Source organism: Manis pentadactyla, chromosome 6 (genome assembly GCF_030020395.1).
Source record: "Manis pentadactyla isolate mManPen7 chromosome 6, mManPen7.hap1, whole genome shotgun sequence".
Lineage (NCBI taxonomy): Eukaryota > Metazoa > Chordata > Mammalia > Pholidota > Manidae > Manis > Manis pentadactyla.
Window position 1 is genome coordinate 90,985,318 of NC_080024.1, and position 72,089 is coordinate 91,057,406.

The 72,089-nt window shown below is 38.8% G+C and overlaps 2 pseudogenes; one reads left to right on the forward strand and one right to left on the reverse strand.

Moving 5' to 3' along the window:
* Positions 1-21,769: 21,769 nt before the first annotated feature.
* On the forward strand, positions 21,770-36,660 carry LOC130684203 (iron-responsive element-binding protein 2-like; annotated as a pseudogene).
* Positions 36,661-39,878: 3,218 nt separating this feature from the next.
* On the reverse strand, positions 39,879-45,167 carry LOC130684124 (trafficking protein particle complex subunit 8-like; annotated as a pseudogene).
* Between the last annotated feature and the right edge of the window lie 26,922 nt (positions 45,168-72,089).

Here is a 72,089-nt window from a genome sequence, read left to right on the forward strand (position 1 = left end):
TTCCCAACAAAATGGGTATGAGGGCAAGTACCTCAACATAATCAAGTCCATATATGACAAAGGCACAGCCAACATCATACTTAACAGAGAGAAGCTGAGAGCATTTCCTTTAAGATTGGGAATAAGAGAAGGATGCCCAATCTCCCTCCTTTTAGTCCACGTAGTTCTGGAGGTCCTAGCCACGGCAATCAGACAACACAAAGAAATAAAAGGCATCCAGATTGGTAACAAAGAATTGAAACTCTGACTGTTTGCAGATGATGCGATATGGTACATAAGAAAACAAGAAGAATCCACAACAAAACTATGAGATCTAATATTTGAATTCAGCAATGTTGAAGGAGACAAAATTAACACATAGAAATCTTGCATTCATATACAATAATGATGAATTAGGAGAAAGAAATCAAGAAATCAATTCCATTCACAATTGCATCTAAAAGAATAAAATACCTAGGAATAAACCTAACCAAGGAATTGAAAGACATATACCATGAAATTACAAGACACTCATTAGAGAAATTAAAGATACCAATAAATGGCTAGGAAGAATTAATATCATCAAAATGGCCATCCTGCCCAAAGCAGTATACAGATCCAATGCAATCCCTATCAAATTACCAACAGCATTCTTCAATGAACTGGAACAAATAGTTAAAAAATTCATATGGAACCGTCAAAGACCCCGAATAGCCAAAGCAATCCTGAGAATGAAGAATAAAGTGGGGGGGATCTCGCTCCCCAACTCCAAGCTCTACTACAAAGTCACAGTAATCAATACAATTTGGTACTGGTACAAGAACAGAGCCACAGACCAGTGGAAGAGAATGGAGACTCCAGACATTAACCCAAACGTATATGGTCAATTAATATATGATAACGGAGCCATGGACATACAATGGGGAAATGACAGTCTCTTCAACAGATGGTGCTGGCAAAACTGGACAGCTACATGTAAGAGAATGAAACTGGATCACTGTCTAACCCCATACACAAAAGTAAACTCCAAATGGATCAAAGACCTGAATGTAAGTCATGAAACCATGTAGAAAAAAACATAGGCAAAAATCTCATGGACATAAACATGAGTGACTTCTTCATGAACATATCTCCCCGGGCAAGGGAAACAAAGGCAAAAATGAACAAGTGGGACTATATCAAGCTAAAAAGCTTCTGTACAGCAAAGGACACCATCAATAGAACAAAAAGGTATCCTACAGTATGGGACAACATATTCATAAATGAAAGATCCGATAAAGGATTGACGTCCAAAATATATAAAGAGCTCACATGCCTCAACAAAAAAAAAGCAAATAATCCAATTAAAAAATTGGCAGAGGAGCTGAATAGACAGTTCTCTAAAGAAGAAACCCAGAAGGCTAACAGGCACATGAAAAGATGCTCTACATCGCTAATCATCAGAGAAATGCAAATTAAAACCACAATGAGATATCACCTCACACCAGTAAGGATCGCCATCATTGAAAAGACAAACAACAACAAATGTTGGCGAGGTTGTGGAGAAAGGGGAACCCTCCTACACTGCTGGTGGGAATGTAAACTAGTTCAACCATTGTGGAAAGCAGTATGGAGGTTCCTCAGAATGCTCAAAATAGGAATACCATTTGACCCAGGAATTCCACTTCTAGGAATTTACCCTAAGAATGCAGCAGCCCAGTTTGAAAAAGACAGATGCACCCCTATGTTTATTGCGGCATGTTTACAATAGCCTAGATATGGAAGCAACCTAAGTGTCCATCAGTAGATGAATGGATAAAGGAGAGCTGGTACACTTACGCAATGGAATACTACTCAGCCATAAGAAATAAACAAATCCTATCAATTGCAACAACATGGATGGAGATAGAGGGTATTATGCTCAGTGAAATAAGCCAGGCAGTGACAGACAAGTACCTAATGATTTCCCTCATTTGTGAAGTATAACAGCAAAGAAAAACTGAAGGAACAAAACAGCAGCAGTCACAGAACCTGCTGCCTGGGGCCCACATCCCACTAAACACACAGCCCACCTGCCTGCACCTCAGGGGTCCCCGCGCCCACGCCCCGCCTACCTTAAACCAGCGCCTGGAGCAAGTGTAGCTGGAGCGTCATGAGCGGCCACCACCTGCGCCGCCAGGCTGCCCTCAACTTTGGAGTCGGCCGCCCGCGGCAACACCCCACGTCCTGTCAGGGCTCTCGGGCACTGCGCGGACTCAGCAGCGCAGCCGCCACAGCTGCTTGGGGTGGGGAAGGGAGCCCCGTAGGCCATATTGAGGGGCTGCAACCTACCCATGGCTTAGGGCCCTCACGTGCTCGCAGAATGGCCCATTAATGGCGGGGGGTGTGTGTGTGCAGGCTTTGAAGGGCATGGCAGCGGCGGCGGCAGCAGCCAAATTGTCAGCATGGCAATTCCCGTCAGAATGCCTTCAGCGACCCTGCAGCAAGAGCACCCGGTCCATGCCACGCCTCGCGAGGAGTCTGACTGCAGCTGAGGAGACGCTGCTTTCGTTTTCCTCCTCTCCCGGTGCAGGGGAGAAAGTGCACCCCCACAGGTGCCCGCTGCAGCTGCTGATTGGCCAAAGGGAGGTGGCTCGTGGGCCCCGCGTGCCCCCCCCTCCCCGCCACCCTCATGTGTTTTCTAACTTGTCGAACTGCCTGCTTGGAATTTTGCACAGACCAGCAAGCCCAGGCGGCTTGCCGCATGGCTTGCCCCCTAAGGACATGCGGCAGGCCCTCCTGCCCTTAAACCTTTGGTAACCACATATCCAAAGCCTGGCATTGGCAGTAAGTATATATCTATCAATAATTACCCTAAATCTAAATGGACTGAATGCAACAACCAAAAGACAGAATTGCACAGTGGCTAAAAAAGCAAGACCCATCTATATGCTGCCTACAAGAGACTCACTTCAAACCCAAAGACATACAAAGACCCAAAGTGAAGGGATGGAAAAAGATATTTCATGCAAACAATAGGGAGAAAAACACAGGTGTTGCAGTACCTGTATCAGACAAAATAGACTTCAAAACAAAGAAAGTAACAAGAGACAAGGAAGGACAGGATATAATGATAAAGGGGTCAGTCCAAAGAGTGGATATAACCATTATAAATATCCATGCATCCAACACAGGAGGGAGCACCAACATATGTGAAACAAGAACTAACAGAATTAAAGGGGGAAATAGAATGCAATGCGTTCATTTTAGGAGACTTCAACACACCACTCAAAGGACAGATCAACCAGACAGAAAATAAGGAAGGACACAGAAGCCCTGAACGACACCCTAGAACAGATGGACCTAACAGACATCTACAGAACTCTACACCCAAAATGGCAGGATAGACATTCTTCTCAAGTGCACATGGAACATTTTCAAGAATAGATCATATACTAGGCCACAAAAAAAGCCTCAGTAAATTCAAAAAGATGGAAATTGTACCAACCAGCTCCTCAGACCACAAAGGTATGAAACAAGAAGTATATTATGCAAAGAAAATGAAAAAGCCCACAAACACATGGAGGCTTAACAACATGCTCCTAAAAAACCAATGGATCAATGACCAAGTAAAAACTGAGAACACGCAATTTATGGAAACACATGACAACAATAATTCAACACTGCAATATCTGTGGGATGCAGCAAAGGCCATGCTAAGAGGGAAGAATATTGCAATACAGGCCTACCTCAGGAGACAACAACAATCCCATATGAACAGTCTAAACTCACAATTAATGAAACTAGAAAAGAAGAAAACCTGAGGCCCAAAGTCAGAAGGAGGAGGGACATAATAAAGATTTGAGCAGAAAAAAATAAAACTGAGAAAAATAAAACAACAGAAATCAATGAAAGCAGGAGCTGGTTCATTGAGAAAATAAAATAAATAAACCCCTAGCCAGACTTATCAAGAAAAAGAGTGTCTACATGCATAAACAAAATCAGAAATGAGAAATGAAAAATCACTACAGATGCCACAGGAAAAAAAATTATTAGAGAATACTATGAAAAATGATATGCTGACAAACTGCATACCCTAGAAGAAATGGACAACTTTCTATAAAAATACAACCTAGCAAGGCTGACCCAGGGAGAAACAGAAAATCTGAACAGACCAATTACCAGCAACGAAATTTAATTTGTAATCAACAAACTACCTAAGAACAAAATCCCTGGACCACATGGCTTCAATGCTGAATTTTATCAAACATTTAGTGAAGACCTAATACCCATCCCCCTTAAAGTTTTCCAAAACGTAGAAGAGGAGGGACTTACACTCATTCTATGAGGCCAGCATCACTTTAATGCCAAAACCAGGCAAAGACACCACAAAGAAGGAGAATCACAGTCCAACATCCCTGATGAGTATAGATGCAAACTACTCAACAAAATACTCCAAACCAAATACAAAAATACATCAGAAAGATCATCCATAATGATAAAGCAGGATTTATTCCAGGAATGCAAGGATGGTACAACATTTTAAAACCTATCATCATCATCCACCACATCAACAAACAGGGTAAAAACCACATGATCATCTCCATAGATGCTGAAAAACTATTCAACAAAATTCAACATCCATTTGTGATAAAAATTCCCAACAAATGGGTATAGAGGGCAAGTACCTCAACATAATCAAGTCCATATATGACAAACCCACAGCCAACATCATACTTAACAGAGAGAAGCTGAGAGCATTTCCTTTAAGATTGGGAATAAGAGAAGGATGCCCAATCTCCCTCCTTTTAGTCCACGTAGTTCTGGAGGTCCTAGCCATGGCAATCAGACAACACAAAGAAATAAAAGGCATCCAGATTGGTCACGAAGAATTGAAAGTCTGACTGTTTGCAGATGCTGCGATATGGTACATAAGAAAACAAGAAGAATCCACAACAAAACTATGAGATCTAATATCTGAATTCAGCAATGTTGAAGGAGACAAAATTAACACATAGAAATCTTGCATTCATATACAATAATGATGAATTAGGAGAAAGAAATCAAGAAATCAATTACATTCACAATTGCATCAAAAAGAATAAAATACCTAGGAATAAATCTAACCAAGGAATTGAAAGACATATACCATGAAATTACAAGACACTCATTAGAGAAATTAAAGATACCAATAAATGGCTAGGAAGAATTAATATCATCAAAATGGCCATCCTGCCCAAAGCAGTATACAGATCCAATGCAATCCCTATCAAATTACCAACAGCATTCTTCAATGAACTGGAACAAATAGTTAAAAAATTCATATGGAACCGTCAAAGACCCCGAATAGCCAAAGCAATCCTGAGAATGAAGAATAAAGTGGGGGGATCTCGCTCCCCAACTCCAAGCTCTACTACAAAGTCACAGTAATCAAAACAATTTGGTTCTGGCACGAGAACAGAGCCACAGACAAGTGGAAGAGAATGGAGACTCCAGACATTAACCCAAACGTATATGGTCAATTAATATATGATAACGGAGCCATGGACATACAATGGGGAAATGACAGTCTCTTCAACAGATGGTGCTGGCAAAACTGGACAGCTACATGTAAGAGAATGAAACTGGATCACTGTCTAACCCCATACACAAAAGTAAACTCCAAATGGATCAAAGACCTGAATGTAAGTCATGAAACCATGTAGAATAAAACATAGGCAAAAATCTCATGGACATAAACATGAGTGACTTCTTCATGAACATCTCTCCCCGGGCAAGGGAAACAAAGGCAAAAATGAACAAGTGGGACTATATCAAGCTAAAAAGCTTCTGTACAGCAAAGGACACCATCAATAGAACAAAAAGGTATCCTACAGTATGGGACAACATATTCATAAATGAAAGATCCGATAAAGGATTGACATCCAAAATATATAAAGAGCTCACATGCCTCAACAAACGAAAAGCAAATAATCCAATTAAAAAATGGGCAGAGGAGCTGAATAGACAGTTCTCTAAAGAAGAAATCCAGAAGGCTAACAGGCACATGAAAAGATGCTCCACATCGCTAATCATCAGAGAAATGCAAATTAAAACCACAATGAGATAACACCTCACACCAGTAAGGATCGCCATCATTGAAAAGACAAACAACAACAAATGTTGGCGAGGTTGTGGAGAAAGGGGAACCCTCCTACACTGCTAGTGGGAATGTAAACTAGTTCAACCATTGTGGAAAGCAGTATGGAGGATCCTCAGAATGCTCAAAATAGGAATATCATTTGACCCAGGAATTCTACTTCTAGGAATTTACCCTAAGAATGCAGCAGCCCAGTGTGAAAAAGACAGATGCACCCCTATGTTTATTGCGGCATGTTTGTAATAGCCTAGATATGGAAGCAACCTAAATGTCCATCAGTAGATGAATGGATAAAGAAAAGGTGGTACATATACACAATGGAATATTATACAGCCATAAGAAAAAAACAGATCCTACCATTCGCAACAACATGGATGGAGATAGAGGGTATTATGCTCAGTGAAATAAGCCAGGCAGAGAAGGAAAATTACCAAATGATATCACTCATATGTGGAGAGTAAGAACAATGGAAAACTGAAGGAATAAAACAGCAGCAGTATCACAGAACCCAAGAATGGACTAATAATTACCAAAGGGAAAGGGACTGGGGACGATGGGTGGGAAGGGAGGGATAAGGGCAGGGAAAAAGAAAGAGGGCATTACGATTAGCATGTATAGTGCGTTTGGGGCACGGGGAGGGCTGTGCAATGCAGAGAAGACAAGTAGTGATTTTACAGCTTCTTACTACGCAGATGGACAGTGACTGTGATGGGGTATGTGGGGGGTACTTGGTGAAGGGGGGAACCTAGTAAACATAATGTTCTTTCTGTAATTGTAGATTAATGATGCCAAAAGAAAATAAAGCAGTAAAAATAAATAAATAAATAAATATAGGAAAGCATGCTGGCAAAATGTAGGAGGGAAGCTCAAATAGTTTGCAGAACGTCTACTTCTGTGTTATTATCTTCCATTGATGATAAAGTGCTTAGCAGTTGTTTATTTTCAGTGGCATACACAACACTAAGCCAGAAAATATGTAAATTATGTGACATACATACATACATACAAGTTTTCTTTGGTATCTATAGTCTTAGTTGTATAAAGCTGAATTTGGAAAAACTTCTTGAGTTCTTGCATTTTATGCCCTATGAATGGCTGATGCACACGGATCAGAAATTACACTGAAAAACAGGCAGGCCATGTGACTGCAAAGAAATGGGCCAGAACTGTCACATTCTCTCTAGACGTGAGCTGTCTAGTATGGTATCTACCAACTACAGATGGCTACTAGTACTTGAGATGCGTGTAAGTCTGAAGGGAGGTGTGCCACAGGGCATAATACACGCTAGATGTGGAAGACTTTGTGCAATAAAACAGTGCAAAGGATCTCAAGAATAATTTTATATGAATTTCATGTTGACATATTTTGGCATGCTGGGAGAAATAAAATACATCATTCAATTTAAAAGAAAAGATACCAATAAATGGAAAAAAGCACAGTGCTTATGAATAGGAAGAATTAATATTGTCAAAATGTCCATACTGCCTAAAGCAAAGTACAGATTCAATGCTATCTATCAAAACACCAACACCATTCTTCAACAAACTGGAACTAACAGTTCTAAGATTCATATGGAACCACCAAAGACCCCGAATAGCCAAAGCAATACTGAGAAGAAAGAATAAAACAGCAGGGATCTTGCTTCCCAACTTCAAGCTCTACTACAAAGCCACAGTAATCAAGACAATTTGGTACTGGCACAAGAACAGACTCAAAGACCAGTGGAATGGAATTGAGAGGCCAGATATTAACCCAAACATATATTCTCAATTAATATACAATAAAGGAGTCATGAATACACAATGGGGAAATGACAGCCTCTTCAATAGCTGGTGTTGGCAAAACTGGACAGCTACATGTAAGGGAATGAAACTAGATCATTGTCTAACCCCATACACAAAAGTAAATTCGAAATGGATCAAAGACTGGAATGTGAGTTATGAAACCATAAAAGCCTTAGAAGAAAACATAGGCAAAAATCTCTTGGACATAAACACAAGCAACATCTTCATGAACAATATCTCCCCGGGCAAGGGAAACAAAAGCATAAATGAACAAGTGGGACTATATCAAACCATAAAGCTTCTGAACAGCAAAGGACACCTTCAGAAGAACAAAAAGACATTCTACAGTATGAGAGAATATACTTATAAATGACATATCTGATAAGGGGTTGACATCCAAATTATATAAAGAGCTCATGACCCTCAACAAACAGAAAGCAAATAATCCAATTAAAAGATGGGCAGAGGAGCTGAACAGACACTTCTCCAAAGAAGAAACTCAGATGGCCAACAGGCACATGAAAACATACTCCACGCAGCTAATCACCAGAGATATGCAAATTATAACAACAATGAGATATCACCTCACACCAGTTAAGATGGCCAACATCCCTAAGACAAACAACGAGGATGTGGAGAAAGGGGAACCCTCTTACACTGCTTGTGGAAATATATACTGGCTGAACAATTGTGGAAAGTAGTATGGAGGTTTCTCAAAAGTCCCAAAAGAGAAATACCATTTGACCCAGAATATCTACTCCTAGGAATTTACCCTGAGAATGCAGGAGCCCAGTTTGAAAAAGACCTATCCCCCCATGTTTACTCCAGCACTATTTACAATAGCCAAGAAATGGAAGCTACATAAGTGTCCATCAGTAGATGAATGGATAAAGAAGACGTGGCACATATACACAATGGAATATTATTCACCATAAGAAGAAAGCAAATCCTACCATTTGCAAGAACATGGATGGAGCTAGAGGGTATTATGCTCAGTGAAATCAGCCAGGCGGAGAAAAACAAGTACCAAATGATTTCACTCATCTGTGGAGTATAAGAATAAAGAAAAAAAAACTGAAGGAGCAAAACAACAGCAGACTCACAGAACCCAAGAATGGACTAACAGTTACCAAAGGAAAAGGGACTGGGGAGAATGGGTGGAAAGGGAAGGATAAGAGGAGGAAGAAAAGGAAGGGGGCATTATGATCAGCAGACATAATGTAGGGGGTCACGGGGAGAGCTGTACAACACAGAGAAGACAAGTAGTGATTCTACAGCATCTTACTACGCTGATGGACAGTGACTGTAATGGGGGTATGTGGGGGGGAGATGGGTGATGGGAGAAGTCTAGTAAACATAATGTTCCTCATGTAATTGTAGATTAATGATACCAAAGAAAAAAAACACAATCAGATATCACCTCACACCAGTTAGGATGGCCAGTATCGAAAAGACTAAGCCACAAATGCTTGCAAGGACATGGAAAAGTGGAACCCTCCTACACTGCTGGTGGGAATGTCAGCTAATTCAACCATTGTGGAAAGAAATATGGAGGTTTCTCAGAAAACTAAAACTAGAAATACCATTTGACCTGGGAATTCCACTCCTAGGAATTTACACAAAGACTATAATTTCTCAGATTCAAAAACACATATGCACCCCTATGGTTATTGCAGCACTACTTAAGATAGCTAAGATATGGAAGCAACCTAAGTGTCCATCAGTAGATGAATGGATAAAGAAGAAGTGGTACATATACACAATGGAATACTACTCGGCCATAAGAAGAAAACAAATCCTACCATTTGCAACCACATGGATGGAGCTTCAGGATATGCTTGGTGAAATAAGGCAGGCTGAGAAAGACAAGTACCAAATGATTTCCCTCATTTGTGGAAGGTAACAAGGAAGCAAAACAGAAGGAACAAAACAGCAACAGACTCACAGACTCCAAGAAGTTACTAGCAGTTACCAAAGAGGAGGGGTAGGGGAGGAAGGGAGAAGGGGATTCAGGGGTATTATGATTGGCACACATGGTGTGTGGGGAGATCAAATGGAAGACAGTGCAGCACAGAGAAGGCAAACAGTTGACTCTGTGGCATCTTACTCCACTGATGGGCAGTGACCGCAATGGGGCATGGGCAGAACACGATAAAGGGGTGAACGTAGTAACCACATGGTTTTTTCATGTGAAACCTTTATGAGAATATATATCAATAATACCTTACTAAAATAAATAAATAAATGAAAGAAAATATCTTACTTCTTGGCAAAAAGTGAATCTGTGGCAAATTACTACACTGATGGACAGTGACTGCAATAGGGTATGGGGGGGCAACTCGATAATATGGGTGAATGTAGTAACCACATTGGTTTTTCATGTGAAACCCTCAAATGGGGGTATATCAGTAATACCTTAATAATAATAATAAAAAGAATCTTACTTCTCAACTTCCTGAGTGCTAAAATGCAATCTCATCTTTAAGATGGGATCCTTCGTGCCTTTTACTATGTAGTCTGTGGCTGGGCTTACTTGCCGTATTAATTGCCCAGGTTATATATTACATCATTAGGGGCTCGAGGAGGAAAAGCAGCATCCAGGCAAAGCTAAAGTTAAACTGGGCCTTTTAGCAGGCTAAAGTAAAGTTTACAATAGCCTCATTTAATTGACACAATGAAGACATGGGCCATGCTGAGCTATTTTCTTATCTGGGGGATGTTCACACATTCCAGGCCAAGTTTCTCCTGGCTTTTTAGTTTTAACTCATCTTCACTGAACAATGCTTATACTCCTACTAGTCTGACATTTTACTTTAGAGAATTAATGTGACTCTGACTGCGCTCAACTGTTTAATACGGAGTTTTGGTAGTGGTCTTTTTCAGAGGCCGCCACGCTACTCTGACTATACCCATGGTCCCTGTCTCAGAATCTCTGCCGCTAATTGCAAACTACTCAGCTGTAGACCACAAACCTCAATGACTGAAAGACAGTAATTTTTAAATACAAGAAAATGCACTGTCAATTCCCAAACCAAAGTAAAGAAACTTCATTCACAAATAGAAAATACCAGAGGTACCTCATGAAAAAATTTTCAATTCTAAAGGCGCTGCCTTCCGGGCAGCCTCTACCCCGCCGCCCCACTGCGGGTCCCACTTGAACTTCAGCTCCCCCGGCCCTCGCCCTCGAGGCCCCCGCCTAGAAAATCCACACAAGGCAAACCACCCACGGGCCTCCACATCTGCGTGGCCTCACCTGTGCCCTCCACCTGTGGCCCCGGCCCAGGTGGCGGTAGCAGGTCGGCGGCGCGGCACCAGGTCAGACAGAGAGCAGCCGCCTTCACCGCCCGGTCCCAGACAGAGGAGCAGCGGTCCAACGAGCCCCTCTCCCCTGCCTGGCAGACATCGGCGGCGGCGCGGACAGCCTTCTCAGCGCACTTGCTCCACCTCCCTCCCTCCCCGGACAGACCCTCTGGTGGAGTGCGCCATCTCCCGACCCCCGGCTGGGCCCGGCAGGTCCACCACCAGTGTCGGTCGCTCCCCGGTCACACGGGCGATGCAGTATCCGCCAAGCAACTTGCATGGACGGCCCTCACCGGCTCCACCGCGACCTCAGGTGGAGACAGGGGTCCCCGCGCCCCATCCGGGTCCAGCAGCCCACCGAGGTCACGTACCTTCCAGCCCACAGAGCCGTCGCTTCGCCTTCATCCTTCAACTAGGGCCTGCTCTTGACCACCCACCGTAGATTTGCGGCAGCGTGAGCCACTTCTCGGCCGAGCTCTCAATCTCGATGGACTCGGCGATGCGGTCGGCATGGGACAGGTTGCACCACGCGCTGTGGCCGGACGAGCTGCTCTTGCGCGGCTGCCCCTCAGTGGCCACCGAGGCCGAAGGCAGGCCCACGGCGGCATCAGGGTTCCTGGTCGCACCGCCCCATGGCACTAGGCTGGAGGTGGCAGAGCTGTAATGGCTCACATCCGACCGGGGCAGCGGCTTCAAGTCCTGGTCGATCGCCGCCTTTCGCCCGCCACTGGAGAGAAGAGAAGGGGCGAGGGCGGCGCCGGGGGCCCAGCAAGTGCGAAGAGGTGATCCGAGGCTGGTGAGCGAGGTCAGTGCTGCCAGCACATTCGTGCCGGGAGGAAGACACAGCCGAGGACAGCGCGGGTCCAACATCTGGTCTCCGCCGGGCACGCGGTGCGAAGGAGTCGGCTGTCTGAGGGCGCCAGGTCGCCCCTGCGGACAGGGCCGGAGGACAGAAGAACGGAGGGAGCCGTTTGAAACCCCTCTCCTGGCGGTGCTCGCGAAGCTAATGAGTACTGAACACGGAGGCGGGAAAGCCTGCAGCTACTGCGCAGCCGCCTGAAACACGTGTTCTGTGGGCGCCCCCAAAGACGGGCTGCTCTGCGTCGGCGCTCACTCATTGGCCGCGGGGGACGCCTGTCTGGGGCGGGCCTGCGAGTGACTCTGCGCAATAAATGGCAGTCAGCGCCATCAATCGAAGGGAGGCAGCCAATGGGCATGCACGCAGAACACAGATTGAATAAGCAAAATAGCACCAGATTCACATAACCCAAGAATGGACTAACAGTTACCAAAGGGAAAGGGACTGGGGTGGATAGCTGGTAATGGAGAGATAAGGGGAGAGGGAAAGAAAGCGTGCATTACTGTTAGCACGTATAATGTGGGAGTGGGGATCACAGGGAGGGCTATACAACACAGAGAAGACAAGTAGGGATTCTACAGTATCTTACTATGCTCATGGACAGTGACTGCAATGGGGTGACTGGAGGCATCTTCATGATGGGGGGAGTCTAGCAAACATAATGTTACTCATCTAATTATATATTAATGACAGAAAGATAGATAGACAGATAGGTAGATAGATAGATAATGAATGAGTGAATGAATGAATGAATGAATAAATAAGTAAATAAATACAAGAATGCAGCAGACCAGTATAAAAAAGATATGTGCACCCCTATGTTTATCACAGCACAATTCACAATAACCAATCTACAATTATATGAGCAACATTATGGTTACTAGACTCCCCAGGTCATCAAGTAGCCCCACCACATACCCCATTACAGTCACTGACCATCAGCCTAGTAAGCTGATATAGAATCACTACTTGACTTCTCTGTACTAAACTGACTTCCCCTTGGGACCCCTCCCACATTATGTGAGCTAATTGTAATACCCCTTTGTTTTTCCCCGCCCTTATTCCTCCCTTCCCACCCATTCTCCCCCGTCTCTTTCCCTTTGGTAACTGTTAGTCCATTCTTGGGTTCTGTGATTCTGCTGCTGTTTTGTTCCTTCAGTTTTCCTTTGTTCTCATACTCTACATATGAGTGAAATAATTTGGTACTTGTCTCTTTCCACCTGGCTTATTTCACTGAGCATAATACCCTCTAGCTCCATCCATGTTGTTGCAAATGGTAGGATTTGTTTTCTTCTTATGGCTGAATAATATTCCATTGTGTATATGTACTACATCTTCTTTATCCATTCATCTACTGATGGATGCTTAGGTTGCTTCCATTTCTTGGCTATTGTAAATAGTGCTGCAATAAACATAGGGGTGCATCTGTCTTTTTGAAACTGGGCTGCTGCATTTCTCTGAATTTTTAATACTGGCTTCCTGCATCCAGTACATGTGCTCCAGAGTTTAATAGTAAACATGAATTTGTAACACTCCATCCTAAATTTCAGCTTTTCACTAACTTTATTCTAATGATTTGAGTCCCATTTTGTTAAGTGAATGAACATGGCAAATGTTCCACATGTAATTCCAGTTTGGTTCCGAGAGTCTCGGTATATTTGGTTTAATCATTGGTCTGAAAGCTTTCAGGATACTCTGCAGGAGAAGAAAACGGTATTGGCTCCCTTTTGGCATTTAGTATTGATCCTTCTTCCATAATTAAAAAAGATATTTTTTTGAGAGGGCATCTCTCATATTTATTGATCTAATGGTTGTTAACAACAATAAAATTCTGTATAGGGGACTCAATGCACAATCATTAATCAACCCCAAGCCTAATTCTCAACAGTCTCCATTCTTCTGAAGCATAACAAACAAGTTCTTACATGGTGAACAATTTCTTACACAGTAAATAAGTTCTTACATGGTGAACAGTGTAAGGGCATTCATATCACAGAAACTTTCAGTTTTGATCACGCATCATGAACTTTAAACAATCAAGTCAGATATGATTATTCGTTTGATTTTAATACTTGATTTATATGTGAATCCCACATTTCTCCCTTATTATTATTATTGTTTTTTAATAAAATGCTGAAGTGGTAGGTAGATGCAAGATAAAGGTAGAAAACATAATTTAGTGCTGTAAGAGGGCAAATGTAGATGATCAGGTCTGTGCCTACAGACTAAGTATTAATCCAAGCTAGACAGGGGCAACAAAACATCCACGGATGCAGAAGATTTCTATCAAAACGGTGGGGGGGTGAGGTTCTAAGCCTCACCTCTGTTGATCCCCAATTTCTATCCTGATGGCCCCCCTGCAACTGTGCATGTCTTAGGTTGTTCCTCCCTTGAGGAATCTTACCTGTCTCTGGCTAGCCAGTCATCTTCCAGGGCCATACAGGGAAATGTAAAGCTCGTAAGTGAGAGAGAAGCAATATTCTTTGAAAAGGATAGCTTTCTACTTCTTTGCAGATTTATGCCGTGTGGCTTCTATGCCCAGCATTTGTCTTGAGGTATCTTTACCACTTGGAAGAATTATGATACTCAGTAATTTTCGATATAAGGCACGAATTCTACTAAAGGGTTGTAATTAGGATGAAGAAAAGCTACAGAAGTAGCAGACAGAAGAAAACATGGGAAAATTGATTATTTCTTTGACATATCTTCTTGTAGAGTAACATAAGCATGTATAGGTTTTAACAAACTACTAATTAAATTGCATACACACATTAACAGAATAGGAATACAGATACATAACAAAAGCAGACCTACAATTACCAGCCATATCCAGTGAAACCAAGAAAACCAGTTAGGTACCCTATGCATTTGTGAAAACTTATCAATGATATGATGGATAATGTCTAACTGAATTTGAATAGTTTGAGAAAAATCAGACAAATTAAAACAACACATTCCTGGGAACTGTTCACATCCCATATGTTCTTTTAACAGTAGATAGTCTATAGACGCACGATTTTGGAGCACTGCAACTTGCCCTTCTCCTAATTCTTGGTTGAGTTCCAACAGTATAGATCCAGTCAAATTTCTTGTTTTACTGTATGCACAGGCCAGCTTAGATATCTCCTTCTTCATTCCAATGGCAAGTCCAGGAACCGGTGGGATGAATGCAGCTACAACTGCAACAGTGCCAGGGTCTTTGTTGAAGTTTTTTGATGATCATCTTCTGAAATGACTCTTCCAGAGGATGTTGATGTTGGAAGATCTTCTTCATATAGTATCTTAATTCATTTTCTGGGTAGCCAAATTAGGCCTTGATCCTCTGTATAAACACAAACAAACCCTTTGCCCACACTTTGATATGACCTTTATACCATTGTGAAGAACCTATTGGAGATCACCACACAGGAACTGCTTTTTTTTAAAGAGAAAGATATATTATCAGAAAAGTGTACTTCCATAGCTGATCATCCCACACCCTTTAAAAGATCAAAATTAAGGATATGTAAAGGATGCATTAATCATTGATTTACAGTTAGTTTTATCCTATCAGGAAGTAATCCCCCATTTCTTTCTTTTTTTGTTATCATTAATCTAAAATTACATGAAGAATATTATGTTTACTAGGCTCTCCCCTACACCAAGTACCCCCCACAAACCCCATTACAGTCACTGTCCATCAGCATAGCAAAATGTTGTAGAATCACTACTTGTCTTCTCTGTGTTGCACAGACCTTCCCTTTCTCCCACCCCCCACATTATGCATGCTAATCATACTACCCCTTTCTTCTTCCCCCCCTTATCCCTCCCCATCCACCCATCCTCCCCAGTCCCTTTCCCTTTGGTAACTGTTAGTCCATTCGTGGGTTCTGTGATTCTGCTGCTGTTTTGTTCCTTCAGTCTTTCCTTTGTTCTCATACTCTACATATGAGTGAAATAATTTGGTACTTGTCTCTTTCCACCTGGCTTATTTCACTGAGCATAATACCCTCTAGCTCCATCCATGTTGTTGCAAATGGTAGGATTTGTTTTCTTCTTATGGCTGAATAATATTCCATTGTGTATATGTACCACATCTTCTTTATCCATTCATCTACTGATGGACGCTTAGGTTGCTTCCAATTCTTGGTTATTGTAAATAGTGTTGCGATTAACATAGTGGTGCATCTGTCTTTCAAACTGGAGTGCTGCGTTCTTTTGGTAAATTCCTAGGAGTGGGATTCCTGGGTCAAATGGTAAGTCTATTTTGAGCATTTTGAGGAAACTCCATACTGCTTTCCACAATGGTTGAACTAATTTACATTCCCACCAGCAGAGTAGGAGGGTTCCTCTTTCTCCACAACCTCACCAACATTTGTTGTTGTTTGTCTTTTGGGTGGTAGCCATCCTTACTGGTGTGAGGTGATATCTCATTGTGCTTTTAATTTGCATTTCTCTGATGACTAGTGATGTGGAGCATCTTTTCATGTGTCTGTTGGTCATCTGAATTTCTTCTTTGGAGAACTGTCTGTTCAGCTCCTCTGCCCATTTTTTAATTGGATTATTCACTTTTTGTTTGTTGAGGTACATGAGCTCTTTAAATATCTTGGATGTCAAGCCTTTATCGGATCTGTCATTTACAAATATATTGTCCCATACTGTAGGGTACCTTTTTGTTGTATTGATGGTGTCTTTTGCTGTACAGAAGCTTTTCAGCTTGATATAGTCCACTTGTTCATTTTTGCTTTTGTTTTCCTTGCCTGGGGAGATATGTTCAAGAAGAGGTCACTCATGTTTATGTCTAAGAGATTTTTGCCTCTGTTTTTTTCTAAGAGTTTTACGGTTTTATGAGTTTCATTCAAGTCTTTGATCCATTTCGAATTTACTTTAGTGTATGGGGTTAGACAATGGTCCAGTTTCATTCTCTTACATGTAGCTGTCCATATTTGCCAAAACCCTCTGTTGAAGAGACTGTCATTTCCCAATTGTATATCCATGGCTCCTTTATCAAATATTAATTGACCATATATGTTTGGGTTAATGTCTGAATTCTCTAATCTGTTCCACTGGTCTGTGGCTCTGTTCTTGTGCCACTACCAAATTGTCTTGATTACTATGGCTTTGTAGTAGAGCTTGAAGCTGGGGAGTGAGATCCCCCCAACACTTTGTTCTGCTTTGTGAGGTTTGCTTTGGCTATTTGTTGTCTTTGTTGTTTCCATATGAATTTTTGAACTATTTGTTCCAGTTCATTGAAGAATGTTGCTATTAATTTGATAGGGATTGCATCAAATCTGTATACTGCTTTGGGAAGGATGGGCATTTTGACAATATTAATTATTCCTAGCCAAGAGCATGGGATGAGTTTCCATTTCTTAGTGTCCCCTTTAATTTGTCTTAAGAGTGTCTTGTTGTTTTCAGGGTATAGGTCTTTCACTTCCTTGGTTAGGATTATTCCTATTTATTTGATTCTTTTTGATGCAGTTGTGAATGGAGTTGTTTTCCTGATTTCTCTTTCTATTGGTTCATTATTAGTGTGTAGGAAAGCCACAGATTTCTGTGTGTTAATTTTGTATCCTGCAACTTTGCTGTATTCCGATATCAGTTCTAGTAATTTTGGGGTGGAGTCTTTATGGTTTTTTATGTACAATATCATGTCATCTGCAAATAGTGACAGTTTAACTTCTTCTTTACCAATCTGGATTCCTTGTATTTCTTTGTTTTGTCTAATTGCCATGGCTAGGACCTCCAGTACTAAGTTAAATAACAGGGAGGAGGGTGGGCATCCCTGCTTTGTTCCCGATCTCAGAGGAAAACCTTTCAGCTTCTTGCTGTTCAGTATGATGTTGGCTGTGGGTTTATCATATATGGCCTTCATTATGTTGAGGTACTTGCCCTCTACACCCATTTTGCTGAGAGGCTTTTTTCATGAATGAATGTTGAATTTTGTCAAATGCTTTTTCAGCATCTATGGAAATGATCATGTGGTTTTTGTCTTTCTTTTGGTTTATGTGGTGGATGATGTTGATGGATTTTCGAATGTTGTACCATCCTTGCATCCCTGGGATGAATCCCACTTGGACGTGGTGTATGATCCTTTTGATATATTTTTGAATTCAGTTTGATAATATTTTATTGAGTATTTTTGCATCTACATTCATCAGGGATATTGGTCTGTAATTTTCTTTTTTGGTGGGGTCTTTGACAGGTTTTGGTATTAGGGTGATGTTGGCTTCATTGAATGAGTTTGGGAGTATTCCCTCTTCTTCTATTTTTTGGAGAACTTTAAGGAGAATGGGTATTATGTCTTCTCTGTATGTTTGAAAAATTCCGAGGTAAATCCATTGGGCCGGGGGTTTTGTGTTTGGGTAGTTTTTTGAGTAAAATTTCAATTTTTTTGCTCGTAATTGGTTTGTTTAACTTTTGTGTTTCTTCCGTGGTCAGTCTTGGAAGGTTGTATTTTTCTAGGAAGTTGTCCATTTCTTCTAGATTATCCAGCTTGTTAGCATATAGCTTTTCATAGTAGTCTTTAATAATTCTTTGTATTTCTGTGGAGTCTGTCATGATTTTTCCATTCTCATTTCTGATTCTGTTGATGTGTGTTGATTCTCTTTTTCTGTTAATAAGTTTGGCTAGAGGTTTATCTATTTTGTTTATTTTCTCAAAGAACCAGCTCTTGGTTTCGTTGACTTTTTCTATTGTTTTATTCTTCTCAATTTTGTTTATTTCTTCTCTGATTTTTATTATGTCCCTCCTTCTGCTGACTGTAGGCCTCATTTGTTCTTCTTTTCCCAGTTCTGATAATTCTGATGTTAGACTATTTATTTCGGATTGTTCTTCCTTCTTTAAGTGTGCCTGGATTGCTGTTTACTTTCCTCTTAAGACTGCTTTCACTGTGTCCCACAGAAGCTGGGGCTTTGTGTTGTTGTTGTCATTTGTTTCCATATATTCCTTGATGTCTATTTTAATTTGTTCGTTGAACCATTGATTATTTAGGTACATGTTGTTAGGCCTCCATGTGTTTGTGAGCCTTTTTGGTTTCTTTGAAGAATTTATTTCTAGTTTTATACCTATGTGGTCTGAAAAGTTGGTTGGTAGAATTTCAATCACTTGGAATTTACTGAGGCTCTTTTTGTGACCTACTATGTGGTCTCTTCTGGAGAATGTTCCATGTGCAGTTGAGAAGAATGTGTATCCTGTTGCTTTTGGATGTAGAGTTCTATAGATGTCTATAAGATCCATCTGTTGTAGTGTGTTGTTCAGTGCCTCCGTGTCCTTACTTATTTTCTGTCCAGTGGATCTATCCTATGGGGTGAATGGCGTGTTGAAGTCTCCTAAAATGAATGCATTGCATTCTATTTCCCTCTTTAGTTCTGTTAGTATTTGTTTCACATATGCTGGTGCTCCTGTGTTGGGTGTATATATATTTAAAATGGTTATATCCTCTTGTTGGACTGAGCCCTTTATCATTACGTAATGTACTTCTTTATCTCTTGTTACTTTCTTTGTTTTGAAGTCTATTTTGTCTGATACTAGTACTGCAACCCCTGCTTTCTTCTCCCTATTGTTTGCATGAAATATCTTTTTCCATCCCTTGACTTTTAGTCTGTGCATGTCTTTGGGTTTGAGGTGAGTTTCTTGTAAGCAGCATATAGATGGGTCTTGCTTTTTTATCCATTCTATTACTCTGTGTCTTTTGATTGGTGCATTCAGTCCATTTACATTTAGGGTGACTATTGAAAGATCTGTACTTATTGCCATTGCAGGCTTTAGATTCGTGTCTACCAAAGGTTCAAGGTTAGCTTCTTTAGTATCTTCCTGCCTAACTTAGCTCGCTTATTGAGCTGTTATATACACTGTCTGGAGATTCCTTTCTTCTCTCCCTTCTTATTCCTCCTCCTCAATTCTTTATATGTTGGTTGTTTTATTCTGTACTCTTTCGTGTTTCCTTTAACTGCTTTTAGTGGGTTGTTGATTTTATTTTTTGCCTTTAGTTTGTATTTGGTAGGTCTGCTTTCTTTTCTGTGATTTTATTTTCTCTGGTGACATCTGTTTAGTCTTAGGAGTGCTCCCCTCTAGACTAGTCCCTCTAGAATACCCTGTAGAATTGGTTTGTGGGTGGCAAATTCCCTCAACTTTTGCCTGTCTGGGAATTGTTTAATCCCTCCTTCATATTTAAATGATAATCGTGCTGGATACAGTATCCTTGGTTCAAGGCCCTACTGTTTCATTGCATTAAATATATCATGCCATTCTCTTCTGGTCTGTAAGGTTTCTGTTGAGAAGTCTGATGATAGCCTCATGAGTTTTCCTTTATAGGTGATCTTTTTCTTCTCACTAGCTGCCTTCAAAACTCTGTCCTTGTCCTTGTTCTTTGCCATTTTAATTATTATGTGTCTTGGTGTTGTCCTCCTTGGGTCCTTTCTGTTGGGAGTTCTGTGTATTTCCATGGTCTGTTCGATTATTTCCTCCCCCAGTTTGGGGAAGTTTTTAGCAATTATTTCTTCAAAGACACTTTCTATCCCTATTTCTCTCTCTTATTCTTCTGGTACCCCTTTAATGCGGATATTGTTCCTTTTGGTTGGTCACACAGTTCTCTTAATATTGTTTCATTCCTGGAGATTCTTTATCTCTCTGTGTCAGCTTCTATGTGTTCCTGTTCTCTGCTTTCTATTCCATCAGTGGCCTCTTGCATCTTACCCATTCTGCTTATAAATCCTTCCAGAGTTTGTTTCACTTCTGTAATCTCCTTCCGGACATCTGTAATCTCCCTCCGGACTTCATCCCTTAGCTCTTGTATATTTCTCTGCATCTCTGTCAGCATGTTTATGATTTTTATTTTGAATTCTTTCTCAGGAAGACTGGTTAGGTCTGTCTCCTTCTCCTGTGTTGACTCTGTAATCTTTGTCTGCCTCAAATTTTACCTTTTCATTTTGATAGAGACAGTTTGCAGAGCTGGCACGAGTGACGGCTGGAAGAACTTCCCTTCTTGTTGGTTTGTGGCCTTCCTCTCCTGGGAGAACAGTGACCTCTAGTGGCTTGTGCTGGGCAGCTGCATGCAGACGCGGCTTCTGATTCTTGCCCGGCCGCTATGGAGTTTATCTCTGCTGTTGCTGTGGGCATGGCCTGCCTCGGGCCGCTGCTCCGATATTGCGGAGCCACGTTGGAGGGGAAACGGCTGGGAGGCTGTTTATCTCTGTGAGGGACCTCTGTCTGACCTGCCCTGATATCCAGGGGTTTAGGGTGCCCGGAGTTCCCTGCTGCTGGACTAAGTGTCCCAGGACGCTTCCGTCTGGCTGTGTGGTCCCTGTCCCTTTAACACTTCCAAAAAGCACTCGCTTTTCTTTTTCCCTGGGGCACCGGCTGCCGGGACCTACTCACAGATCTTACTGTCCTTTTTCCCTAGTATCCAGCACCCCACACATGCACTGTCTGCGGTCCAGTGCGGATGGCAAGGGCTGGCTGATTAGCAGTCCTGGGCTCCTTCTCCCTCCCTCTCTGACTCCTCTCCTCCCGCTGGGGAGCTGGTGTGAGGGGCGCTCAGGTCCCACTTGGCTGCGGCTTGTATCTTACCCCCTTCGTGAGATGCTGGGTTCTCGCAGGTGTGGATGTAGTCTGGTTGTTTTCCTGGGTCTTCTGGTCTCTCTTTCAGGAAGAGTTGTCTTTGTTGTATTTTCAAACATATATGTGGTTTTGGGAGGAGATTTCTGCTCCTCTACTCATGCCGCCATCTTGGCTCCACCTCTAAAAAAGATTTTGACATCTTAGGAAAAATGATTGATTCCATGTATGGTACCAAAAGATCACAAAGTTAAATTGAGAATTGTAGGGTTATCCCAAAGGAAAAGGAATATGCCATTATATTTTTAGAGGAATCAATTCTTTCCTTTAGACATACTGATAATTAATCTTGCCTTTAGAGCCCTCTGGCTGTATTTTTTTCTTAGCAATATTATGATCTATTTTTGATGTTTTAGTTCATAGAAAATTTCAATCTGTTACATATGTTTACATTTATTGAATTCTTTTTCTTCTTTGAAGTTCTATTCATGGTCTTCATAGGACTGATTTTATCTTGGTTTTCACAGTGTATATTGTGGTACCTCATTAATTTGGTGAAAGTAGCAGTTGGTTTGGTATATCTAATCTGTATTGCTCTCATCTTCATGAATTTAAACAAACATCTTTCTCCTAGGCTTGAGTTCCTATATCTTAAGTCGTTTGGATTAAGTGACCCCTACCACCTCTGAGATGTTTGGACTTAGTATTGTTCCCAGGTTGAAGGCTGTTTCATTTTTAGTCCCCTCCCTAGTTGCCTCACTGTACCAATCCAAGACCATTTTATAATTTAGAACAGGTGAGTAGCTGTTTGGTTCTTGGTAAAAACTAAGAAAAATGATTTTAGAAGGAATTTTGAAGCCACATCTTAAATGTTATCAAAATGGAATTTACCTATAATTAATGATGCTGTAAATATTTGTGGTGTAAAATTTAATGTGCTGTAGAAACTAGTGATGCTATAGTTGGAATTTGAAGAATTTTTATAGCCAACATGTAATTTTTTTAAAAATACAGTTCATCTGTATATTACTATTTCATCCAATTTACGATGCCATTAATGGATAGACACAACCTTATTTAAAATACTGCTAAGAAAGACTGCCAGCTAACAGACTCACCATTGATTCTAAGGTATACCTTTATTTACGAGACATTAAAATGTAAATCTTAGCCATTTTGAGTTTTCAGGCCCTTTTCTCTCCTAACAGTGACATTGGACCACTCTTCTATTGACAGTTTATCTTAAAACACCTGCAAAACCGGAAGGAGTTCCTGTTTCATAAGAACAAGTGGATCTCTTTCCTTCACCGTCACTAGTAAGAGTTAAAAATTAGATTTTGTAGATTTCAAAGAAACCATGCTTATCTTATTGCTGATTTTGTGTATTTATGTGTGTCCCTTTATTAGCACCTCAGGCATGTAGAAGTGGCTGGAAAGTTTGTTGAGTTTTTTGGAAGTGGAGTTTCACAATTATCTATAGTGGATCAAACTACAATAGCAAATATGTGTCCAGAATATGGTGCTATCCTCAGCTTTTTCCCTGTTGACAATGTGACTTTAAAACATTTATAACATACAGGTAAGAAGCAAGATCATTTAGGTTAAACTTGTTACATTTCCAGTGTGTGTCTCTGAAATATTCTATAGTAAGTCACTATTCTTGTACATGTTATTTAGTTATTCATGAAATTGTCTTATTTTAAAAGAATGCATAAAATGCATAATAAACTTCCCAGATGTCTGGTCTGTTCCTGGTTCCCTGGGGCCCATTTACGGCAACGTAAAGGGATTATCTATACTGCCTACCTTCAGCTTTGTTTTTCCCCATAATGATGGAGACCTCCATTCTGCTTAGGGATCAGAGGTTGCAGTTTAATGGGAGTCAAGCTTGAGAATATTCTCATCTGTTCTTTTAACAGGAATAGGTGGTCACCAGACAAAGAGTTTGGGACCCAGTGCTCTGACAGTAAGAAGCACGTGATTTGGTGAAAAGCAGCACAGGGTTACAAGTTCCGAATCTTCTGTAGCCTGGTTAGCTAGGAGTTTTTACCACTCTTATGTTGAGTAGTTTATGTATTATAAGAAGTACCTGAAAACCCACAATGTGTTGATACTACATAAGGCCCCTTGTTTTTAAAAAGCGGGATCTCTTTTCTTATTTTGATCCACTTCCTCTTTTTTTTAAGTAAAAACAATTTTGTTTTTTTATTGAAGCATAGTTGCTATACAATCTTATATTGGTTTCAGGTATACAACACAGTGATTCAACACTTACATACATCATTAAATGCTCACCCCAGAACTGTTGACTATATGCTGTACTTTCATGTCTGTGACTAATTTATATTATGATTGAGATTTTGTGACTCTCTGTTTCACCCACCAACCCCAATTCCTCCCCCATGGTAACCACCAGTGACTTCTCAGTGTCTATCAGCCTATTGCCTGTTTTTTTCATTTTGTTTTGTTTTGTTTTTAAATTGCCCCTCTTCCTCTTTTAAAGAGATCATTGTTGAACTCCTAATCTCTAATCATACATATATTTGGGGAATATATTCTAGTATTTTTCATTTTGGGAGAAGATTATTATAAGTCACATGGCAAAATGAATAACAATTCATTTGGATTCCTGGAGAGGGATTAGTCCTCATAAAATGCTGAGATTTCTCCAAGCTGGATTTTGATGGGTGGCTTCTACATGGGTCTGGGCTTTCTCATGTGGTGGCTTTAGGAATCCAGTGGTCTGAGGACACAGAGACAGCCAGCCTTCTGGAAATCACACTGCTTTGGTGCAGGGGGAACACAGACCCCACCCCTTGCTGGAGGAATGTTACTGTTACATTGTGAGAAGAACTTATAACTTGGAGGATGTGTTCTGTGACAATCCTGCGGAAAGACCACCTGCATAAGTCACTTTACTTCTCATCAGGCTTACAGACAACCACCCCAATGTTCAATTGGAAACTTTTAATATCAACATCTAAATTCTTTAATTTCTGCTTTTTCTCTGTAAAACTGTTCTTAACTTTCACTTTATTCTTTCATTTTAACTATTAATATTGTTTATTGTTTATGGAAAGTGATGGATTTCTTCCTTCATGGTGGATAGTAATTTATTATGTTCGGTTTTATTACTGGTTTTTCTTTTGCAAATAATATTTTTTGCGAGTCTTATAGAAGTTTCTCAGTATTTATCATCAGTGATTAACTTTTAAGTAAGGGCTGGTAGGTGTTTTTAGCAAGTAGCGTTTTCATGAAGGGTAAACTTTACTCTTGAGAATAATATCAAATATTAATTTGGAAAGAAATCTATTCTGAGTATTTTGTAATCTGGAATATTTGTTTCTTGCTCATCATTGGAATGAAGAACCCTACCCCCAAAGATTTCACAATTCCTTACTTGATTTTTGTTATTAATCTTCTTTTTAGGTTTTGATAAAGACAAACTCAAGTCAATGGAAGCATACCTTAAAGCTGTGAAATTGTTTAGCAATAACCAGAATAATTCAGGAACGCCTGAGTACTCCCAAGTATATACAGAATAACCCAAGTAGTAGTGAAGAGTGTAAATTCTGGAGCCTAACCACCTGGGTTTGAATCCCAGCCCTAAAATTTATTAGTTTTGTAACATTGGGCACTTTATTTAGCTTTTCTGCCTCATTTTCCCCATCTCTAAGATAGGAAGATCCTATCTAACTCAGGATTCTTTAAAGATCAAACACAAATTCATTAGAACAGCCTCAGGCACATAGTAAGTGCTCAATAAATTTTAGCCATTATTACTATTTAACAAGCTTATGGGTATGTGAGTCTCATTTAATTAATTAATTTTACATAGATTTCTATTACAGTGAATTTTTCAACTTTTTATGGGGTCTAAATTTTTAGTATTTAAAGTACAAAATTGACTCTTAATTTAGCACTCTAATTTTTTCTACTTCATGATCAATATAATATCCTCCCAAAATACCAGTTTTGATGATGTCTGCATCTGGTTAATGTCTATATTTTGTGAAAATCCACAATTATGAAAGGGATATCCAGTTATGCAGTCTTAAATGTTAAATATATTTTACAATCTAAGCAAACGTTTCTAATCTGTTGAGGATTTGTGTTTATATTGAAGTAGGTAGTATTCACTTTCAGGAGTCTTAATTTTAATAACATTCATTTTCTAGTAGTGTGTCAAGGATCTAAATAAACAACAGGATGTTATCATAGGTGTGTTTAACTGTTAGCTATATTTTTTGTGGGGGGTGGGAATCCATTTTCTCACCCAGCTGTATTGTTCTTGATAGCATGTATCCCTCCTTGAAATCTTAATTTGTGTACTGGTTTGTCTGTCTTTCCAAATGGAAGGTACACATAGGCTCCATTAGGACAGGAACTTGTGTCTGCACTATTTATTTTTATTTATTTTTATTTTTTGCATTGCATCTTCAGCTCCAAGAACACTGACTGGCACACAGTAGATATTCAGGAAACATGTTAGGCAAATAGGTGAATACATTACTGGCATATTGAAGGCTAGTATAGGACCCATAGGGATTGAATTGGTGTAAATTTGCTTTGGTCGGGTCTTCTAACTTCTGTGAGGATTTTCTGGTCCACTTCACCACAGTTTATTGACTCTAGTGCTTTGTCCACATTAAAAAACAAAGAAGGGAAGAAAGAATTGTAGGAAAGAGTAAGAAAAAGTAAGTAGAAATGTGGTAGTGGTAAAATAAAATGGAATACATTTGCTTATTAAAAACCTGACCATATTAAGAAATAAAGCTATAACCCATCAAGAAATTGATTTCAAGAGAAACTCATGAATCCCACTTTTAAACACAAAGACTACGATCACCTGGACCCGAGAAATGAAGGCATAAGAAAAGCAGGTTTGTGGTCAAGGTCATTCAGAACAAGCGGGGTTGTAGAGGAATCATGAAGGTCTCAATGAAGGGAAACTTAATTTGCACATACGCTGGATAAGTGGATGACAGGAAGTGATAGAAATACCAGAGAAATTAATAGAAACTTAGGTGGAAGGTGGGGTTTTTAAAAAAATAATTTTTTGAACCAAGGAATAAAAGTGTGACCTGCAGGAGCCTGCCTGGCCAGCTAGACACTGGGGAACCAGCAAATGAAAAACCCTTTCTCTGTCGTGTCCCTCCACCACCATCTACCGACTGGCCGTGAAAGGGTAAATGCTCACGAGCCCAACTCCACTGTCACAGAACAGGCAAAGAAGGGAGAATTTAGAGCTCAGAGGCCAAAGTTGATAGTCACCACAGGCATCCACTGTACAACAGACATCTGTGAAGACAGTGTTTATCATCTTCCTGGGAAAAAAAAACATTTGGGGAACAGAAAATTTTTTACAGACTATTCAATTGATGTTGGACAGTGTGTGCATTGTTCTGCTAGTCTTCTAGCAGTTTTTGTCATGTTTCATAAATGGGGTTGTTAAAAAAATCTGTATTTCTGGGGTTGAATGTCAGAATGAATACGTAACTCAGTGTGCTTCAGAAATTAGTCCTTAAGTTAGAATCTTTACTTAAAGTTCTAAATCCTTTCCCTTTTCTCCATGATCTAGGTGATCCAGATTAATCTGAATTCAATAGTTCCATCTGTCAGTGGTCCAAAAAGACCTCAGGATAGAGTTGCTGTGACAGAAATGAAAAGTGATTTCCAAGCTTGCTTAAATGAAAAGGTAGATCACTCTATTGATATCCTTGTCAGTGCACTTTGTGTTGAATAAGTAATATAGAACTAGCCAGGTGACCCATAAAGTCAATCTGCTGTGTTTTTTTGTTACAGCACACACCATCAGCCCCATTTTTCCTTCTGACCAAAGTATAGATCAGTCGTTTACCCAGGTCCACTGTGAGGAGCAGAGGTTGACTGTCTCTCTTTAAGTTAAAATTTAAATTAATTAAAATATGGGTTTCTTAGTCACAGTGGCCTCATTTCAGGTGCTGGATAGTTACTTGTGGTTAACACTTTTGTGTTGGACAGCATAGATACTAAATATTCACATCATCACAGAAAAATTCTGTTGAATAGCACTGTTCTAGACTTTTGTGACTTCCCAGAATAGGAGAAAAACACTACTGTGTAACTAATTATTCTCAAAATCTGATAACAAGTGACCTCTGACTTTGGGGTTTATACAGAATTTCTGAGAATCATGGCTTCAATCTTGCCACTTTCTCTATTCTGAGAACTAGTAGCTGGCATTCAGAGCCTTCCTTTCTTAAAATTTCTTTGTGTGTGTGTGTGTGTGTGTGAGAGAGAGAGAGAGAGAGAGAGAGAGAGAGAGAGAGAAAATGTCAGACTTAGACAGGAACAAAATGGTGTATTGAATTCCCATGTACTTCACTTCAACAATTAACAACTCATTGGCAGTCTTGCTTCATCTATTTTATACACATAGGTTCACAGGCTCATTTTGAAGCAGATCTTCAGGGCCATTGTTAACAAAGAAAATTTGTACATCTCTTGAGTATTACCTGAACAGCAGTGAGCAGAGAACAATAAAGCCAAGGTATACCTGCATTCTGGGTAGTTGGCTGTACCTAGTAATTCTTATTGTGACTACTCAAATTCATATTTTAGCTGAATCTTAACTACTAAAGATCATGAATCTTTAGCAACACTCACAAATAATCAGAACTTCCAGTGTCACATCATCATATGTCAAGGATCTACTGTATTTTCTGCCAGTCTTTTTTCCTATTTGTATCCAGAAAGCATAGTTTATATTTATGTGCAAATTTACATAGGTTGGATTTAAAGGCTTCCAAATTGCTGCCGAAAAGCAGAATGATGCCTTCACTATTCGCTATGAATGAGGTGACTATCAGCTATCCCATGAGTCTGTCATCATCGCTGCAGTTACCAGGTGCATCAATAACTGCAATCCATCTGTCATGCTCTCTGCAGGTAGGTTGTGTTTTATGGCCATACATAGTCTTTTCCTAAATTAGTTTTTACTTTTCTGTTATGTGGTTTTTCTATATCACACATGAGTATCAGTGTCTGTGTCTGAGAAACTTCATGAGATTTTTAGGTCTTCAACATTAGGTCTCAAGGAGACTAGGTTTGATTTATGTTACTAATTTTGTTTTTATTACATGGGAGGTAAATTTTTAAAAAATCATAACTTGCATGTCTATTAGTTTTAGGTTGTATCTGCTGCTTCTGGTAATTTAGAAGTATAATGATCGAATCCCTTGATAATCTATGTGAAGTTTCCATAGTAGTGTGCCATAGTCCATTGAGAGTAAAAGATGATTGGTAAGGATTGTAAATGAAATCAGTTGTATGCACATAGAACCACTCATTGTTAAAAGTCATGTGTAATACATGCTGAATTATTGTTTATTATGACTGGAATTTTAAAAGGCTCACTATGCATTGGTTACTGTGTGCATTATATTACTACATATCGTCCTTTGGTCCATTTATGCACATGCCACATCAGGCTGCACGTGAACGATTTACAATGTAAAGCTAGTGTATCTGCTGCAACTTGTGGTTTGTTTCAAATGAAAAAAATCAAGAGCATAGAGTGGACAAAATAATGACAGTAAATTCATGAGTGTGGACTTTTACCCTGACAAGAGATGGAGATTGGCTTGTTAAATAAATACTTTCTCGCTTCCCCCTTTAATGTGAGGAAGGAGGGAGAGACATCACCGTAATGAATCATTGTTCACTGTGCAGGTCTTTTGGCTAAAAAAGCTGTTCAAGCTGGTCTGCATGTTAAACCTTACATCAGAATGAGTTTATCTCCAGGCAGTGGGATGGTTACACATTACCTCAGTTCCAGTGGAGTATTGCATTCCTTAGTAAACTCGGGTAAGTAAGTGATAGTTACACCTCTTTACACTGACACTGGTACTCAGCAGTGATGGAAGCTGCTTCCTAGAACCCTTCATAGTCAAGAAGTTAGAAAAATTGTGCTCTAGCTTACTTGTTACCTCGCCATTGTCACACATCTTTGAGGCCCTGTCACTCACAGGTAAGACTGGTTATAGTCAGTGAACACAGCAGCAGTGTGCTGGCTGCAGAAGTAGGAAATGTGGATTCGAGATTAAGGATGGAAAGACAAAATGCACAAGTAAAACCAAGTAGCAGTGGCCGGCCATATATGCCATGGTACCATGTAGAGTGTAATTTCCATGAGTTGGGAAGACAGGAAGAGTGAACTCTTACAGGTTGTTTTATTAACTGAGTAAATTGTCTTGATTGGGGCTTGTGATGTGCTGGGGTCTATTAAATAAGCACAGGTGAAGTTGTCCCTGAACTGTGGGGAAAATACGTTTACATTTCTTACATACTCAGAAAAATAAATTGTGGCTAGCTATATTCAGTGTCTATTTTGGAACATACCCTACATAAGTAGTCAATTCCTTTGCAAGAGAGATACATTTTAGATTTTCTTTTTGCTTTTAGAAGGGCAGCTGGAGGTAATTTTGAGGATTTTACCTACAGTTTTTTAGTTATATCATCTTGGGATTTTTGTCAGGGACTTTTTTTGGTTAAGAATGGGAAGATTTGTTCCTGTCAGAGGACCCAACTCCAGCGCCTCTTTGGTGAGCTTTGGTCAGCTTGTTAAAGCCAGGCTGTCTTGAGGCTTTGTAGTTTAAACCCTCAGGCAGAAGTACAGCATCAGTTTTTTGAGTGCTCATGTTATGTTCCTAGCAAGTAGTAGCTGAGGAGTTTTCTTGTGTAGTGTGATTGGCTCTCTGCAGAGTTAGTTACCAATCCTGACTAGGGCTTGTCCTAAGCATCAGGACTTCAATGGTTGGCATCCAGTGCAGGCTGCATGCCCGAGAGGGAGAGTCAGGCTTGGTTGCTCAGAAACCGGAGTAGACATGCCGATGAAGGTTGATCCATCTGTCATGAATATTCTCTTCAGTGATCTTATTACAAAGGTGGAAATAAGAGATAAGGCTTGTCGTGTCTTCACAAATGCTGTGACGTTCTGTCCAGTCATATTTCTGTTTTGAAATGCAGATTTGAAATAGTTGGCTATGGATGTTCAGCATGTGTGGGAAACACAGCACCCTTATCAGAAGCCATTTTAAATGCAGTCAAACAGGTAAAATGTGTCACTCAATAAGATAACGAACTCTGTTTTATTAATAAATTACAGAAAATGTATATTGACATTTGTATTTCTGTAGACCTATATATATTCTGTGGGAATAGTAACCTGTCAATCTTAAAATGATTCTCAAAGAATAACACCAGGAATTAGTTTATTTACAGTTTTGATAGTTCTGTAATAATTGGTAGAATATGTTTTGGTTATCTTGTCCTCAGAAGTACAATATTTGAGATTGTTTATGTATATATAATTATCCAAATTTGTACCATCTCTAGAATATATATTGTTTGTGTGTGTTTTTCTTCAGGGTGATTTGGTTACCTGTGGAGTTTTATCTGGAAACAAAAATTTTGAAGGTCGTCTTTGTGATTGTGTCCATGCCAACTATCTTGCCTCTCCACCCTTGGGTGGCTTATGCCATAGCGGGTACAGTGAATATAGATTTCCAGACCGAGCCTTTAGGTATCTCTTCCTTTATCTGCATACATATGTCCCTGCGCACACTTTTTTCCCAGAGGCTGTTGTATTTTTGAAATGTTTCTTAGATCAGCCATTATTTGATCATTTCAGGACCTCTTGGTGTAATGCATCGTCATTCATTTCTGTGTTTATATGAAGAAAGTAAAATGGGCATAGTTGCTTCCTTCAGCTGCTTATGCCTAAAGCAGTCTGCTGTTGAGTAATTTACTTAGTTTGTATGATAATTCCTTTGGCGATGTGAATGTCTTGAATCTCATACTAAAATATTTTAAACAGGTACTGACACTACTGGCAAGAACATTTACCTACATAATATTTAGCCTCCTCGAGAAGAAGTTCATCAGATAGAGGAAGAGCATGTTATATTGTCCATGTTTAAAACATGAAAAGAGGAAATAGAGGTAAGAGTCTCATTTCTTCAGCAGTTCAGTGAAGTGTCGATGTTTTCTTTATTTCACACATCCTGCTTTCTGAATAGAATAAAATTTTAGATTACATTATTTTGAACACATACGTTTTAATGAGTGATAGTCATTTTGTATCTGGAAATCTCTAGTATCTGAGAGAATAGCTTAGAGTAACAGAATAGATTTATTTTTTTACCTATTAGAAATATGTAGCAAGCATTTACATTTGGCATCTTGAATATGGGCACACTTCATATAAACTGCTCTGTTAGCCCACTCAGATGGTTCAGATTTCAAAAGAAAGATGGTGCAATGAGTCTGTCTCACCCATGCCTGTCCTCCTGCTTCACCTCCTCAGAGGCAACCAGTGCTTGTCAGTTTTTTAAGCATCGTCCCAGGGATGTCTTTTACACCTACAAGTAAATACATATAGTCACACTTTTTTTTAATAATGGAAAATATAAATATGAGGGCACAAAAAGTGTTTATTCACTTAACAAATATTTACTGAATCTCTGCTGTGTGTCAGGCACTCTTCTAGGTATGCAGATTTCATCAGTTAACAAAACCCAACATTCTCATGGGGAGAGGAAGGCAGTGAACCATTAGCAGAATAACTAGGTAGATTACATATTATGCTAAAAAGTGGTAAGTGGTAATGAAAAAATATATATGATCAGGGTAAAAAGAACCAATTGTGCAAAATTTGGGGAGTAGATTGTAATTTTATATAGAGTGGTTGAAAATATGACATTTGAGCAAAACTTTGAAAGATGTGAATAAGTTAGCCATATATCTGGACAAAGAAGAGGGCTGCCCGGTGGAGAAATCAGGGTAAAGGCCTCAAGGAGGGCAGTGTGGCTAGAGCATGGGAAATAAGGATAGTGGTAGGAAACGATGTCAGAAATGGAGGTCCCAGTACATAGGGAACTTTAGACCAATGTTAAAATGTAGTCTTGTACTCTGAGTGAAGTGACACGGGGAGTGGGAGCCATGGGAAGGTTTCGAACAGAGGAGTGTCATACTCAAAAGGGTTGCTCTTTGTATTGAGACTTTCTTTGGGGTGAAGGTTGGGTAGAAGCAGGAAGACCAGTGACAGCAGAATCCAGAGGGAAAGGCGATGATGGCTGGACTGCTGGGGTGGTGGTGCAGGTGGCAAGGGTTATAAGTGTAGTTTGAAAATATCACACTGTGATGTGGGACGTGCATTGAAAGAAGTAGCGGTTTTTGTCCATGACGATATTCTGAAGATCAACAGCAATACCCACACACAATCTCTCTTTAGCAACTTGTGTAGATATTTTTAAGTTTTTTAGATTTTTGGAGTCTACAAATTTTGACATTCAGTTTCTATTGAAACTTAACTCACAGGGTAGTGCTCCTAAAAATCTGGTGTGTTGGAATTTGATGAGCAAATCTTTATTGAATCCATCCAAAATGTCATGATTTTATAGAATGTGCTGTCAGCTTTATTTCTAAATCAGTAAGACCTATTTTTTTCATTTTAACATAAATACTTTATTCCCTTGATCATTTATATAAGCCTCTTTTTATGACTCCCATTTTATCTTTCTTTTAATTCACCAACCAAAACCATATTCACAGATGGGAAATAAGCAGTGGGATTCCTTAGAAGCACCATATTCACTCTTGTTTCCATGGGACTTGAAGTTTACTTCTATCAGATGTCCTTCATTTTTTGATAAGCTTGTTAAGTACTGTTTTATCACTGTTTCATCTTTTTAATGTTGTTATAACTAAAAAAACTCATGAAGAGTTAAATGCCTTTAACTTTTTACCTTTTAGACCAAAGAGCCAGTTTCACTGCTGTCTATTGAAAATGCCCACGTCCTACTGCATCTGGGAGACTGTGTCACCACAGACCATATATCGCCCGCTGGAAGCATTGCGAGGAGTAGTGCTGCTGTTAAATACTTGGCCAGTAGAGGGTATGTGTGCCTGGTGTTCAGATGCTTTTATTTTGTCTCCTTTCTTACTGATTGAGAGGCTTCTGGTCACGTTCGTTCCTCCAGGAAGTACCTGCTGTCACAGGTGTCTGCTTGCCATGGTGACTTACGCAGTAACTGGAGTACCTGTTGTACCTGCTTTTGCTTACATTTTTAGAAACTGAAATGGCTGTTTTAAATTGCACCCCTAATAGAGGGGTAGCCAAAATAAACAACTGATTGGAAGCAAGACTTCTCTTTTCAATTTTTCTTTGTTGAAAAGTCATCATGGTTTGACCTGTCAAATTACCTTAACCACCCTCCCCTAGTTAGAAATTAAAATGTGTCTTTTGTGGACTATAAGATGCATGTGCATGAAGCTAGGCTTGATCTGTGTCAAATGGAAAGACAGTGAATTCCTGCTTTTTGAGTCTAAAATTTTACATAAATCAATGAATGTAAAGATCGTTTATAGAGGAGATAACAATCTGAAACTAGAAACAAATTATTTCATTTCTCTGTGCATGGTAATGCTCTCTGGTGTTACAGAGCCATCCTGACACCACAGACAGGTTTGCTGAAGGTGGGACATGCTGCCCGATCAACCTTGGTGCTTGTGCTACTTGAATGACAAGACTTTGCAGTGAAATCTCATACACAGACCATGTCGTGTGGCTTGGTTTGTCATGTAGTAAACCTGAAAACTCTTACTGTAGTTTCAGCAGTGCTGTCGTGAATTTTGTGTTTGAACTTACTTTCCAGTTAACTGTAGTTTGGTGTGAATTAAAGTACTTTGGTAGAAATTACTAATAGCAGCTGCCTTTGGTAAAACTTCACGAAGATGAATCAGTTTGTTACCCACTTAGCTTTTATATACAGTGTTGAGAAATAAGGTAAATTTTCTTTTTCCCAGATATTTGTTGGTTGTGATTTCCATCTTGGTCGTAATTGTGACATTGCTGCCAACCCTCAAAAAAAAGGAGCCACCACTTTCCAAGACACAGTTTTTATATTTATTGTAATTTCAGATCTTAGAATATTTAATCCAGTACTTCTCATAAATCAGAATTTTTTTAAATAGACATATGAACCATCCCCCACCCCCACCTCCATTATAAAAACATTTAAGTGTACAAATTTAGAATATTTATTGCCTTTACATAAAAGGCCGAACAGACACTTAGCTGTTGTTGAGATGCTTAGCTGTTTCTTGTCCTGGTGACCAGTCCAGCCCATTAACACCCAGATTATGGTGTCTGAATGCCATAGCACTGTACAGGTATCTCAGCTTTCCAGAAGCTCAAGTCACACCACTTTGTTTTCACAAAAGACCTACATTGGTGTGGTAACAGCTTTTTTCGTGGAAGTGAAAATCCTCTTCGGATTTCTTTCCATTAGCAAAAAGGCAAGTGCTAGCGTAGGTCTATGGCAAAAGTGGAGGGATGTGACCCTCCAGAAATCAGGAGATGCCCTGCACTGGATGCTGTTTTGGTTTATGAATGGTTATGTTGGAACATTCTCTTCCAGATAGGAGGGGAAACCCGTACAAACAACCAGTGCTTCTTGGAGAGATGATTGATTCCAAATTTGGGTCTGGAAAATGTCTATATTTTTCCCAGTGAGAAATAGCTGCCAGAAACTACAGGGCTTCTGTGAAAAGGTCTCAGGAACCAATTTGAACCTGCCACTGCTTAAAGATGGGACATGCTGAGCATCAGTAAAAAATACTAACTGGGATGGATTAAATCATGCATTTTAGTCTCTGAGTTTATAATAATACTGAAAGAAAAAAACAGACCAACTTACCTCTGGAAGTTGGTAGGGAACCATCTGATTACTTAACAGTCATAGATTTGTAAACAGTCTTTACCATGTGGAATGAATTTCAGTATAACCTAATCATTGATGAAGGACATTTGTCTTTATAGAAGTTTTGCAGCTAAAAGTTGGAGGAGGAGTGATGAGTATCACTGTTGTGTAATCCCTAATGAAAGATTTAATCGGGACAGTGATGATAGTCCCTGGTAACATTCCAGAAAGAGACAACTGGGTATCATGTGCCTCCAATGGATGTTTGACCTATGAGGCCTGTTACACAAATTAACGTTAAAAACCCAAATATTATCAAGCCATTGGATCTGACATCTTGTTTACAGGAAATAAAGTGACAGAGGATTGGGAATGACACCGTGGGAATGCAGTTGGCACAGTATGAATGCAGGAAACTACAACCAGTGACCTGTTTCCTTCAGAAAAAGTACAAGAGGGGCAAGAAGGGAAAGCAGATGTGAAGATTAAGAGATTGACTGAATGAATATATGAAGCATATTTGGACCCTGCCTGAATTGAACAAACCAACAACAAATGAATCATGGGGAAATTCAGGGACATTTGAATATTGACTGGCTCTCTGATATTAAGAAACTGTGGGGGCTTTTTTTGGTATCAGGATAGTATTTTACGAGTCCGAATCTTTTAGAGGAACATACTGAAATAGATACAACTAAAATGTGTTTTCCTCAAAATAATGTAATAGGGGATAATTATGGAAGAAACAGAGTCCATGATTTGATTATTACAATGTGATGAGAGGCACCTGCTTGTTGATTCACTGTTCTGTTTGCCCTACTTTTGTACATACTTGAAATTATCCATAATAAAAAATGTTTTGAGTAAGTTTTACAATTCAGTAGTACGTGATTATTTTCCACCTGAAATTAAATTACTTACATAATTTTCCTGTAGCCTTACCCCTCATGAATTCAACTCTTACGGAGTCCGAAGAGGTAATGATGCTGTAATGACAAGAGAAACCTTTGCAAATATCAAGCTTTTTAATAAGTTTATTGGAAAACCAGCTCCCAAAACAATTCATTTTCCACCAGGACAGATAGTCAGTATATATACAAAGTATTTAAGCAGTTGCCAACTATATCAAAATTTGTGTTAATGATTTTTGTGTTTGTTTGACTCTATAGCTAGATGTGTTTGAGGCTGCTGAGCTGTACCAGAAAGAAGGTATCCCACTGATTGTTTCAGCAGGAAAGAAATATGGGTCAGGAAATTCAAGGGACTGGGCCACCAAAGGACTGTTTTTGCTGATATCAATTCTTAAATTTTATCTTACTAAACTTCAAAGAGTTTTAAATGTTTCCTTTTGGCGGTAACATCCTGTGAAAGTTTATTTTCCTCATTTGGATTTTTTGTACTTATTTGAATATCATATTTTTGTCTTTTTTGTGATCTTATATAATATTTTGTACTAATCTAGCTTCACTTTAATACTCTGTATTTGATTAAATCTAGGTCACTCTTTTCTTATTTGAGGAAATCAGTATGTTAGAAGGAAAGAAGATTCTGTCCTGCTTGATAATAAAAATTACTTGTGCACAGTGTTAGTTTATTTAACCCCTTTTGTCTGATTTGCTCCATCAGGGGTTAACAGACTCAGAGATAGTAGGCTATGTTTTCCTTTTTATTCCTAGAACAGGTGAAGATGGTGACAGGTCATCTGCCCCAAGACATTTCTCCTGAGACTCTTTATTGGAGAGCAAATAGGGGTCCACTGGAGAGAGAAGTCATAGGACTTGTAGTTTCTGACATTTCATACTCACAATTTGTAGTTGTAAAAAGGCTGGGCAAAACCAACCCTCACCACTCTCATATATTAGGAACTTTGTTCTTTTTGAGTTTTTAGTCTTCACCCTTAAGATGGACATGCTGATTCTCTCATCTTTCTGAGATAGTACAAATATTGTGAATATTAATTACAGGTATAGGTTCCCTTTTTCCTGAGACGTTTTTTAAATTAAGGTATCATTGATATACACTGTTATGAAGGTTTCACAAGAAAAACAATGTGGTTATTACATTCCCCCTTATTATCAAGTACCCCGCCATACCCCATTGCACTCACTGTCCATCAGTGTAGTAAGATGCCACAGAGTCCCTATTTGTCTTTGAGCTACACTCTTCCCCGTGACCCCCCCCACACACACCATGTGTGCCAATCATAATGCCCTTCAATCCCATTCCTCATCACTCCCCACCAAATCTCCCCAACCCCTCCCCTTTAGTACCACTAGTCCCTTCTTGGAGTCTGTGAGTCTGCTGCTGTTTTGTTCATTCAGTTTTTGCTTTGTTATACTCCACAAATGAGGGAAATAATTTGGTATTTGTCTTTCTCTTCCTGACTTATTTCACTTGAGCATAATACTCTCTAGCTCCAGCCATGATGTTGCAAATGGTAGGATTTACATCTTTCTAATGGCTGAATAGTATTCTATTGTGTATATGTACTACATCTTCTTTATCCATTCAACTACTGATGGACACATAGGTTGCTTCCATATCTTAGCTATCATAAATAGTGCTGCAGTAAACATAGGGGTGCTTATGTCTTTCTGAATCTGAGAAGTTGTCTTCTAAGGGTAATTTCCCTGAGGTGGAATTACTGGGTCCAATGGTATTCCTATTTTCATTTTTTTGAGGAACTTCCATATTGCTTTCCACAGTGGTTGAACATTCCCACCAGCAGTGTAGGAGGTTCCCCCTTTCTTTGCATCCTCGCCAGCATTTGTTGTTCCTAGTCGTTTCTGTGCTGGCCATCCTAACTGGTGTGAGGCGATATCTCATTGTGGTTTTAATTTTCATTTCCCTGATAATTAGTGATATGGTGCATCTTTACATGTGCCTGTTGGCCATCTGAATTTCTTCTTTGGAGAAGTATCTGTTAATATCCTCCACCCATTTTTTAATAAGGTTATTTGGTTTTTGAGTGTTGAGGCGTGTGAGGTCTTTATGTATTTTGGATGTTAAGCCCTTGTGGGATATTTCATTTACAAATATTTTTTCCCATACTGTAGGATGCCTTTTTGTTCTGCTGATAGTGTCCTTTGCTGTACAGAAGCTTTTTAGCATGGTGTAGTCCCATCTGTTCAGTTTTTATTTTGTTTCCCTTGCCCGAGGAGATGCGTTCAGGAAAAAGTTGCCCATGTTCATATTCAAGAGATTTTTACCTATGTTTTCTTCTAAGAGCTTTATGGTTTCATGACTTAACATTCAGCTCTTTGATCTATTTTGAGTTCAATTTTGTGTATGGGGTTTGACAATAATCCAGTTTCATTCTCTTACATGTAGCTGTCCAGTTTTGCCAACACCAGTTGTTGAAGAGGCCGTTATTTCCCCATTGTATGTCCATGGCTCCTTTATTGTATATTAATTGACCATATATGCTTAGGTTTATATCTGGGCTCTCTAGTCTGTTCCATTGGTCTATGGGTCTGTTCTTGTGCCAGTACCAAATTGTCTTGATTTCTGTGGCTTTGTAGTAGAGCTTGAAGTCAGGGAGTGTTATCAACCCCCACTTTATTCTTCCTTCTCAGGATTGCTTTGGCTACTCATGGTCTTTTGTGGTTCCATATGAATTTTAGAACTATTTGCTCTTGTTTGTTGAAGAATGCTGTTGGTATTTTGATAGGGATTGCATTGAATCTGTAGGTTGCTTTAGGCAGCATGGCCATTTTTTCAATATTAATTCTTCTTACCCATGAGCATGGGATGTGTTTCCATTTATTGGTATCTTCTTTAATTACTCTCATGAGTGTCTTGTAGTTTTCAGAGTGCAGGTCTTTCACTTCCTTGCTTAGGTTTATTCCTAGGGATTTTATTCTTTTTGAGGCAATTGTGAGTGGCAATGTTGTCCTGATTTCTCTTTCTGCTAAGTTCATTGTTAGTGTATGGGAATGCAACAGATTTCTCTGTATTAATTTTGTATCCTGCAACTTTGCTGAATTCAGATATTAGATCTAATAGTTTTGGAGTGAATTCTTTAGGGTTTTCTACGTACAATATTATGTCATCTGCAAATAGTGACAGTTTAACTTCCTCCTTGCCAATCTGGATGCCTTTTATTGCTTTGTGTTGTCTGATTGCCATGTCTAGGACCTCCAGAACTTTGTTGAATAAAAATGGGGAGAGTGGGAATCCTTGTCTTGTTCCCGATCTCAGAGGAAAAGCTTTCAGTTTCTAAATGTTAAGTATGATGTTTGCTGTGAGTTTTTCATATGTGGCCTTTATTGTGTTGAGGTACTTGCCCTCTACACCCATTTTGTTGAGAGTTTTTATCATGAATGGATGTTGAATTTTGTCAAATGCTTTTTCAGCATCTATGGAGATTATCATGTGTTTTTTTTTAATAAAAAATGGCATTTAATAAATCTATACAGTGAATAGCATGTCTTTATTCTATTTACAGTACAATTGTTATAAATATAATACATTTTTGAAAAGCTTATTCTTAATTCACTTGAGTCGATTTATATTTTAAACAGATCAACTCAATTGTTAAAGTTCCATAATAAAGAATATAATTTAAATGACAAAATCTCATATTGTAAAATAGTGCACTCTGCAGAGATGAATGAGGAAAAAAAGTCAAACTCCTTTTGAAACCATATTCAAAGAATCAGAAAAAAATGTTGTTTTACAAAGTTATGTATAAGCCATAGGAACCACAAGATACTGAAGTATGAAGACTCTATAACCAAAGATCAAACCTGGTATTAGAGAATTGTATGAAGCAAAACAGGAAAATTTGTATTTAACACTCTAGAGAAACTTCACAGTAAAGCTGGAATTTATTAACAGGAGCATTGCCAACAAGGCCTTTCCTTCCTCAAAATCATCTCCTGATATTCATATATCATCGATAAGTTGTAACAGCAGACTCAGACATTGGTTTTTAAGATGGGGCTTCATAAGGTGCAAGGATATGTTGAAATTCTGTATTATGAGCACACAAATTATTACCAGGGTTTAAAGAAATACAAAAAAAGAATGTAAGTATTCTCAGTCCAACATGCTCTGTCCTCAACAAACTGACAAGTCCAAGGACTGTGCATTGATCTGACACCAGTATCTGCAACAAGGCAGGCCTTTCAAACACTGCTGCAAGGCCCACTCCGTGAACAAGCTGGCTCCTGGGCACTCCAACAATTCTACAAGATGTCACACATCATTGATGATGATCAGGACAGGCATGGAGTTCTGCTGACTTGTTTCAAACACTGAAAATTGGTCCGATAACTTGGCAAACACCCTTGGTGTTCCAAGGTTATGAACACCTGTGTGGACAAAGCACGCTTTCAGCTGCAAACTGTGAATCTCCTGGATTTTAAGCTGAAGTTTATACTGGGTTTGTCCAAGCCACGTAAACAATCCATGGATTTCCAATGCTTCTGGACTTGTTGTTTTATGCCGAAGATCCACGATCACATCAACACTGGCCTTGGAGCAGTTGGAAAGTAAAAGTGTCACTGGTACTAAACAAAGGCTTTTCTGATGAAATGGATGGTTAAATGATTCTGGATAGTGAAAATTCGTTTTAATGAGATTAGAAAGCTGCTCTCCTGATGGCCTTGAAGAAACTGTAGTGTTTTCTGACTTGAAAAATTTTAACAGTTCCATTTCTGGCAGCTCCTGTTTCTGAGGACATGAAAAGGCTTCTTTTCCTATGGTGCGAAGGGTAACGTGATGCTGGCCTTCCAAAATAAGCTCCTTACTGTCCTCTACGACGTAAGCCTTCCACAGGATGACAATGCTCAAATCCACCTCATTGCACTTCTGAATCCATCTCACAGCTTCCCCTACTGACTGCTTTTCTGTATGCACACACGGCTGGGCTGGTGGCTTCTTACATTCAGAAGACAAACTTTGATAAAAGAAGTCTGCACAAGGGCTTGCTGAACTTACTATCTGCTCGTTTCCCAAGGTGACATCTGCAAAGGTGTGTTTTTCTGAGGACTGCGCAGCAACTTCTTTTTCCTTACATCGTGTTGCCTTGAAGCAAAACTTTCCTTTCTCCCTACTGGCAAGTTTGGCATCTTTGTTTTCAGAGAGATTTACAGATTTCTGTAACTTCCAGTGTTTGCTACTACTTGATACTTGGACTATATGGAATTCCTTAACACCTGCTTCACTAGTATTGGTATTCTCCACATCCACAAAGACAAGCATACTGCCTCCTCTGCCCTCCTCATCTTCAAAAGAATTACTTCTGCAGACACTGGCTCGTACATTCAAAGATCGGCTGGTACAAACAACTGCAGTGTGTCTTAATATTCTGTGACGTATCTTAGGCTGCTTTTTAAGACTTTCATAGTAAAACAAAAAGTTAATTTCATGGACCCCTTCTTCGTCTGGGCCGTGTAACCACATTGGTAGCTGAACTGAAGCTCCAGGCATAAGAATGGCGTCAGGAAGGGGGACAGGAGCCACCTCGGGCGGACTCCCTGTGCCAATGCCAAAGTCAACAGAGGAAGCTGAGGAGAGGAGGGCTGCACACACACAGGTGGAATCTGTCACCACAGTCTTATAGGCACTGCAGTTTTCAGAGGCTGAGTGACTGAGCGGTGTTAGAACAGCTGTGTTACCACCAAAAGTAAAGAATTCTGGACGTTTAGAAACAACCTTCAATTCGGTAAGAGGGCATTTGCTGACATTGACAAATTCCACATATGCTTTTCGGATTTCTCCACAGAGGAGCCCTCCAAGAGTGGCATTTCCTCAGTGATTATGGGATCTAAACGTCGATCAGGACCATATTTAATAGATGTTTTCTCTTCTTTTGTGTTGTTAAGTCGAGGACCTTGAATTTCTAAGTCCTGTCTCCCTCGGACTGACATACTCAAGGAATGTTTTCCTGTGTGACAACCAGGAAGAGCACCAATGCCATCTACTTCCATGGAGCCCTGAATAGTGCCAAGATTATAAACCACTCCCAGAATATGCAGCTCCCCTATGTGATGGGGAAAGAGCTTTAGTCTTGCCACTTTAGATTCTTCACTATTAATTAAGAACTCTGAAATAACTTCAGTTCCAATCATTTCAGGTTCACCTGTTACTGGTTCTTTAACTTCTTCATTCTCCTTTCCACTGAAATCTTGAGGTTGAAATTTCCATAGCAATGACAAGTCAGTCAACAAAAGCGGAACCTTCAACGGGTTTCTAAAGGCCACCTCCACTGTCACTGGTTCTTCTACAACTGCAAGTGGAAATCTTGAGTTATCTGAGTAACTGTTCAAGCAATACTGGGTGGGGTGGAAATTGGGTGGAATTACTCCTCTGTTAACCACAGCAACAACTTGTTCCTCGAGCTCTCGCCACTGCTGAGAGGATTCAGAGTCATATTCCTGATCGAGACTTACATGAGTAGCTGCTTGTTTTTCACCATCTGCTGGCCGTCTGTCATGGCCAAAGAACACCCGCGTTGCTGAGCTGTCAATGTGCGGTAAAGGGAGCTGTGGCAAAGGCCCCTCTGGTGATAGCTGACTTACATTCTTGTAAACATAAAGATATTCTCTGAGGAAGGCCCCTTGCTGGGCAGCAGACTGTTTACTTTCATTGATTAAAATATGCCTAAAAGCAGAGACAGCATTGTCCATCTGCCGAAGAGTGTAAGACTGGCGCCCAATGGTGAAGTTAATGTGATCCTCTGCAAGACACCAGCCTTTTCCTTTATAGACTTGCATGGCTTGACAATAGCAGCGTAAAGCATGCTTTTTCTGTCCTGCTTTACTAAACCGATGGCCTGCCAGTATCATATGAAATGCGTATTTTCTAACCATGGGGCTCTTCATGTTTATAAAGCAATGTGCTGCCTGTTATAGAAGAAGTGCACTTCGAAGGCCAGAATCCTCGCTGGTCAACCGAATCAGGAGCGCTGCAGCCTCCGAGTACTTGCTTTGGCTTTTTAAGATTTCAGCACTCAGCAACACACACCTTTCAGCCAGGATCATATTCTTGCAGATATCCCGGTAAGTCTGGACTGCTGTATCCATGTAATGTGCAGGGTATGGCCTAGGTGCTCCCGGCTGAAGAAAAGCTGACACTGCTGCCATTTCCAAGGCACCAGCTGCATAAAGCATTGCTTGGTCGTTCAGAAAATCCTTCTTTGCAGTGTGATAGCAACTGTAGGCCAAATCATAATGCTGCACCAGGAAACATAAGTCAGCCATCTTCCGAGTCTGAAGTTCCGGCGCCTCTGGGGGGTACAGCAATCCAGATGTATTTTTCAGCTCATTAATGCTCTTTTCTGGTACTTTACTGCCACTAAACCATTTTTTAGTTGCAGAAAATAGAGATCGACTCAAACCTTTCCTTGATATTAGCTGGTCATTTAATTGCCGAATTGTTTTCTCTATATGTGGCAAAAGGCCCCGAAATGTGAACTCTTGTATAAACTGTCGAATTCTATCATGATCAGTAAGGGTTAAACATGCACCATGAATAATTCCAGTATTTGCTTTCTTTGTCTCATATAATGATGAAGCAGATTTTACATGATCTGGGCCATCGGTGCTGTTAGAAAGGTCACTGGATGGGTCCAACTGAAGTGGGTGAGCTCTAAAGTTATTTGGTAAGCCATCTTTGACTTCGTTATCTAATCCATCCAAAGAAAGCAAGCTATTATCAGAATTCTTATTTGAAGTTACTGTACAAGGGCCATCTTCATATGATTCCTGGTTTTGAATACTATTTTTCTGGAGATACTGACTCCAAGGATCTGGTATCTGTTCATCTGATGCTCGATTAGATGCTCGAGAATTAATTTTAAGTAAATAGCAACCCTGAGTTCCATATTTCTGTTTCATTTCTTCATAAATTGATTCAGCTCTCTGTTCATCTCCTGCACTTAAATCATGTAAAAGTACATAATACTTTAGAGTATTTGGTATAAACCACTTGGGGTAGGAATAGTCACTATTGTGCTGAATTCGATGCTGTTCTTGTGACAACTTTGAAAATTGTTCCACAGGTTCAGCTTCACAAGACGATGCTACCAACATACATGCTAAGTAGTGGTTCAGAAATTCATGGTCTGATGCTGGCATCGACTGAAGAAAGGTCTCTCTATAGGACTCAAACCATGGAGTAGTAGCTGTATATAATGAGGATTCTTTCAATTCCATCAGTGTGTCTTTCCAATTACTGTACCAAGGAACACTAGCTTTAATGGACCGATCACTGATGTTGAGGTCATAATCTCCTGCGGTAATCACATTAGCTACTAATCCTTCTGCAGGCTGACTGCCAGAAACGACATCATTCAAAAGCTTCCGAATGGCTCCAGGCTGAGGTGCTTGGGTGACAATATTGCTTACTGCGATCTTCAAATTTTTAATTATGTGAAGCTGATTATTGGGATCTCTCATATGAACCTCGGAGGTGAGGCGGCAGAAGGGCCTCAGCAGCTCCGCGAAGCTCAGGTGGTTGAGGCGCGTGAGCCACTCCGCCTCGTCGCTGCACAGCGCGGCCACGCAGGGCACGAAGGCGTCCGGGATGAGTTCCTGCACGGACTGCACGCACTGAGCCATGGCCGCGGCAGAGGCAGGGTGGCGCCCACCCCGCGGCCGCAGAGGCCGCAGCCGCCGCCCGCCGGCCTGGCCCGGCCGGGCGGGGTCCGCACTAAAGCCCTGGGACCAACGGAAGGCACGGCCGCCGCCGCCTCGGCTCCTGGGGACCCCGCCGCCGGCCCCGCCGCGTCACGGCCTCCTCAGCGCTCGCCCCGGCGATCTCGCATTCCACCCAGAGGAGGACCCGCCGACAACCGCCAGGGAGGCCTCCCGACGGCCAAACCGCGGTCACCACCCGGCCGGGACCGCCATGTTGGGGCCGAACCTATCATGTGTTTTTTGTCCTTCTTTTTGTTGATATGGTGGATGATGTTGATGGATTTTTGAATGTTGTACCATACTTGAATCCCTGGAATAAATCCTACTTGTTCATGATGGATGATCTTTTTGATGTATTTTTGAATTTAGTTTGGTAATATTTTGTGGAGTACTTTTGCATCTATGTTCATCAGGGATAGTGGTCTGTAATTTTCTTTTCTTGTGATGTCTTTGCTTGTTTTTGGTATTAGAGTGATACTGGCCTTGTAGAATGAGTTTGAGAGTATTCTCTCTTCTGCTTTTTGGAAAACCTTAAGGAGGATGGGTATTAGGTCTTCACTAAATGTTTGATAAAATTCAGCAGTGAAACCATCTGGTCCAGGACTTTTGTACTTAAGTAGTTCTTTGATAACCAATTCAATTTTGTTGCTGGTAATTGGTCTATTCAGATTTTCTGTTCTTTCCTCGGTCAGCCTTGGAGGGTTGTATTTTTCTAGGAAGTTGTCCATTTTTTCTAGGTTATCCAGTTTGTTAGCATATCATTTTTCATAGTATTCTCTCATAATTCTTTGTATTTCTGTGGTATCCACAGTGATTTTTCCTTCCTCATTTCTGATTCTGTTTGTGTGTGTAGGCTCTCTTTTTTCCTTGATAAATATGGCTAGGGGTTTATCTGTTCTGTTTTATTTTCTTGAAGAACCAGCTCCTGCTTTCATTGATTATTTCTATTGTTTTATTCTTCTCGATTTTATTTATTTTTGCTCTAATCTTTATTATGTCCCTCCTTCTACAGACTTTGGGTCTCATTTGTTCTTCTTTTTCTAGTTTTGTTAATTGTGAGTTTAGACTCTTCATGTGGGATTATTCTTCTTTTCTGAGGTGTGTCTGTATTGCAGTATACTTCCCTCTTAGCACAGCCTTTGCTGCATCCCACAGATTTTTGCGATGTTGAATTATTGTTGTCATTTGTCTCTCCATATTGCTTGACCTGTTTTTATTTGGCCATTGATCCATTGATTATTTAGGAGTGTGATATGAAGCGTCTATGTGTTTGTGGGCTTATTCATTTTCTTTGTGTAATTTATTTCTAGTTTCATACCTTTGTGGTCTGAGAAGCTGGTTGGTATAATGTCTGTCTGTTTGAATTTACTGAGGCTCTTTTTGTGGCCTAGTATATGATCTATTCTTGAAAATGTCCCATGGGCACTTGAGAAGAATGTGTACCCTGTTGCTTTTGGATGGAGTGTTCTGTAGATGTCCATTAGATCCATCCATTCTAACATGTTGTTCGGTGTCTCTGTCTCCTTACTTATTTTCTGTCTGGTTGATCTGTCCTTTGGAGTCAGTGGTATGTTGAAGTCTCCTAAAATGAATGCATTTCATTCTTTTTCCCCCTTTAATTCTGTTAGTGTTTGTTTCACATATGTAGGTGTTCCTGTGTTAAGTGCATAGATACTTTTAATAGTTATATCCTCTTGTTGGACTGACTCCTTCATCATTATGTAATGTCTTTCTTTGTCTCTTGTTACTTTCTTTGTTTGGAAATCTATTTTGTCTGATACAAGTACTGCATCTCCTGCTTTTATTGTCCCTATTAATTGCATGAAATATCTTTTTCCATTCCTTTACTTTCAGTTTGTGTGTGTCTTTGTTGATGTCTCCAGATGGTTTAAATGGCTGATGTTGTGTTACAGATGTGGTGTGGTTAAACAGGAAAGAGATTGGCATGAGTTTCTAGTCATTATTCTTTGGAATACAAAATACACTGTTACCACAATCTGCTGACACACAGGAACTTAAAGCACTCTAAGATAGAGTTGGGTACCTTTTGCACTAATCCCTAAATTTTGATAAGGCCAGTGTCTAAAGTAACAGTAGTCAGATCTACAGGGTTTAGTAAGTATCTGCATCCTTACTCAAAGCTTCATATTCACCAAAGGTAGAACAGAGCTCTATGACTTAAAAGACATTAAAATTTTAAGTCTTGTATCCTCTTAAAGGTGTTGTTTTCTGTAGATTTCAGAGCAAGAATTTTCTATTTTGTTGCATAATTAGCAGTTTCTCAACAGTCTCTGCTTGCCCTTCTAATCAATCTTTTCTGTTCTCTTTATCCTTCCTCTTTGAGAAGAAGGAGAAAAAATTAAATCATAAACCCACTTTACTTTCTAGGAATTTATTAAGTCCTGCTATAAATCTAATCACTGTTTAACTGGCCAAATATAACAAGAATGTTAACAATAAAAAATTGATTTCTGTATAATTTTGATTGTGCACTAAAAAAATCATCACTCTAAGGTTTACTCAACATCATAGGCACAATCAAAGAATGTTCTATCAGAGTGTAACACACTTGTAGGGCTGTGTAACTCCAAGAGGAGCTAAAGCAAAAGCCTTGGGGAAATTCCGAGCTTGCCCTGTTTTTAATTTAAATTACCATGTACTAGTATTACCCACAGTTTAAGTAGAACTAGTCAAAAATGTGTGGACTACTAAGCTTATCTACAAATAAGGATGTCCATTAACCAAGCAAATTGGAAAGAACAGATCTGTCAGTGCTTTTGTACTGACAGCAATCAATGCTAACATGGTTTTTTCTTTTGTAGATAATTATTTTTTATTGAAGGGTAGTTGACACACAGTATTACATTAGTTGCAGGTGTACAACACAGTGATTCAAGATTTATATACATGATAATTCTAGGTACCAGCTATCACCATACCAAGTTGTTACAATATTTTGACTATATTCCTTATGCTATACATTACATCCTGGTTACTTATTAATTTTACAATTGGAAGTGTGCACTTTTTTTTTGGTGAGGGCATCTCTCATATTTATTGATCAAACGGTTGTTAACAACAATAAAATTCTGTATAGGGGAGTCAATGCTCAATGCACAATCATTAATCCACCCCAAGCCTAATTTTCGTCAGTCTCCCATCTTCTGAAGCATAACGAACAAGTTCTCACATGGAGAACAAATTCTTACACAGTGAACAAGTTACATGGTGAACAGTACAAGGGCAGTCATCACAGAAACTTTCGGTTTTGCTCATAAATTATGAACTATAAACAGTCAGTTCAAATATGAATACTCATTTGATTTTTATACTTGATTTATATGTGGATACCACATTTCACTCTTTGTTATTATTGTTTTTAATAAAATGCTGAAGTGGTAGGTAGATACAAGATAAAGGTAGAAAACATAGTTTAGTGTTGTAATAGAGCAGATGCAGATGATCAGGTGTGTGCCTGTAGACTAAGTGTTAATCCAAGCTAGGCAAGGGCAATAAAACATCCACGTATGCAGAAGATTTCTCTCAGAAGAGGGGGGGTGAGGTTCTAAGCCTCACCTCTGTTGATCCCCAATTTCTCACCTGATGGCCCCCCTGCGACTGTGCCTGTCTTAGGTTGTTCCTCCCTTGAGAAATCTTACCTGTCTCTGGCTAACCAGTCATCTTCCGGGGCCATACAGGGAAATGTAAAGTTGGTAAGTGAGAGAGAAGCCTTATTGTTTGAAAAGGTTAGCTTTTTCCTTCTTTGCATATTTATGTCCTGTGGCTTCTATGCCCAGCATTTGTCTTGAGGTATCTTTACCACTTGGAAGAATTATGATACTTGGTAAATTCGATATGAGGCACAAATTCTATTTAGGGCTTGTAATTAGGTAGGAAGAAGAAAAGCTATAGAAGTAGCAGGTGAAAGAAAACATGGGAAGATTGATTATTTCTTTGACATATCTTCTTGTAGAGTAACTTCAGCATGTATAGGTTTTAAGCTACTACTTAAATTGCGCACACACATTTACATAATAGGAGTATAGTTACATAAACAAAGCATACCTGTAATTACCAGCCATCTCCAGTGAAACCAAGAAAACCAGTTAGGCACCTTAGGCATTTGTGAAAACTTATCTATGATATGGTGGATATTGTCCAACTGAACTTGACAGTCTGAGAGAAATCAGAAAAATTAAAACAACCCACTCCTGGGGAATGTTCACATCCCTTATGTTCTTTTAACAGTAAATAGTCTGTAGTTGTAAGACTTTGGAGTGCTACAATTTGCACTTCTCCTAATTCTTGGTTGACTTCCAACAGTATAGATCCAGTCAAATTTGTTGTTTTACTGTATGCACAGGCCAGCTTAGATATCTCCTTCCTCATTCCCATGGCAAGTCCAGGAACTGGTGGGATGAGTGCATCTACAGCTGTAGCAGTGCGTGGATCTTTGTTGGGGTTTTTTGATGATCATCTTCTGGCATGAGTCTTCCAGAGAGTGCTGATGTTGGAAGTTCTTTTTCATATCGTATCTTAGTTCATTTTTGGGGTAGCCCAATTAGGCTTTGATCCTCTGTATAAACACAAACAGACCCTTTGCCTACACTTTTATATGCAATTTATACCATTGTGTAGAACACATTGGAGGTCAACACACAGGAACTGCTTTTTTTGTTGTTATCATTAATCTACACTTACATGATGAATATTATGTTTACTAGGCTCTCCCCTATAACAGGGACCCCCTATAAGCCCCTTTACGGTCACTGGCCATAAGCATAGCAAAATGTTGTAGAACCACTATATGTTTTCTCTGTGTTGCACAGCCCTCCCCTTTCTCCCACCCCCCATGAATGCTAATCTTAATACCCCCTTCTTATTCCCCCCCCTTATCCCTCTCTACCCACCCAACCTCCCCAGTCCCTTTCCCTTTGGTACCTGTTAGTCCATTCTTGAGTTCTGTGGTTCTGCTGCTGTTTTATTCCTTCAGTTTTTCCTTTGTTCTTATAATCCACAGATGAGTGAAATCATTTGGTATTTCTCTTTCTCCACTTGGCTTGTTTCGCTGAGCGTAATACCTTCCAGCTCCATCCATGTTACTGCAAATGGTAGGATTTGCCCTTTTCTTATGGCCAAGTACTATTCCATTGTGTATATGTACCACCTCTTCTTTATCCATTCATCTATCGATGGACATTTAGGTTGCTTCCAATTCTTGGCTATTGTAAATAGTGTTGCGATAAACAGGGGTGCACTGATCTTTCTCATGCTTGATTGCTGCATTCTTAGGGTAAATTCCTAGGAGTGCAATTCCTGGGTCAAATGGTAGGTCTGTTTTGAGCATTTTGATGTACCTCCATACTGCTCTCCACAATGGTTGAACTAACTTACATTCCCACCAGCAGTGTAGGAGGGTTCCCCTTTCTCCACAGCCTTGCCAACACTTGTTGTTCTCTGTCTTTTGGATGGCAGCCATCCTTACTGGTGTGAGGTGATACCTCATTGTTGTTTTAATTTGCATTTCTCTGATAATTAGCGATGTGGAGCATCTTTTCATGTGTCTGTCGGCCATCTGTATTTCTTTTTTGGAGAACTGTCTGTTCATTTCCTCTGCACATTTTTTTATTGGGTTATTTGTTTTTTGTTTTTTGAGGCATGTGAGCTCTTTATATATTCTGGACATCAAGCCTTTATCGGATCTGTCATTTTCAAATACATTCTCCCATACTGTAGGGTTCCTTTTTGTTCTATTGATGGCGTCTTCTGCTGTTCAGAAGCTTTTCAGCTTAATATAGTCCCTCTTGATCATTTTTGCTGTGGTTTTCCTTGCCCAGGGAGATATGTTCAAGAAGAGGTCACTCATGTTTATGTCTAAGAGGTTTCTGAATATGTTTTCTTCCAAGAGCTTAATGGTTTCATGACTTACATTCAGGTCTTTATCCGTTTTGTATTTACTTTTGTATATGGGGTTAGACAATGGTCCAGTTTCATTCTCCTACATGTAGCTGTCCAGTTTGGCCAGCACAATCTGTTGAAGAGACTGTCATTTCCCCATTGTATGTTCATGGCTCCTTTATCAAATATTAATTGATGATATATGTCTGGGTTAATGTCTGGATTCTCTAGTCTGTTCCATTGGTCTGTGGCTCTGTTCTTGTGCCAGTACCAAATTGTCTTGATTACTATGGCTTTATAGTAGAGCTTGAAGTTGGGGAGTCAGTTCCCCCCTACTTTATTCTTCTTTCTCAAGATTGCTTTGGTTATTCGGGGTCTTTGGTGTTTCCATATGAATGTTTGAATTATGTGTTCCAGTTCATTGAAGAATGTTGTTGGTAGTTTCATAGGGATTGCATCAAATGTGTATATTGCTTTGGGCAGGATGGCCATTTTGATGATATTAATTCTTCCTAGCCAAGAGCATGGGATGAGTTTCCATTTGTTAGTGTCCCCTTTAATTTCTCTTAAGAGTGACTTGTAGTTTTCAGAGTATTTGTCTTTCACTGCTTTGGTTAGGTTTATTCCTAGGTTTTTTGTTTTTTTTTGATGCAATTGTGAATGGAGTTGTTTTCCTGATTTCTCTTTCTGTTGGTTCATTGTTAGTGTATAGGAAAGCCACAGATTTCTGTGTGTTGATTTTGTATCCTGCTACTTTGCTGTATTCCGATACCAGTTCTAGTAGTTTTGGGGTGGAGTCTTTAGAGATATTTATGTACAGTATCATGTCATCTGCAAATAGTGACAGTTTAACTTCTTCTTTACCAATCTGGATTCCTTGTATTTTTTTGTTTTGTCTGATTGCCGTGCCTCGGACCTCCAGTACTATGTTAAATAACAGTGGGGAGAGTGGGCATCAGTGTCTAGTTCCCGATCTCAAAGGAAAAGCTTTCATCTTCTTGCTGTTCAATATAATATGGGCTGTGGGTTTATCATAGATGGCCTTTATTATGTTGAGATACTTGCCCTCTATTCCCATTTTGCTGAGAGTTTTTATCATGAATGGATGTTGAACTTTGTCAAATGATTTTTCAGCATCTATGGAGATGATCATGTGGTTTTTGTCTTTCTTTTTGTTGATGTGGTAGATGATGTTGATGGACTTTCGAATGTTGTAACTTCCTTGCATCCCTGGGATGAATCTCACTTGGTCATTTTGTATGATCCTTTTGATGTATTTTTGAATTCGGTTTGCTAATATTTTGTTGTGTATTTTTGCATCTATGTTCATCAGGGATATTGGTCTGTAGTTTTCTTTTTTGGTGGGGTCTTTGCCTGGTTTTGGTATTAGGGTGATGTTAGCTTCATAGAATGAGTTTGGGAGTATCCCCTCCTCTTCTATTTTTTGGAAAACTTTAAGGAGAATGGGTATTATGTCTTCCCTTTATGTCTGATAAAATTCTGAGGTATATCCATCTGGCCCGGATGTTTTGTTCTTTGGTAGTTTTTTGATTACCGCTTCAATTTCATTGCTGGTAATTGGTCTGTTTAGATTTTTCTGTTTCTTTCTGGGTCAGTCTTTCAAGGTTGTATATTCCTAGGATGTTGTCCATTTCTCCTAGATTTCCCAGCTTGTTAGCATATAGGTTTTCATAGTATTCTCTAATAATTCTTTGTATTTCTGTGGGGTCCGTTGTGATTTTTCCTTTCTTCTTTCTGATACTGTTGATTTGTGTTGACTCTCTTTTCCTCTTAATAAGTCTGGCTAGAGGTTTATCTATTTTGTTTATTTTCTCAAAGAGCCAGCTCTTGGTTTCATTGATTTTTGCTATTGTTTTATTCTTCTCAATTCTATTTATTTCTTCTCTGATCTTTATTATGTCCCTCCTTCTGCTGACCTTAGGCCTCATTTGTTCTTCTTCTTCCAATTTCGATAATTTTGACATTAGACCATTCATTTGGGATTGTTCTTCCTTTTTTAAATATGCTTGGATTGCTACATACTTTCCTCTTAAGACTGCTTTTGCTGTGTCCCACAGAAGTTGGGGCTTAGTGTTGTTGTTGTCGTTCGTTTCCATATGTTGATGGATCTCCATTTTCATTTGGTCATTGATCCATTGATTATTTAGGAGCGTGTTGTTAAGCCTCCATGTGTTTGTGAACCTTTTTGGTTTCTTTGTACAGTTTATTTCTAGTTTTATGCCTTTGTGGTCTGAAAAGTTGGTTGGTAGGATTTCAATCTTTTGGAATTTACTGAGGCTCTTTTTGTGGCCTAGTATGTGGTCTATTCTCTAGAATGTTCCATTTGCACTTTAGAAGAATGTGCATCCTGTTGCTTTTGGATGTAGAGTTCTGTAGATGTCTATTAGGTCCGTTTGTTCTAGCGTGTTGTTCAGTGCCTCTGTGTCCTTACTTATTTTCTGTTTGGTGGATCTGTCCTTTGGAGTGAGTGTTGTGTTGAAGTCTCCCCAAATGAATGCATTGCATTCTATTTCCTCCTTTAGTTCAGTTAGTATTTGTTTCAGGTATGTTGGTGCTCCTGTATTGGGTACATATATATTTATAATGGTTATATCCTCTTCTTGGACTGAGCCCTTTATCATTATGTAATGTCCTTCTTTGTCTTTTGTTACTTTCTTAATTTTGAAGTCTTTTTTTTCTGATACCAGAATTGCAACACCTGCTTTCTTCTCTCTGTTGTTTGCATGAAATATCTTTTTCCGTCTCTTGACTTTAAGTCTGCGCATGTCTTTGGGTTTGAGGTGAGCTCTTGTAAGCAGCATATGGATGGACCTTGCTTTTTTATCCATTCTATCACTCTGTGTCTTTTGATTGGTGCATTCAGTCCATTTACATTTAGGGTGATTATTGAAAGGTATGAACTTATTGCCATTGCAGGCTTTAAGTTTGTGGTTACCAAAGGTTCAGGGTTAGCTTCTTTACTATCTTGCTGTCTAATTTAACTCGCTTGTTGAGCTATTATAAATGCGGTCTGATGATTCTTTATTTCTCTCCCTTCTTACTCCTCCTCCTCCCTTCTTCATATGTTGGTTGTTTTGTTCTGTGCTCTTTGTAGGAGTGCTCCCATCTAGAGCAGTCCCTGTAGGATTCCCTGTAGAGGTGATTTGTGGGAGGCAAATTCCCTCAACTTCTCCTTGTCTGGGAATTGTTTAATCCCTCTTTTATATTTAAATGATATTCATGCTGGATACAGTAGTCTTGGTTCGAGGCCCTTCTGTTCTTTGCATTAAGTATATCATGCCATTGTCTTCTGGCCTGTAGGGTTTCTGTTGAGAAGTCTGATGATAGCCTGATGGGTTTTCCTTTGTAGGTAACCTTTCTTTTCTCTCTGGCTGCCTTTAATACTTTGTCCTTGTCTTTGATCTTTGCCATTTTAGTTATTATGTGTCTTGGTGTTGCCCTCCTTGGATCCATTGTCATGGGAGTTCTGTGTACCTCTGTGGTCTGAGAGGCCATTTCTTCCCCTAGTTTGGGGAAGTGTTCGGCAATTATTTCTTCAAAGACACTGTCTATCCCTTTTTCTCTCTCTTCTTCGTCTGGCACCCCTATAATGCGGATATTGTTCCATTTCGATTGGTCACTCAGCTCTCTTAAAATTCTTTCATTCCTGGAGATCCTTTTATCTCTCTCTGCATCAGCTTCTCTGTGTTCCTGTTCTCTGTTTTCTAGTCCATTAATGGTCTCTTGCATCTTGTCCATTCTGTTTTGAAGTCCTTCCAGAGCTTGTTTTATTTCTGTTTTCTCCTTCCTTAGTTCTTGCATATTTCTCTGCAAGTCCATCAGCATGGTTATGACTTTTGTTTTGAATTCTTTTTCAGGAAGACTGGTTAAATCTATCTCCCCAGGTTCCTTCTCAGGGGAAGATGTAGTAGATGCCCAAGCTGTCTGGGTTATTCTTGTCTGGATTATATTTTTTTGTCTTTTCATGTTTACAGGTGCTATTGACTGTCAGCTGGGAGGGCCAAACTTTCCACTTGCTACTGGCCTTTCTTTACTGGGACAACTGCAACCCCTACTGGCTTGTGTTGGGTAATTGCATGTAGGCTGTGTCTTTGTGTCTTGTCTGGCTGGATTGGAGGGATCTCCCTTTCTGTGGGCGTGGTTTGCCTTAGGCTTTTTCTCTGATTTTGCAGTGCCTGGAGGGGTAATGGACGGGAGGGGGCTGCTTGGCTGTTTACCTCCATGAGGGGTCTCAGAGCTGTTGCCCAGGGGGTTAGTGTGCCCGGTTTTCCCTGTAATTTCTAGCCACTGGGCTGCGACCTGTGTTGTTTCTGTCTAGCTGTTAAGTCCCTGCCCCTTTAAGACTTTCAAAAAGCACTCGCTTTTCTTTGTCATAGGGGCATCAGCTTCGGAACCCGCTCAGAGGTCTTGCTGCCCTATTTCCCTAGTTTCCAGCCCTCCACGCATGCACTGTGTCTGCGCTCTGGTGCGGGTGGCTGAGGCTGGGTGTTTATCAGTCCTGGGCTCCCTCTCCCTCCCGCCAGGAGCTGGGGGGAGGTGTTCATGGGTCCCGCCGGGCCGGGGGTTGTATCTTACCCCTTTCACCAGGTGCTGGGCTCTAGCACGTGTGGATGTAGTCTGGCTGTTGTCCTGTGTCTTCTGGTCTTTCTTTTAGGATTAGTTGTATTTGTTGTATTTTCAAAAATATATATGTTTTTGGGAGGAGATTCCCACTGTCCTTCTCATGCCACCATGTTGGCTCCACCCTCTCCTAACATGATTTTATCACTCACATGCACAGAGTTTCTGGATTTATGTTTTCTGAAGAAAATTCCATCATGAAGATGAATGACAAAGACTTAATTCACAGCACTTAAAATGTTATAATTAGGTTGTGGCTTGTGCCATGAATGAAAGGAGCTTTATCAAATGTGGGCATCTTTACAACACACAGATAAAAAGCAGAGAAACACTTAGGAACTGAAATTGTGGAGCAAGATTTGGAACTGTAGTTTATGGTTAGTGAAAAAGGGACAGCCAAGATCATAGGTGATGCTATGGGGCCAAAGAATGATGCATTCAAAGGCAAACCAAAATTAAAGTATAAGGACCATAAAGTCATTGAAGCTAGGAAAATCACCATAGCCTGAACACCACCAAGTGATTAACATCTGCACTGCTAGTTTACTAAGAAGTTTTCCAACTCAGTTTGTCACAAATTTTTTTGTGTATGTGTTGGAAAAGATTTCTAATATTATATGAAGGTCAAAATGAAAAGACATTTTATTTACAATCATTTTGATAAAACATAGCAATTCCATAAAGCTAGAATATCTGTTCAGATTATGAATAGCAACTATTTTTCTGTGGACTGTCATGTCTTCTGTATGAGCACACCTTTCCAGACTCTTGCCAGTTGAGTTCTATTCCAGTCAAAATGAGACCCATGTGGAAGTGGAGAGAAAAGGACCATGTATGTGAGTGATAATAAAGGAGTTAACTGCAGTTCTTACTCTCTTCCAAACTTCATTTTATACATTTCCCTCCTTATTTACCCAGCTCACAACCATAACCTGGGTCTATCTCATCATTAAAAAAAATAATACTTCTCTATTAAAATTACTAACAAGAGCCTTCAATGAGTATTTTAAAAGATGCCCCCTGAAGGCACAAATATCTAGTACAATATTATATATTCTGAATAGCTGTAATTTCTATCCACAACTAAATCTAACTTTAAAAAATTTTAATTTATATTTTAATTTTGTTGTCATTAATCTACAATTACATGAAGAACATTGTTTACTAGGCTCTCCCCTACCCCAAGTCCCCCCCCCACAAACCCCATTACAGTCACTATCCATCAGCATATTATGACGTTGTAGAATCACTACTTGTCTTCTCTGTGTTGCACAGCTCTCCCCTTTCCCCCACCCCCCACATTATACATACTAATCATAATACCCCCTTTCTTCTTCCCCACCCTTATCCCTCCCTACCCTCCCATCCTCCCCAGTCTCTTTACCTTTGGTAACTGTTAGTCCATTCTTGGGTTCTGTGATTCTGCTGCTGTTTTGTTCCTGCAGTTTTTCCTTTGTTCTTATACTCCACAGATGAGTGAAATTATTTGGTATTTGTCTTTCTCCACTTGGCTTATTTTACTGAGCATAATACCCTCTAGCTCCATCCATGTTGTTGCAAATTGTAGGATTTGTTTTCTTCTTATGGCTGAATAATATTCCATTGTGTATATGTACCACATCTTCTTTATCCATTCATCTACTGATGGACACTTAGAAAAGGAAGGACACACTTCCATTTCTTGGCTATTGTAAATAGTGCAGTGATAAACACAGGGGTGAATCTGTCTTTTTCAAACTGGAGTGCTGCATTCTTAGGGTAAATTCCTAGACGTGGAATTCCTGGGTCAAATGGTAAGTCTATTTTGAGCATTTTGAGGAACCTCCATACTGCTTTCCACAATGGTTGAAGTAGGTTACATCTCCACCAGCAGTGTAGGAGGGTTCCCCTTTCTCCACATCTTCGCCAGCATTTTTGTTCCTAGTTTTTTCTATGTTGGCCATCCTAACTGGTGTGAGGTGATATCCCATTGTGGTTTTAATTTGCATTTCCCTGATAATTAGTGATGTTAAGAAGCATCTTTTCATGTGCCTGTTGGCCATCTGTATTACTTCTTTGGATAAATGTCTGCTCACATCCTCTGCCCATTTTTTATTGGGTTGTTTGCTTGTTGGGGGTTGAGACGCTTGAGTTCTTTATATATTTTGGATGTTAACCCGTCGGATATGTTATTTACAAATATATTCTCCCATAAAGTAGGATGCCTTTTTGTGCTGCTGATGGTGTCCTTTCCTGTACAGAAGCTTTTTAGCTTGATGCAGTCCCATTTGTTCATTTTTTTTACTTTGTTTCCCTTACCCGAAGAGATGTGTTCAGGAAAAAGTTGTTGCTCATGTTTACATTCAGGAGATTTTTGCCTATGTTTTCTTTTAAGAGTTTTATGGTTTCATGACTTACATTCAGGTCTTGGATCCATTTTGAGTTTACTTTTTGGCATGGGGCTAGACAATAGTCCAGCTTCATTTTCTTGCATGTAGCTGTCCAGTTTTTCTAACACTAGTTGTTGATGCACTGTCATTTCCCCATTGTATATATATATATGGCTCCTTTGCCATATATTAATTGACCATATATGCTTGGGTTTATATCAGGCTCTCTAGTCTATTCCATTGGTCTATGGGTCTGTCCTTGTGCCACTACCAAGTTGTCTTGATTACTGTGGCTTTGTAGTAGAGCTTGAAGTCAGGGAGCATAATCCCTCCCACTTTATTCTTCCTTATCAGGATTGCTTTGGCTCTTCAGGGTCTTTTGTGGTTCTAAATGAATTATAGAACGATTTGCTTTAGTTTGTTGAGGAATTCCATTGGTATTTTGATAGGGATTTCCTTGAATCTGCAGATTGCTTTAGGCAGGATGGCCATTTTGACAATATTAGTTCTTCCCATCCATGAGCATGGGATGTGTTTCTATTTATTGGTATCTTCTTTAATTTCTCTTATGAGTGTCTTGTACTTTTCAGAGTATAGGTCTTTCACTTCCTTGGTTAGCTTTATTCCTAGGTATTCTATTCTTTTTGATGAAATTGTGAATAGAATTGTTTTCCTGACTTCAAATTCTGCCAGTTCCTCGTTAGTGTGTAGGAATGCAACAGATTTCTGTATATTAATTTTGTATCCTGCAACTTTGCTGAATTCAGATACTAGTTCTAGTAGTTTTTGGGTGGATTCTTTAGGGTTTTTTATGTACAATATCATGTCATCTGCAAACAGGGACAGTTTAATGTTTTCCTTGCCAATCTAGATGACTTTTATTTCTTCGTGTTATCTCATTGCTGTGGCTACTACCTCCAGAACTATGTTGAATAAAAGTAAGGAGAGTGGACATCCTTGTTTGTTCCTGATCTTAAAGGAAAATCTTTCAGCTTCTCACTCTTAAGTATGATGGTGGCTATGGGTCTGTCATATATGGTCTTTATTATTTTGAGGTACTTGCGCTCTATACCCATTTTGTTGAGAGTTTTTATCATGAATGGATGTTGAATTTTGTTAAATGCTTTTTCAGCATCCATGGAGATAATCATGTTGTTTTTGTCTTTTTTGTTGATGTGGTGAATGATGTTGATAGATTTTTGAATGTTGTACCATCTTTGCATCCCCGGAATAAATCACACTTGATCATGATGGATGATCTTTTTGATGTATTTTTGAATTCTGTTTGCTAATATTTTGTTGAGTATTTTTGCATCTGTGTTCATCAAGGATACTGGTCTGTAATTTTCTTTTTTGTGGTGTCTTTGCCTGGTTTTGGTATTAGGGTGATGCTGACCTCGTAGAATGAATTTGGGAGTATTCCCTCCTCTTCTACTTTTTGGAAAACTTAAAAGAGAATGGGTATTAGATCTTCACTAAATGTTTGATAAAATTCAGCAGTGAAGCCATCTGGTTCAGGAATTTTGTTCTTAGGTAGTTTTTTGATTACCAGTTCAACCTCATTACTAGTGATTGGTCTGTTCAGATTTTTTGTTTCTTATTGGGTCAGCCTTGGAAGGTTGTATTTTTCTAGGAAGTTGTCCATTTCTTCTAGGTTATCCAGTTTGTTACCATATAAATTTTCATAGTATTCTCTCATAATTCTTTGTATTTCTGTAGTGATATTTCCTTTCTCATTTTTGATTCTGTTTACGTGTGTAGACTCTATTTTTTTCTTGATAAGTCTGGCTAGCAGTTTATCTATTTTGTTTATTTTCTTGAAGAACCAGCTCCTGTTTTCATTGATTCTTTCTTTTGTTTTATTTTTCTCGATATTATTTATTTCTGCTCTAATCTTTATTACATCCTTCCTTCTACTGACTTTGGGCCTCATTTGTTCTTCTTTGTCTAGTTTTGTTAATTGTGAGTTTAGACTGTTCATATGGGATTGTTCTTCTTTCCTGAGGTAGGCCTGTATTGTAATATACTTCCCTCTTAGCATGGCCTTTGCTGCATACCACAGATTTTACGGTGTTGAATTATTGTTGTCACTTGTCTCCATATATTGCTTAATCTCTGGTTTTATTTGGTCATTGATCCATTGACTATTTAGGAGCATGTTATGAAGCCTCCATGTTTGTGGGCTTTTTCATTTTCTTTGCGTAATTTACTTCTAGTTTCATACCTTTGTGGTCTGAGAAGCTGGTTGGTACAATGTCAGTCTTTTTGAATTTACTGAGGCTCTTCTTGTGGCCTAGTATATGATCTATTCTTTAAAATGTTCCATGGGCACTTGAGAAGAATGTGTATCCTGCTGCTTTTGGATGGAGTGTTCTGTAGATGTCTGTCTGTTAGGTCCATCTGTTCTAATATGTTGTTCAGTGACTGGCACTATAATCTTATATGGTATGCTGATTGTGAACAAAGTACTTTCTCTAAATTATATTTCAAAGTTTGTGGAAGTTTTATGACTGAATACTCAATGTTTTTTCTGATAATAGTAAGAAGCACTATTTCATTGCAAGTGTGTCTGTTACTGAAAATCTCTGTGGAAGACCTGTGTCTATAAGGATTCAGAGAGTGGACCCAAAGCAGTATATGCCAGATATATTTCAGGGTACCTGTCTGCCATTCCCTTTAGGGAGACTAGTCCCTCATAATAGAAAGTAGCATTATTTTGTATTAAGTATATATTTTATAACAAACCTCCATCTCCAGGCCATAGCTAACCTGGAAAAGGGTACATACCTGTCCCAGAGGTAATTGCAGTAAACTCTGATCTTGATAGAACTCTGACTTCTTCAGGTAATTTTCCAGGACTAATTTTCATTTTAAAAGAAGAACCAATGTGTACATTCATATACCTTTGAACAGAAGGACTTTTCTGGGTTCCTATTAATATACTGCCATTCATTTCTACTCTCCAGATATAAGGCTTAATTTACCAGAACAAAATGACCAGAGTGAAATCCCAACTCCAGATGTGGGTCTGATTTAGTCTTTCAGTAATCTCATTCAGCTTAACAGTGATGGGTTTAGCAATGGTATATACTGATGGCTTCTCTTTCTTACCAATAGAGTTTATTAACCAAAAGAAATCTCTACCTGCAAATCTGGCCAATAAAACATGAAGGGGCATCTGCTCATCTCCATATTTTAGGAATTTTTCTTTCAGTTCTAAGAATAAGCCACAGGAAGAAATGGCCACTTTTTCTCTGAATGTTGTTTTTTTCTGGATGTGATGCCTGGAATGGCTGTAGCCACTTTACAAAGGATAAAGCCAATCCCAAGTATGGTAGAGTGAAGGGAAGCACAGAACTTGAAATTTCTGATGACAATGTTGAACCTCTAATCAATCAACATTAAAGGCTGCCCTTCATCCAGACTTCCTGTTATAGGAGATAATATATTTCTTCATTTTTATACCAATTTGAGTCAGGCTTTTATTACTTGTAGCCAAAAGATTGCTGGATCAGAAACGATACTATGATTTGGACTGAGGGAGTTGGATAAATTAAATTTCCTCTCTTGGGAAATACTGAGGGAAAGGACTGAGAAACAAAGAGGGATGCTGCCAGTTACTTGTGAGGAACTGAACTGAAAGAGCATGTGAAAACAGGGAATTTTAGGAGGCATTATAAAAGGAATAAGCAGTCAGAAGCCAGCTAGAAGTGATAAAAGAGGGTTAGATATGTATCAAGAAACAGAGAAGTCATTAGAAAGAACAAAACTGCTTCTTTAAGAAAAAGATATTCCTTTAGCTTTCTAGTTCCTATGATGCCTAGCTAAGCTTTTCTTATCCATGAATTTCTGAGACATCTCTGAGCCTTACACAGTCCTCCCTTGACAAGAGTTAATTTGAGTGTGTTCTCTGCTACTTAATGAGCCCTGTCCTAGGACACGTTAGGGTGTAGATGGGAAAAGGGGAAAGTCAATTAGACTAAAACTGCAAATAAAAAGGGGTCAAAAATAATGGATGTAGGATGAAAGAATGGTTCCAAAGACAGTAAAACTTAACAAGTAAGATTACAAAAGTAAATAAAAACTGAAAATGATCACATAATCAGTGTCAGCAAACTGGCCACTAAACAAAAAAATCATGTTGCGTGTCAAAGAATGCCAGGACTTGACATTTTTGTTCTGTAACCTCTCTTACATCTGGAGCTTGTTTCCTCCACACCTTCCTTTCCCCCCCAGCCAAACTGAGTTCTGCCACATTAGCCCATATTATCCTGATTACATTTCCCCTGGGTTACTGTAATATTTGTCAAGGTAATCACCATGGCTCCAGGATTTCCCAATTCCAATACAAATTAACTTTCCTAAAGCAAAACTCTGAAAATGCCATTTCTCTATTTAAAAATTCCCCTTAGCTTTTACATATTTATGGCATTAATTAAACCCATAATACTCTTTAGCCCAGTTAGTGTACAGAACCTCTGTAAATACAGTTTTAACCCATCTTTCATGCCCTAACTAATACTTCCTATTACCATTCACCTTTCCCCCCTTATTTGCTCCAGTCAACCTGGACCACTTTGCTCCCCATACAGTCCTCATACTTTTTGAATTCGGTACTTTAGCTCACACTGTTACTGTCACCTGAAACTTACCTCCCCCCACTCTAAATTTGCTTCCACCATTGTAGGAAAGCACAAACTAGTAACAGATTTTTAGAAAAAGCAGAATATTCTAATTAATACAATCAGCATATGGATGGATCACAGTAGATAGATGTAAAACCACTTTAAGGACTTCAAAGTCAGTAATACTTTAGCAAAATAGAAAGATAGGAAGCAGCCAAAATGGGAGTTAATCAGCAAGGGCAGCAGCAATCCAAATGTACCCACCCAAAGGTATCAGTCAGAGGGACCAGATCCTTTCAACAGTTCTTCAAGTTCCAACTCAAATACCGTCTCCTTCAAAAATCCTGCCTTGCTCTTGCACTTTTATACAAATAGGTCTTATTTATTCCAATTGACTTGAAAGCATGTCTTATGCAATCTGATGCGAAGCATCACAAGAACAGTGCACTAAGAACAGTGACTTATAAATAACAGATGTTCAATGAAATTTGCATAAATTTATTCTCAGGCTATTGGAGAACAAAAGGGACACTGAGGTTTGCTTTTATATCATTAATGTAAAGTAAAAGGACAGGCCTTTTAAAGATTTCTACTTGTCTCTCAAGGGGAATTTAAGTTAGCTAAACATGCAGTTTAGAGGGCAAAACGTAATTGAAATGTAAGATGATATTACTTTGAGGGAGGAAATAGAAGTTAATGAAAAAAGTTACATAAGAAAATTGAATGGGAATTGAATTGGGAAACTAGCTTACATAGGATTGTTATTTTATTTTATTAAGAATGCTAAAATCACTAACAGTAAATATCATATGCATAAGGCATAATGGAAAACAAAATTTCAGCTCAGACATTTCAAACATGCATTTATAAATAACTGGATGGGTTATTTTGCATTATGAATAACTTGTACCCCTCTGTTTCCATTAATGAGTTTCTCTAAAAAAGAGAAAAAATGGTAACTACCATGTCATTTATCTTCATAGAGTAATAAAATAGACACGCATGAGTTGTATGTATGGAGAACGGTTAACAAAGTGGCTTGAAGCCATGTAATAATCAGGTCAAAGTACCTTTATGTTAAGGCCTATCAGCATTTGACTATACTGAACAAAATTATCTGCATATGAATACATTTCAAACATTAAGCCTCCTTGGTAAACTGAAATACAGTATTTTCTGGAAAATGAACAAATAGAACTATTAATAACAGAGAAATTGTTAAAAGCAATATAAATATGTTTTTGGCTGACTATCTCGGTCCATAGAAGCACAACTTTAGTTTAAAATAGTAATAACCAATGAGAGAGAGTCAATTCTCTCAATTTCCTCATAAACATTTACATAGTATCTACAATATGCTGTAGGCTAAGCATCCTGCCAGGTACTGGAAATAAAAACATTAATAAATATTTTCTTTCCCCAAGGAGTTCATTCTATTCAGGGAGATAGATCTAGAAGCACAGAATTATAAAATGGCAAGTAGAGCATTCAAAAGTAGGCAGAGTTCAGAAGATTGGAGACTGATGAAAATTAGGCTTGGGGTGGATTAATGATTGTGCATTGAGCATTGACCTGCCTATACAGAATTTTATTGTTGTTAACAACCATTTGATCAATAAATATGAGAGATGCCGTGACAAACACACACACACACACACACACATATATATATATATATATATATATATATGTATATATATATATATACACACTTCCTATTGTAAAATAAATAAGTAACCTGGATGTAATGTATAGCATAAGGAATATAGTAAAAATATTGTAACAACTTGTTATGGTGATAGCTGGTACCTAGAATTATCATGTATATAAATGTTGAATCACTGTGTTGTACACCTGAAAGTAATGTAATACTGTGTGTCAACTACCCTTCAATAAAAAATAATTATCTAAAAAAAAAAAAAAGTACGCAGAGGCCATTATGGGACCACAGAGAAGGGACCTCTGCCTACTCTACCTCAAAGAGGGAGGAGGCTTTTCAGGCTACTGTTCTCTCAGTAATGTCTATCACCACTGTCACTATCATCATCAGAAGCCTCTGTAAATACAGCAAAAAGCAAGCAGCATAGTCCCCAGGCAGATTGTAAGCAATTGTTAATATAAAACACAGAAATGAAAAATTGCTGATATCTCTTGGCCTAAAGAAATACGTTTAAGATCAGATTGTACTGGTAGGTCAGGTGATGAAAGGAAGAAGAAAAAAATTTTTCATTTAACTTAAGCAAAACCTGTCCCTCAAATATCATATATATGTACCTATCCCTCAAATATCATATATATGTATACTCAAATTCAAGGAGCCACTGAGAAGTCTAATAAATTGTTGGCTACATTGCAGAATGCTTTAAATATTCTCATTAAATTTTTCTCAAAGGAATGTGTATTCCGAAATCATATTTCATACTCATAGTCATCTTCTAAAGGGTCTACATCTATAGTAAAAAATAAAACCAGTGCTTACCCGGAGAGGAAAACTTCATCTCAGAAAACATGAAGTCATATTCACCGTGAAGCTTTTGTACTATACTCCTGTAAAAGTGTGAAGCTGATGGGTGTACAAATTCTTAATAAGACACAACAGACGGACATGGTTAGTGAAACATGGTTAAGACCAAGGAGAAGAGGCAGTTGATGACAAGCAGAAAAATGTACAATTCTCACTTACATTTAGGTGTGGATAACTGATTTAAAATCTACTTGAGATGCCTGTCTCAGAGCTTTAAAACTATGTGTTAAAAAGTTCTTTTATGCTGATTATACATAGCACATATGAAAGAATTCACCTTTCATTTTAAATAACTCATAACTGGGTTTTTATATAGCTCAAACTATAAACAGGATACCAAATGACAAAGTCATATAACTAATTTTAGAAACAAGACAGGAAAAAGGGACAGCTAACCAGTACCTATTTTGCCTAAAACAGCTGACAAGAGCCAGATAGTGTTTGAATAATAAAGATTCAAATCTTGGATCATTTTATATTGCAAAGAGTAAAAACCTGTAGCATAGGAGATCATAGAACAATGAGAGGTTTTAGCAAGTAAATGAAATGTGTAGCAGAGAGAAGGATATCAGCTACTCTAATCCTGACCTATAGGGCTTTTTTCCTTTTTTGTTTCTCCACAAGGATTTGCCCCATGACTAGAGTTTCTCAGAGTTTTTTCTCCCCTTTAAACATGTTTATTCTGTACTAAAAAACACTGGAACAAGAGCAGAAATCCCTTGAAGAGGAAACAGTAAAATCATTAACATGGAGCAATAAACATTTACTAAAATACACTTTATCACAATCATGTTTTTTCAAAACAATTTATTTTTGCTTTCTCCACAGTTTCTTTTGTTTTAAATTCTTAACAGTGGATTTCATCTTATAATTGGCTTCAGAATTCTAAAGCACATATGCAAGTGCCAAAAAATGGCTAATTAATAAAGTGGAATTAAGCAAAGTGAAATCAGAAAGGTGCATAATCTATATAAATGATATATAAATTGCAGATACATGGAGGAAGACAAATTTAAGAAAGAAAAAAACAATTCAAATCACAGAAACCTCCCGGCTTGCCCCACGATAATCCTAAAATTACTGGTAGAACATATTGGTACTAGCAATGAAACTGGATAGAATCTACTTTCTGATACAATTCTTTGGCATAAGTCAGCGTCCTGTTGCTGCAACTGACTAACTGTCACTGAGGAGGACAAGCCTTCATTAAACCACAGTTGGAACTTTTCCCTGAAAATGCCATTTTGTTTCCTACCACTCTCCTTTAGGGTTTTTTATTTTGTCTTTTGCCTTGGGGAAGTTCTTCTAGTGCAGAGCAGGGTGGCACCAGGCCTGAGGGTCAAGTTACTGAGTGCTGCTGACCTGAGTAGGAGTAGGAATGAGAGGCTACTTTTTTCACTTGATGGTTCCCAGAACTATTCCAGAAATGACAACATTTAAAGTCAAGTCTGAAGTCATTTTTATGATGTATACTGTGACTGAAGGCTCTCCAAGTTAACTCTCTTTTCAGAACTGAAGTAACAACGTCTTTTTCTATTACCTCTACTGTTGAATGGTCTCCTGTCTGTTCTGCTTTTGGGGTGGCCCTTCTGGTGGAGCTGAAGGGTAGGTCGTCCCAGGGTTGAGAGTCAAGTTACTGAGCCCTCTTTCAGTATTACTGAGTAGGAGGGAAGAGAAGCTGCTGTGTTTTCCTGGAAACTTTCTTCTTGGGGCACATGGAAAGACTGAGGATTCAAGGCTGGGTTAGACTTCAATGGTCGGTTCATGGAAGCTAAGTGACAACTTGAAGCTCCTCCTTGGATCTGTGGGTTTAGACAGGAAGGTGAGGCTCAAGGCTCTCAAACTGCTAAAAGTTGGCTAAGACAGGATTCCAGGTTGTAGCTTCCAAGAGTTTTAAAAGAAAAAAGTGAGACAATTTGACATTTATTAAGGATCTCTATGTATTAGGGACTAAACTAAGAGATGGAGACACAAACAATGAATAAACCAGAATCCAGTCTCAAGGATACAGCTTAATGAAGGAAAAGAGACAGTTGAAATACAATGTTTCAGTGTTAGGATATAGGTATGGGCAATGTCTTTAATGGAGCAGGAAAAGTTAGCACCCAGTTCTGTTCAGTCTACTGGGAACATCCTTCTCTTCTTCAGCATAAGTCTCAATCTTTAATTTAGACCTTAAAGTCAGCCAAGTCTTCTATACCACAACCTGTATTTTCCAAAATTACAAATATTGCCAGTCTGTATGGCACTTAGTCATATTTCAAAAATTTCATATATTTCATTTCTAACATCAGAATATTCCTCATCTTCCTACCCATCAGCCCTTACTGGTCTTCACCTACTCAAGCTGCCAAAGTACAGCATAGTGCAGTGGTTCTCACACTGTAGTGTTCTGAAGAGTCAGTCTGGGAGACTTGTTAAAAATGCCTAGAAATCTTTTAATATAGTTATCTAATATAATGTTTATGTCTGTGGTCTACAAAACATACTTTGAGAAACACTACTGTGATGGTTAAGAGCACGGATTTTTTAAATCAAGGTACATCAGGGTTTGAATCCTACCTGTTTTTCCATTTATTAACTATGTTATATCATGGACCAAATTACTTTGCTACTGAATCTTCCTTTCCTCATGTATAGGAGGATAATAACATTCACCAATGTGAGGTTTAAATGGGACAAAACAGACAAGACCGTTAGTAGTGTGCCCAGTGCATGGTAATTATTCAATAAATGTCAGTTATTGTTTATTAGCATTATAAGCAAGTGTAAAAATTAGATTTTCTAACCATCTGAATCTGATTGGTTTTGTCTTTCCAAGAACTTATATTAGTTAAATGCCCTGTTACACAAATTATTCTTTATAAGTTACTCTACTCATATTTAAGTGACCCATGTTTTTAATAACTTGTTTAAAATTGGTGTGGTAAGCCACAGGCAGCCAACAGCCCAAAGATGACATTAATGACATACTGTCGCCAGGATTTTTGGCAAGACTACAAACTAGGAGATTTGATTTTGGTGTTCAACCAATTACTGTCATTCTTCCACCCCCCATCCCACCGCACCAAAACAAATAACCCATATGATGACTATAAAGATGTTAAACAGTCAGAAGTGATTAATTGTGGCCATACCTCCTTAGCCACCAATTTTACATAGATTTAGTGTATCCAGTGACAAGATTTGAAATTATATGTTTTCTATATTAACTCAGGATATGATTTGTTTATATATCTATATATTTAATGCATATACACATAACTAATATTCATCCCTTTTATTACTATATGTTTTTCATTGTATACCCAATAAATTAGACAGATATTTTAAGAAATAGAGTGTCTAGAGACCTTAGAAGCACCTATGTATTATCTTCAGTCATAAGGTTATACATTTGTAAAGAAAGCTGATATTGGATCCTTGGTACAGCTAATGTAGTATTTATGCAAGACTTTTGGAGCAGCAAATTACTTCCATTAAAATCATCAGCCCACCAAAAGAAAGCTACAGAGCCTGCAAAGTCTCCCCAACCAGAGTATCGTATATGCCACCAACAAAGCCAAAGTCACGACGTGCTACACCAAAGCAGATTGGTCAGACCGAAGTGCCTGCCATACTGTAGGGTAATGATGACACACCCACCTAGTTCATGTCTGTTGATGATGTAACAAAGAAATAAGAACATTATCTTAAAAAAACACTGAAACTGAAAACAAGCAAGTTTCCCACTAGAGCTCAGTTAAAACCTAATTCCTACAGATCACGAAATTAATAACTCAAATTTAAATTACCTTTAATTTTACTTTAGTGAGTTAAAGAACAATCTTCCTTGCAGGTGGTGGTAAAATATTAAATGTTTCAGCAAAGAATATATAGTTTGAGACAACTTAACAGTATCATAAATCTAACTGGAACTCAGAAGTGAGTTCAAGTGTCTCTTAACAAGGCAAAAGAGGTCCACTAGAGCATAAAAGAAATCAATTTATATATAAAATCAAAGGTAAAAGATACAATTTTTCCCCCATGCTGAAATTCATGATGAAACAGTACTCTTTCTAGAAAACTCTTGCCTTCCAAGAGCAGACATATTATTAGGTAAACATAAAAGTAGAGCTCACTTTGGTTTTAGCTATATTGAATACAACTCTACTTTAAGCTTATTTTTACTTTCATTTACCTTATTTAAACTTATGAAAAGCATTTTTCCTATTTTAAACATAAATAACCTAGGAAAAACAAGCAACAATCATTTCAAAGAATTTATATTTCGATGTTTGAATTACTAGAAGTCTGAACAAATAGAAGTGGCTGAGAATGATTATTTAAGATCAACAAAATGTTTATAATATTTTTAGATAATGAGGCTGAACCTTTACTTACCCAAACTAATAACTATGCAAGAGATAACTCTACTAGAGCATTCATCATTGTAATTTCTGTAATTGGTGTACAATAAATATTTTTAAAATGATAAGCAAGAAGCATTTCTGCTTTTTAGGGGAATGCTATTTTCATGAAGGCTTTTACTAATTGACTTTAATCACAGCAGTCAAAGTTCTTCTCTCAATATCTTAAAGAACAGCAAGTATAAGAGGTAACTACTGATAGTCATGTGCTTCTGATAAATCAGGGATTTTCTTCCAATTGTTCAGAAACTTTTGAACAGAGATATTTAAACAAGTCATGAGTTGAAATCTGGTTGCTCAATAAAGACCCCCTCGACCCCTCCATCCAAAGAAAAGGAGAAAAATAGAACTGCTGTAGCTAAAATTCAGAAAATATACTTAAATTAAGGATAGCAGGTGATATTTTAGCTGGTTAGTAATTGATATAAGGCATGTACATCCCCTAATGCATTGTTTTATGGAGAAAGTGTCTACAGAGTCACAGCAAAGCAATAAAGATTTCAGGACTTACTAATGAGCTGTTCATAGCTAGTATTGAGAAGAAACTACTGTGTTTGTATATGTCTTGAATTAACATTTATAAGTAAATCACTAAACAGTATTTTTCTGTCTCTCTTCACTCCCTAGATCAGCTTCTGGATGTGTAAATACTTCAGAGTGCTCCTAGAACAGTGCTTTTTTTTAACGAAGAAACTATTCTGGAGAAATAAAGATCTTGCTTATGAAAAAGTGATGTTGAAAATGTACTAGCGATGCCTCCCTTCTGTCCTCCCACTACCACCGTGAGGCCATCACCAGCACACGTGCCATCACAAGGACTCCCAGTTAGCACAGTAATAGAAGCAGGTGTAGATGTCAGAACTGCACCCATCTGGTCCTTTAGCATTTATAAAATACTCTCACATGCATCATGTAGCTTAATCCTCATGTTCAACCCTGGTTAGGTTACCTCACCATCAAGTACTGTTAGCCTGAAGTAGATGATGCTACTTCCTAAGTGCATAATAGAGCTAGGACAATTACATGGGTCTCCTGGTATCTATTTAAGTGACTTTTCCACTACAGTACCATAAACTTTGGGTATTCAAATATTTTCACTTGGCTACCTATAGTTATCTTTGAAGATAAAAGTTATCCAATCTGGGAAGAAATTATTTGTTACATATTTTCAACAATATTATTTTAGAACACAATGGTCACCAGCTAAACTGTACACAGTGCATGACTAACCAATTCAAAGTGAGAGTATAGATAGATACATGGAATATGTGCAAGCACCAACAAAATGCTGAACACACAGATGGAGAGACAAATGTACAGAAAAAAAAGAGTGAAACTATGTGACACTCCCTGAACCAGCTGCAGTATGCTGAAATATAACCAGTGCTAGAAAGCTAGAACTGACAAGCTACATAACATATCAGTTACAATATATGTGTAGCATGACAGAATTTAGGGAAGAATAAAAAGTATTCATTTTGCTGACTACCAATTCAGGAACACAAACAATGACTGGAAAGCCAAGATTGGTAAAGAAGACATATATTCCAGCACTAGGATACACTTGTCATAGCCTCTTATCTAAGCTGGACCTTCTCCAAAAGATCTACATTCTAAAATGTCTTCTGAACATAACTGCAGAGCTCTCTTATATTTCTCCAAAAGAAAATATAATATTTTCTCCAATAGTTAAAGCTGTGTATACTCATTGTGAAAAAACTTCAAACACAGAAGAAACAAAGTACAAAGAAAATTTGCCTGTAATCCCATCCATTAGACACATCACAGTATAGCAATTCATATTTTCTAAATTTTTCTTTAAGTCTATGAAAGTATGTATGCAGAATGAAAATAAATATGTATAAATATATTTGCTATGTAAATGTAGCAATCATCTATCACCTCTCAATAGGAACCATACATTATATAAACTGCTTTAAATAGTAAAGCATTAATTAGTAAAAATATTTATTTGAAAACATAAATGCCATCATAGCGTATATTACTATTCTACAACTTATTTATCTTTTATCTCTTCACAATTTATCTTTTTACAGATCCCCTAATTCCAAGGGTAATTCTTTCATAGGTACACTTTATTCAGAAAGATAAATTTCATTTACTATATAATATGAATAGAATAAACGAGTTTTAAGACTAGACTTATTTTCATCTATAAATTCTAAATAAAGTAAAATAAAAAATGCTTCATTACACAAAAGGAGTATTTTGACTATCTAACATACAGTTTTGACTAACTGTATCTGACATAAATCTAGAACACAAATGAAAAGTTCTCATTGATAAAGACTTAATTTGTCATATGTCTAGAAGGCAATCTATAACAAAAGCTTTAATGTTTGGCCAAGCTTTGATTTCTAGTCATTTATCTTAAAGAAGTAAGTAAGAACATGTTCAAAGATTTAGTTTCAAGTAAATTCATCATAATATTGTTTGTAGTAATGGAAAACACTAAATGACTACCTAGAAATAATTGGTTAAACACATCATCTACACAGTCATTTAAAATAATTTTATAGGAATATATTAACTGACTTGAGAATACTTTCATAAAGTATTAGAGAGATACAAGAATACACTTGTATTTCTTAGAAAGTTAAATAAACATCTATCATATGATCCAGCTATTCCATTCATAGGTATTTAGCCAAGAGAA